Genomic DNA, 72,089 nt, shown 5'->3' with positions numbered 1-72,089 from the left:
GTTTATTAATGAGATATTTATTAGTATTTTTTTATTAATGAGATAGCATTGCTACATAACTTGCACTTACCCTGTACATATCTATTTGTGGGGTCAACTTGATGGGATCGTCTCTCAGTGAGATTTTAAAGGGATGTTTGTTATTATTTTGTCCAAGTGATGGGCTGAAGGAAATATATTAAAAACTATGGATCCAAGACAACATTGGGCCTTTGAGACTTGCCTCTCTGCTATTGTTAACTTCAAAATTCAAATAAAAATCCACAAAACTCTTTTATCCAACTCAAAAATATAGACATCAAGAGAATCCCTGGATAACTGGACAACCCTGAGGTTGTGGCCATTTGGGCCAGGTGTTTGCTTTCAGCACAATACTGTTTGACCTCAGGTTTTTGTTTTAGATTTTCTGCTATAAATGTTAGCTGATAGTTAAGATAAGGCTCATTGAACCAGAGCAATAGAAAAGTATTGGCATGACACTCACTAAAGAAACCAGAAAAATTTAGTAGTTTATATACTCAGGCAAAATAAAAATAATTTGCTACTATAATGCATTTTGTCATAGTGATGTTTTAGTGTGGTGGGTTTTCTTATCACAAGGTATAGCTATGTTGTTTTAATAAAATATGTTGGTTTTCATAAAAAAAAACACCACAACAAAACAGAGCAAAAACAGAACAACCTCCACCTCCCCACAAAACCCTAATGCCAGTAACTTTACCCTCAGTAAGCCTCTGAAATTTTCTTCTCTCGTAACCTTCAAAATGGTTCACCCTAATGAGCTGTGGGCCAGAAACAGGTTAGCTAAGTAGCATCCCCGGCGTGGTGGATGGATTCCTAGCCGATGGCAAAGGAAAGTGTCTTAGTCAGTTTGGGCTGCAATAAAAAAGTACCACAGACTGGGTAGCTTACAGAAAACAGGAATCTATTTCTCATAGTTCTAGACGCTAGAAGTCTAAGGTGGGTGCTGGTATGGTCAGGTTCTGATGAAGGCCCTCTTCCAAGTTGCAGATTCCTCATTGTGTCCTCACATGGGAGAAAGAGGGCTAGAAAGTTCTCTGGGGTCCCTTTTCCAAGGGCACTGATCACATTCATGAGAACTCCACCCTCATGACTTAATTATCTCCCGAAGTCCCCTCCTCCTAATACCATCACATTAGGGGTTAAGATTCCAACATATGAATTTTGGAGGGGACACAAATACTCAGTCCACTGCAGAGGGGAATTCAGAGTGGGAAATGGCAAGATGTGCCCACTGTGGCAGAGGGTAAAAATAGGTTTGCACAATCAAGTGGGAGGAGGCTTCCTACCCAGCCCCTTGATTCAACATGTTCATAGCTGTAGGCAGGCTGGCTCTGGGTAAAGAATGAGAAAGGAGAACATCTCAAGTACCATCCCAAGGTCTTCCTGGGAGATTGCAGTTTATGCCCATTTTGTTCTGATGTAATTATTAATAGCATCCCCTTTACTCTCAAAGGTGCCATGGTGAGGATGATAAGTTAGTTATATGTTCATCCTAGACCGGAGGCAGCCCCTTTCACAGAGGTTTCCTTTTCCCCATTGTAAACCAACTCATTTAATTAGTGCACAGTTTTAATTTCACTTAAGGTAAAGTCATATTCCTCATGAACACAGGTATAAAACACTGGAAATTTATATGCTGCATTGATTTTTTAAAAAAAAAATCATGATTTTAACTAAGAAAGGGGATATAAAGAATAAAAAAACGATTATAACTACACCAAAATAAAAAGCTTTTGCACAGCGAAGGAAACTATCGACAAAATGAAAAGGCAACCTAATGAGTAGAAGATATTTACAAATGATATATCCAATAAGGAGTTAATATCCAAAATATATAAAGAACTTATATAACTGAACACTAAAACCACAAACAATCTAATGTAAAAATGCTCAGAGAACACAAACAGACATTTCTCCAAAGAAGACATATACATAGCCAACAGGCACATGAAAAGATGCTCAACATCATTAATCATCAGGCAAATACAAATAAAAATCACAATGAGATATCACTTCACACCTGTCAGAATGGCTAGAATAAAGACAAGAAATAATAAGCGTTGGCAAGGATGTGGAGTAAAAGGAACTATCATGTACTGTTGGTGGGAATGTAAATTGATGTAGCCACTGCAGAAAACAGTATGTATAGAGGTTCCTCAAAAAATTAAAAGTAGAAATACATTTATGGTCCAGTAATTCCACTACCAGGTATTTACCAAAAGAAAACAAAAACATGAATTTGAAAAGATATATGCATCACTATGTTTACTGCAGCATTATTTACAATGGCCACGATATGGAAGCAACTCAAATATCCAGAAGAAGATATATATATAATGGAATATTACTCAGCCATAAAAAAGAATGAGATCCTACCATTTGTGACAACATAGATGGAATAGAGAGTATTGTGCTAAGTGAAATAAGCCAGACAAAGACAACTGCTATATGATTTCACTCATATGTGGAATCTAAAAAACAAAAAAAGTAAACAAACAAAAAACAAAATCAGATCTACAAATACTGAGAACAAACTGATGGGTTGCCAGAAGGGAGGGGAGTGGAAGGATGGGCAAAATGGGTGAAGGGGAATGAGGGGGTACAGACTCCCAGTCACGGAACAAGTAAGTCATGGGGATGAAAGGTACAGCATAGGAATATAGTCAATGGTATTGTAATAATGTTGTATGGTGACAGATGGTAGCTACATTTGTGGTGAGCATAGCATAACATATAGGTTATCAAGTCACTATGTTATACATCTGAAACTAACATTGTATATCATTGTGTATCAACTATACTTCAATAAAAAATATGAAGATATATATGTGTATATATGTATGTGTGTATATATATATATAATCTCACATTAATAAAAGTATACATGTTGAGAGATAAGTGGGAAGCTGGTGGTCTGAATCGTGTGCTAGAGTGTGCCTGCCTGTGTATGAGAACACACACACACGCACATGAAAACACTCAGATTCAATAGCAGTGGGCAAGAGGGTGGAAAGAACAGAGAGTCAGTGGTTGTAGCCAGAGTGAATGGCATCCAAAGACGAAGATAACCCACAAGTTCTCAGTGATGCTGCATAGCACACGCTCAATGTAATCTCCCTATGCTCCCCACCCCCCTTATAAAGACGTTCATTTAGGTTACTAAATACGGTGTTTGGTATGCTGATTTTTCTTTGCATTTCATCCTGTTGTGAATTATATATTCAGTGGAAACAACCTTTGGAAAAGAAGATGAAACCCCTTGGGAACATTTATCAATGTCCAGAAACCTTCAATGACGCAAGCAGTTAAGGTGCTTATTCTGCACTTCAGATACTTCTTGGCTTTCTAGAAAAGGATAATTCATCATTCATACTATCCCATGAACCTATCCTTGGGTGAATCACATAAAAATCACACCGATAGGTGTGATTATGAGATTTGTATAGTATTTTACTTTCTACATACCCTATGCCTCCTAATTCTCAGCAATTCTACCAGGATATCTTTTACACATGAGCGAACTACACTCTCAGAGGGAATTAGTAGCTTAGAAAGAGTTCATAGCTAGTAAGTGGGGGCAGGACTGGATCCTGGAGCCCGCTCTGCTGGCTCTCAGCCTTATCCCCATCAGCTGCAAGATACAGAAGGCAGGAACGAGTGGACACAAGGTCATATAACGCCGTGGCATTGGGTGTTGATCTCCCATGTTCACTGAGTGCATCACTGACGTATAGATTCTTCACTGGTTTCCCTGAACCCACTTATCTCTTTCCAACAGGTCAACACCTTAGCCACTATTATTTTTTCTGACTATGTCCCCTCCTTCCATTTCCTCCTCTTTCTGGCTAGAAATAGTTGAACATATTCATGTTGTGTTTGGTACGAAGACTGAAAGCTTTAATGCAGCCTCATAAGACCTGGTGTGGGTGGGACCCAGACCACCCCTCTGCGACTCCCTGGACTACTACCCCCATGATCTCAGCACTCCAGGCCTCTACTCCTTTTCAGTTCCCTTGACAGCTCATGCTGCCACCTGCCTCAGAACTTCTACCATCAAATCCCCTCTACCTGGAAGGATCTCACCTCAGAGCTCAACCTGAACATTCCTCCTTCAGGAAACTTCCACGAGCCACTCAGAGCAGTCCAGGTCTCAATAGACCCTACACATTTGCTTCACCACACTCACCACTGTTGTAATTTTACTTTTTTTGGTATAATTATTTGATTGATATCTATCTTTGTTCGACTGGAAGCTCCATGAGAACAAGGGATTGCTTTATTTTCCACTTTGCTTTTTCCCCAGCAGCTAGTAGGTCACATGTAGTAGGTTCTCCGCAAATAATTGTTGAATGAAATTTCTTTGCTATCTAATGGCCACATGTGACTTTTAAAACTTAATGAAAATTAAAGAAAATTAGAAATTCAGTTCCTCAGCCTACTAGGGACATTCCATGTACTGGATAGCTACATGTGGCCATTTCTGTATTGGGACAGTGCCATTACAGAACACTTTCATAATCATAGAAAGTCCCATGAATAATGCATCCTCAGATGTTTACTGAACCAATAAATACAATGTACTTGCTTCTTGTTCATGTCCAACATGGGCAATGGTTAGATTTTTCTTAAAAAAAAAATCTCAAGAGATGCTATCCAGTGTGGCCTGAGGACCGCTGGGAAGTCTGATCTGTGAATAAAAGAAACCTGAAGATGAACCAGCAGAGAATTCTAGATGGGTTTTTCACTTGCTCATTTTCACTCAGCAGATAGTTAACCCATGCCTACTAGGTATTGCACTGACTACACTTAAAGGAACGATCTTCCTGAAATTTTCAATTTTTCTTTTTAGAGAGGTCGTATAGCTTGATGATGCAGAATATCGACTTTGAAATCAGGAAGACTTGGGCCAAATATCGACTCTGGTGCTCACTAGAGTGTGTGTTGCTCTGGACAAGTTACTGAACTTCTCTGAGCTTTAAATTCTTCTTATGATGAATGGGTTTAGAAGTAGTACCTACTGATTGGGTTGTTGTGAGGATTAAATGAGATAAACTGACATATTGTTATTAATATTAATTTTGTTATGATTCTTTCTTTTTGTTTTATTCTTGTTTGGGATTGGCGTTAGCACTTTGCATTGTTTGTCTTTCTTCTCTAAATTCTGATAAAATATACTGACATTTTCTCTTCCAAAATAGATCAAGTTGCTTGCTTCCTGTATGCCTATTAAGTTCCAGTTCATAACATATGACGATGGACTTGCTCAAGACTCTGAGGGTATTTTTTTGCCACTAATGCTCTTGCCTTGATTATCCCACCTGCACACTGAAAACAGAGCTATTGAGAGTTTCCAGAGGATGGGGAAAGTTTGCTTGGCTCATAGCCTATAATCAGTGGAGATGTAATTGCATACCCCAGTCAGGACCATGGAGAACCCAGGATAACACAGGGAGCTATTTTTTCAGGAAGACCCTGAGGCCTTCTGGGCAAGATGGTGAGCTGCCTCTAGGGCTGTCCTTCTGACTCTAGGTACATTGAAATCGAGATTCTCATTCAACATTGGAAGTTTTATGGAGCACCATGTAGGAATCTCTGTGCGTAGATTCCACAATGAGGAAGACATGAACCCTGCCTTTAAGGAGGCCGCCGTCTAGTCAGGGAGGAGAGTGACTATAGGAGATTCCCTTGAGACTATTCCACCAGCTTAGTCCCGGATAAAGAGGGAAAAATGGATGAAGGAAAGGAGAGCAATTCCAAAGCCAGAGTGCCATGTACATATGCATGGGGGATAAGGAAGGAGAGGGAAGGGGAAGAGAGTTAGTCAGAGGTTCCTAGTGCATAGATGGTAAAGAAAGATGAGGCTACGTAAGAAGGGCAGGGTTAGGTGTGGAGGCTTTCTAGCCAAATGAGGGCACTTGGACTGAGGGCCATGGAGAGCCATTGAAGGATTTTAGCAGTGACCTAATCAGATAGCATTTTAGGAAGGTTGCTCTTGGGGCGCCTGGGTGGCTCAGTCATTAAGTGTTTGCCTTCAGCTCAGGTCATGATCCCAGGGTCCTGGGATCAAGCCCTGCATCGGGTTGCCTGCTCGGCAGGGAGGTCTGCTTCTCCCTCTCCCATTCCCCCTGCTTGTGTTCCCTCTCTCACTGTGTCTCTCTCTGTCAAATAAATAAATAAAATCTTAAAAAAAAAAGGAAGGTTGCTCTTAACTTGCACAGAATCAACTGGACTTGGACAAGAATGGAGACAGGGAGAACTGATGGGAGGCTGATACAGTGATCCAGGTTAAGACATGCTACTGGCCTGAGATAAGGTGACAACAGGAAAACAACACAGAATAGAGAGAGGTGAACAGGCAGAATGGGTAAGTTTTATGAACCAATTGTATGAGGTTAGCGAGGGAGCTGGAAGGATAATGCCCCTCGGTTTTCTGGCATGGGCAAAATGTGCTGATAGCATTCCATCAGTCAGAAATTAAGGAAAGGGAGGAGGGAAAAGGATGAGTTAAGCTCTAGACTTGAGGTGTCTGTAAGGCAAGTAAGTGGAGATGCACATTTGGCAGATAGTAATACACATTTGTAGAACAGAAGAGCAAGCAGGGCTGCCATTAGCATAGGTGGTAGCTCGAACCATGGGAATGTTGGCATGAATTCTCTGTTGAAATAAAGTTTGAAACAACTGAATGAGCAAGCAGGGGGGCAGAGAGAACCAGGCATGGGCTGGGCCTTGTTTCCTTTCTCAGTAACCATGTATATCACTTAGTGAGGACTAATTGGTCTCATTGTATCAAGCTGAAGTTGGAAATGTGCTTTGGGAAGCCCCAGACATTATGCAATTAAGATCTGTAGATTTTTTTTAAAATGCGGTATTTTGCTACCTTTGCTATCTTTGCAGCTGAGTTGAGTGGAGCATGTTGAGTCTCTGGTTTCCTGTTGGCAATGACGTGGACACCAAACATGGCTGCAAAAAGTACTACAGAAGTACTGACCTACTCCATGGCTGGGCCTGTTCTTCTCAGTTGTGGAGACCCTCCTAATATATTCACTGTCTTTTGAATAGTTCTTGGCAAGATGCTAAGAAGAAGTACAAAGTTTTAGTGTAAAAAGGATCCATTCCTCAGTCTTTTATCTGAGAAGTGAGACTCGCATATATCCCTCTACTTGTCTCTGCTTACCTGTGGAGTCCTATCTTTATCCTCCTCCCACCTCCCAAATGGCAGGCTGGTGTCAGAATGGATAGAGAATTAGCGGGAAAATTCTCTCTCATCAACCCTATTCCAAAACTACCACAGAGCCTATTGCATATTCTACCTTTGCTGCAAGCTGAGCCACTCTTCACATGAATAAGACTTAAGTACATGCCCGGAGTCTAAACTATGCAAGGGAGACCATCACTGTGTCTCAGAGAGGAAAATTCAGCCTTAACTGATGGGGCCAGAAGTCACACTTGGAGTTTCCAATTGTTCTGTCTTTCAGCCCTCAAAAAGCTTGCAGTGTTTACAGGAAGTTTTCTCCCAAAGCAAAATATGTTTGTATTATTATTATTTATTTATTTTTTACTTAATAAGAATGTTCTTTGGCAACTCAAAGGCACATGAAAAGCAAGAGAAAAAAAAAGTAAGGGGTTTTCAATGGGTTTTCCTTGCTTGTTTTCTGATACTATGAATTGAATGCATATCCAGGTGTGTGTACAAATCAGAGTGGATGCTATAGTCTGAGCTCTAATTTTTCTGCAGCAGTAAGGGGCTCAGAGAAAGGAACAAGACTGTGTATCTGCTGGAAATTCAGAGGCTGCTGGGCAGGTGCTCAGAGCTCTACTTGTATGAGGTTCTGGGGATCCTCAATGGAGGAATCAGTAACTCAGAACTTGAGCTGATGGCCAATTCCCAGGCTGAGTCTTGTCTAAACCAGAGGGAATAAAAATCACATCTTAGCATCAAAGGAAGTGGGGAAGGAACTGTCATTAAAAGAAGAAAGTCAAGGTGCACATCTTGGTCCAGAAGTAACACCAATGACAAAAAATTATTAAATGTCTCTTATATTACAGGCCATGGGCCAGTACTTTCCAACCTATGGTACAGTTAGTTTTATCCTCCCTATTTTACAGATGAGGAGGGAAAGTATGTCCCTTGCTCAAGTTCATCCATCTAATCAGTGGAAAAGGAGGGCTCTAAACCCAGGTCCATCTGATTCCAAGGCCTATGTTCCTACCTTCATATTATACTAGAAAAGAAAGGGGTGATGCAGATTGGAGCATGATTCCCCCCTTTAAAAATGGCCTGGACTCCAGACTTGGTGAGAGCGTTCTAGGCGCCACTCAGGTAGCCTGAGTGGACTGAAGATAGGCTAGCAGAAATAGGCTCTACTCCATGAGAGCCGGTGGGGGAACTCAGCACCGAGACTACAGCGTAGGCTGAGAGTTGTGAGCGAAACACAGAAGGCGGGACATTTCACCATCCAGACATGCATCCCTGTTCTTGCTTTTTAGTGTGGTGATTATGAAGGAGAACAGGGCAGTAGCTAGAGCTCTGCCAACACAGGTCATCTTGCATGATGGAGCAGGAGTTCCAAGTGTAAGGCTGGTCTCCGCACTCTGAAAAAGTCACCGTAAGTGAGCCAGAAGCTGAGTCACGACAGCTCCTGAATCATTGCAGGAACCCCAGAATTAGAGTGAATGGCTTCCGTGGAGGCCGGGGCACTTTGCTCCAGGAAACTCCTTCTTGCGTAGTGCAGACTCTCCAGATTGACTCTCACGCTCTTGAACACCTCATGGCCTTGCTGCAGCTCTGCCCATAACTCCACCTGGAGGGATCGTTCTTAGCCTCCGAATCTTACTTTTGATGCCATCTCATTAGGGAGGCACATCTAATCAAATTAGCAGCCTTTCCCCGATGCCCACGCACTAATCACTCTCACGCACACAATCCCACTTTCTATTCCCACAGTAATTCAATTATTTTGTTCCATTTATTTATTTACATATGTTTAGTGTCTCTCCCTCTTTGTTGGAATGTAGACCCTGCTATTTCAGAGACCTCATTTGTTTTGCTCAGTGCTGTGCCCTAGCATACAGAATAGTGCCTCATTTAGCAAATGCTCCATCAACACTTTTAAATGAATGAATGGATGAATGAATCAATGAATGGAATATGGCTGTCTTGCTATGAATATTATGACCTTTCTTTGCTACCAAGCCCTTAATGGCTGGAGGAAATACGTGTTTCCAGGTGGCTTCGGCCCAGACAATCCACTCAGAGGCTGATTGAGAGGAAGACAAGAATAATCAGGTAGAGAACCTTCTATGGGCCAACGTCATTGCACATGCTAAATCAGGTAACTACGGCAGGTGAAAAAAAGTAGGCATTGGGTACATAGCTAGTAAGTGCAAAGAACAGACGCTTTCACTCAGGTCTCTGACTCCAATGCTTTTTCCATGCAAATAGAAGGCTAGGGAGAGAGGGCCAAGTACAGTGCTAAGTATTTCTGTTATTGTCCTTCTTTTACAAACTGAGCACAGAAAGATTTGGTAATTTGCATAAAGTCACTTAGTTAAAAGTAGCAGGCTAGCTCCAAAGTCCGTGCTTCTAATCACTGGAATATGACGGCATGTTCCAGACAAGATGAAGAGTCTTCCAAAGAGGGACTAGTGAATCTAGGACCACCAACATGTGTGGGGATTGCGGGGGGAGGGTCTCCCAAGCCAAGGATATCTGCCTGAGCTAAAATCTGCTGTATTCTCTTTTCCTGCCTCCTGACATTCTTACCGATCTGCCTGAAATCTATTTATTCTTGGAAATGTTGCTGCTTCTGATTTCTGGGTAAATGACACAGCAGAGACTGGAGTAAATAGTTTTCATGCCCACCACTGCTTCTCCTTGAGACATTCTTTGCTGTCTCTGAGACAGGCTCATGGGGTTCTAAGTACTTGTCTGAAATGTGCATGACTAGGTGGTCCAGCCTGGAGGTTTTGCCCTATGGAAGGTAGAGATAATGCCCACTGAGTGGGCACTGGTTATGGGCACCCATTTGCATTTCATCTGTAACAATTAAATAGCCTTACGGCAGCCCCTGGTTGCAACGGGCTCACATCCCATTGCCATGTAATCACATCTAATCCCATTGAGCTCTGCTCAAAATAGCCATAATTGGTGGTTTTATCTAAATCAATAAAGACAGCTTCTACATATTGATTATCATCCAGGGTATAAAATCATCATCGGTTACCTGGAAAAGAGAAGCAGGCTGCCAAGGGAAAAGGTCAGATATTCCATTTGAACAGGGGAGGGAAGGGGGAGGCGGAACCAGTGAATTTTAAGGTAATAGTATCAAATTACCTAAAAATGCACACAGTATATTCTTGTAATTTACAACAACAGAGAGCTCAGAAATAGGTCAATCATTTAAGTGAGTCTTCAAGTCTTCTCTCAGTGATGCACTGAGCTAGCTTACATTAGCAATCTTAAAGGGGCTGGAGCCAACCAAGACCAAGGGCTCTTTCCTTCTTGCATTTTACAACCTAACACTTTCAGTCAACTCCATACTTCAACCTGGTTTCTTATATTCAATTAACGATCAACAGAGATTGTTGGCCACTGTCATCAGTGAATTTGGGAAAAATCACAAGGGTGAGGTGAATAGACTATTCCATCTGAGGACCCAGGAGACAGAGTAGAGATAGATGTTCACTGCCAAAATGAACTGGAAGGCATTTTCCACATGGCAATGGAATAAGGAGGCTGCCCAATTCTAAAGTTTACATGTCTAACCACGGAATTTAAAATGAGCTGGATCTTTTATTTATTGCAAGATGAAGCTCATTATTCTATCCTTCTCTCTAGCAAATGTTAAAACAAAAATTGCATAAAATCATTCATGAAAAACACAAGAAAAAGATGACAATCTATTCATAATCTTGCTACTCCAACAATATTAAAACTGGTCTTGGGCAATTCCTGGAGTGAAGTTTCCCCTTCTGTTAAATGGAGATAGCATGATGACAACATTTACTACAACAAAGGGTTTTATGAAAAATTTAAAAAATATATAAAAATATATAGGAATAATATGTATATATTATGTGTTATATATATGGAACTCAATAGATAACTACAGAATTTGACTTTTAAAAATTTATATATGGGAGTTCTCTTAAAGTTCTTATCCATATGACTATATCATTTTTACATAGTTATAATTATTACAGAAATATCATTTGAGATCTCTTCTTTCCCCCATTTATTCACAAATATACCATTGTAAGAGTTGTATAAAGTTCTATTGAATGGATATTTACTTAATTCATTTCCTATTGTGAGATATCATCTATGATAGATAATATTTCAATGCATGCCTCTGGCACACAGATTATTTTTCCTTTTGGATTATTTTCTCAATATAACGTGAAGTGGGGTTTTGGGGTCAGAAGTATTATGATATCACAGGCCCTGGAAGTAGAAAGGCTTAACCCAGCAGGGAAACCATACCAATGATCTTACTAGAGGAAGAAGAGTCAAAGCCAAAGTTAGTTTTTGATGCAAGAGTATGAAGTAGAAAAATCAGTACAGTTTCTATTTTATAGATGAAAAAACTGAACATTTAGACAGGATATTTAAGAATAGACATATATAACAGTTAAGAAATAGACTAATGACCTTCACATACCATAGGTGCTATTGAGGAAAAGTAGGTTTGTCAACAATATTCTTGCAAGTTCTGAGCTGGATAGCTACACTGTATCAATGGAACGGACCGAGATGTGCTAGAGGAGGGAACACAGGTTGGGAGCTTGATGGAATAGAATTTGTAACTGGCTACCTCTTTACGGAGATCAACTGTAACATGTCCACTAATGATCCCCAGGTTTTTATCTCTAGAAGGGGAGGATCCCAGTGCTCCCATTTCATGGAGCAGTTGGATGGGATCTCCACCAGGCAAAGATTTGACTTCCATTTTTTCTTTCATGGAGGCAGAGAGAGGATGCAGATTTTAGCCTTCACCTGCTGGATTTTATTTAACATAATTATTGCAATTATAATTTTGAATGAGCTCCTAGGGGATATTTGGTTTATGAATAATGACTATATTTTTAATATATTAGAATGGCAAGTAATAAACAGAATGAAACTAGCAGAATAAGTGAAGAGAATAAAAAAACCAAAGGTTAGTTTTTGCTTTGTTTTGTTTTTGTTTTGGCCACCATCACCCTTCAAAGCCATAGATCTAACTGCATTTGTTTTCATTAACTAAAGTGCTCCTGGATGGCAGTATTCAAAATGAATCTGGAAGTCTGGAGTCTGTAGGCTTCCAAATATATGGTTACCAAGAAATAGGACAGAGCCAAAGCTGCTGGATTGCTGCTAGTAAGTCCAGAGTCCCATCCTTATCCCCTACCTCCCCTCACTCTGTATACTTTTCCTGGATTATGGGATTTAGTCCCATGATTTCAATTATACTCTATTAGCTAAGACCTCTCTCAAGTTCCAAACTGGTAAAGAGGGCCATCTAACTGCTATCTCCAACTGGAGATCCCTTGAGCACCTGTAATTCAAGTAAACCTTTGCTATCTGCCATATCTTATCCCCAGGCCCACTGTACCCCTGGCTGTATACCAACATGCTTCTCCTCTGTCTTTGAAGCTTCTATGAATGGTTCTATCATCCACCCAGTCACCTAGCCAGCTGAGGGATTTCTCTTTCTCTCCTTCTTCCCTCTTATGTCCCTGTTTAAACAATCATCAAATTTATCAACTTTTCCCTTCTAAATATCACTGGGATTCACCCCCATGCTCTCAACCTCTATAATGTCTGTCCTGGTTCATTCCCTTAACATCCCTGGCCTGGGCCAGGGCAACAGCTTCTTCAATGGTCTTTCTTCAATTTATCTTTACTTGCTGCCAAATTAAAATTCTAATAAATAAAGGTGATCATGTTACTTCCTTGCTTGAAACTTTCAATGGTTTAGCATGATGTGCCAGGAAGTCAGTAAATAATAAACGTGTGTGTGTGTACAAAATGAATGAATAAGATAGTGACAGAACCCCTTAACTCACAAGACCCTTCATTAACTACCTCTGCCTACAGTTCTAGCCATACTTCCTGTAATTTTTTAAAAAGATTTTATTTATTTATTTGTTTGGGGGGAGGAGCAGAGGGAGAGGGACAAGCAGACTCTGCACTGAGCATGGAGTCCAAAATAGGGCTCGATCCCATGACCCTGAGATCATGACCTGAGCCGAAATCAATAGTTGGATGCTTAATGAACTGGGCCACCCAGGCACCCCCTTCCTATAATTTCTAACCCACTACTTTATATACTAATAGTTCCACAAATATACTCTATTGCTTCACTTCCCTGGACAGGCCTGGAAAACTCTTCCTCGTTTTCTTCATTTGGATAATTTTTATACTTCCTTTGGGAGTCAGCTTATGTGTCATTTCCTCTGGCTCATCATGTCTCATTTATTTTTCCTCAAACCCTTAATTATCCTACCATGTGCCAAAAACTGTGTTAGGCACTTGGAACAAAATGGCAAGTTAGATCAAGGATAGGTGGAGAGACAGGTAAGGAAACAAATAAATATCATTCATTTATTGAAAGAAGGACTATGAGGGATGTAAGAAAATGGTGACCAGGAAGGAGAAGAAAAATAAGATGTTAGTTTATAAACTCTAGCTGTAGGAATTAGAGGGTTGGTGGTAAAGAATTCCTAGCAAGTGGGCTGAATTGTATTCCCCTCCCCAAGTTCTTATGCTGAGGTCCTAATCCCCTGTATCTCAGAATGTGATCTTATTTGGAAATGGGATCTTTGCGGAAATAATGAAGTTAAACTGAGGTCCTTCGGATGGGCCCTAATCCAGTATGATTGGTGTTTTCTAAGAAGGGGAAGTTTGGACACTGACACATAGAGAGGGAAAACTGTAAATAAACAGGGAGAAGACAACTATCTACAAGCCAAGAAGAGAAGCCTAAAGGAGATTCTTCCTTCATGGCCCTCAGAAGGAATCAACTCTGCTGGCCCCTTGATCTCAAATATCTAGTCCGTGGAATTTGTGACACAATACATTTCTCTTGTTTAAGTACCCAATCTGTGGTATTTTGTTAGAGGCCCTAGTAAATTAATACAGTTTGGTAATTTGTAATTTGTTTGGGCTTGAAGATGGCAAGAATGGACAGAGTTAAGAATAAGTTATGGGAAGTGTTACAGGATACACTGAGGTTTCCTCTTCCAATTAAAGTTTGAAATTTACTTTATAGGTGATGGGGAGCAACGAAGATAAGCAGTTTAGAACTGAGTCTAGAAAGCCCATTCTTCAGAGAGGGAGACAAACCATGAGAGACTCTTAACTCTGGGAAACAAACTGAGGGTCGTGGAAGGGGAGTTGGGTGGGGGGATGGGGTAAATGGGTGATGGGTATTAAGGAGGGGCACGTGATGTGATAAGCACTGGATGTTATATGCAACTAATGAATCACTGAACACTACATCAAAAACTAATGATGTACTATATGTTGATTAATTGAATTTAAATTAAAAAATTTTGTCAATTAAAAAAAAAAAATAAAGCCCAGTCTGGTATGACTAGAGGATGGGTGGGTGGTGGAGAGGCATGGGATTGATGGACTACAAACAAGTATGGCAATAGTTCAGATGGGAGGGGCCAAGAGCTTGGTCCAATGCACTGGATGTGTGAGTAAGGGGCACTACCATATTGCCTTAATTGCATTTGTCTTTAAATTATGTGAGACTAGGGGCGCCTGGGTGGCTCAGTCGGTTAAGCGGCTGCCTTCGGCTCAGGTCATGATCCCAGGGTCCTGGGATCGAGCCCCGCATCGGGCTCCCTGCTCGGCGGAGAGCCTGCTTCTCCCTCTCCCTCTGTCTGCCGCTCTGCCTACTTACGCTCTCTCTCTATCTCTGTTAAATAAATAAATAAAAAATCTTAAAAAAAAAAAAAATTATGTGAGCCTTACTGAGCCTATGCCTGGAAGCACCATGAGAACAGAGACAAACCAAAGAAGAAGTTGATCCAGATAATAGTACATTTCCTCCCAAAGTGTCACCAGCCCTGATTCAGATACCATGGCATAGTCCAGACAATTAGAAGACATACTCCTAATGCTTCAGTACTAAAGAACAATTGGAACTTATTAAAACTGACTATGTGTAAAGCCTACAAACAAATGAAATGTTAACAGAAGTTACCAAGAGAATAATAATTTTTTTTTAAAAAAGGAAAACTTCAGTGGACTTCTTTCTTGAGACAGCAAAGAACATTCTTTCTTCTTCCTAGCCTCCCTTCCTTTATCCTATTTCTCTTTCCCTCTTTCCTCCCTTCAACAAATAATTACTAAGCTCCAACTTCATGCTAGGTGCTACACTAAATGCTGGCCCACATAGAAAACAAGCAAGCAAACAAACAAATCTTTGTATGAGGATCTCATGATTTACTGGAGGAGAGATGTGTAAACTGAGAATCACCATCCAGTGTTATAAGAGCTGTGGGCACTCTCAGCTGTTTGGCAATGCCTGATCTGATGGAAGGAATTAGGAACTACTTTCCAGAAGTTGTGACTGGAGCTAGATCTTGAAGGGGACAGAGAAGGGATCCAAGTCCCGGAGTGTGGCAGAGAATGCTATCTTCAGGGAAATGCAAACAGTGCGTGACTGCTGAGTTAGGCCATCCCAGGGCAGACAGAAGCCAAGTGAAGGGGTTGGGGGGATAACCCAGAAGTCAGACTCATAAGCCTGACACCTTGTCACTGAAATCACCAGTTTGGTTCAATGACACCAGAAAATGTTTGATTCCAGAGAGGAGAGAGGATTTTTCAGGCTTTCTTTTCTCAATCATTCAGCCTTCGAAAAAAAAAAAATCCCAGTAAAATTGTGGATAAAGGAATGAATCTAAACTCAGAGACCTTCACTAGGGCAACATGTTCTATAAATTCTTGGGTCTCACTGTGGAAAACTGAGCAAACTTCTCCAAGGCTCTGGGTGTTGGCTTTTCTATAAGACAGCACTACAATGGTGGAAAGGCTACAGAATTGGATATGAGTTATAGCTCAGTGACTCACTGGTCATGCCACCCAGGAGAAGCTGCTTTGTTTCCCTGAGCCTTCTTTTGCTTCCTGAGAAGTACTCATTCTCCAGCTCTCAGTTTAACTTCCCTCAGGAAAGCTGCAGCCACGGCTGCTGCAGCTGGGTCTGTGCTTCCACAGTAAAATGCACATGCACAGTGAATGAGATGGGTAAGTGGACTCTCTCCAGTCCCTCTGAGGGTGGGTGTAGTGCCACCAGCCAGAGTCACATCCAGAGCATAGCTACAGGTCAGCTTCCTTGGTGAAGTGAAGACGTTAGCTAAATCAAAGTGCTTGCAATAGGGCTGTTCTAGGAAAAAAAACACAGCTCAGGCATGGAAAAATCCCAGACTGGAACAATCATAGGGTGTTGGTGTAAGGAGGGGCCTTGTAGGTCATTGAGTTAAGCACCTTCATGGTACAAAGGGGAAAACTGAGACCTGGAGAGTCAAGGGGAGAACAGTTAATCAAGCATCATTAAACACTCCATTAATTCCCTTTATTAAGACCTTTATTAGGGGAATCTGGTGTTGCAAGAAACCCGATTTTACCTGAGCAACTGATTTGGTCCTTATCTTTTGGGCACAAAGAGCCTATCTATAGATAGTGTTGCCAGATAAGATACAGGAAACCCACACAAAGCTGAAGTTTTGATGAACAAGAAATAATTTTTTTGGTAAAAGTATGTCCCAAATATTGTATGGGACAACTTACACTAACCTTATTTTTTAAATTTTTTAATTTTTATTTTTTTTAAAGATTTTATTTATTTATTTGAGAGAGAGAGAGCGCAAGAGGGGGTAGGGTTAGAGGGAGAAGCAGACTCCCCACCGAGCAGGGAGCCCGATGTGGGACTCGATCCCGGGACTCCGGGATCATGACCTGAGCCGAAGGCAGTCGCTTAACCAACTGAGCCACCCAGGCGCCCTAAGCTTATTTTTTTTAAATAGAAATTCAAATTTAACTCAGCGTCCTGTTGTTATTTTTGTTCTATCTAGCAACCCTAACTATAGAGCGTCTTTCCATCTTCCATCCTTAACTTTGACCGCTAGGAAGTTTAAAAGCAAATGCATCAGCACTGCTTTCTAATAGGATTTTATGGCATGCACCTAGCTTTATCTTTCCTTTCTATCCGTTTATACTCCCTTCTTTTCTTTTTACTAGATCCCTGGTTTATTACAAAAGGATGTAACTAGGAACAGCCAGATGTATAGGACAAGGTATGGGGAAAGGGCACAGAGCTCCCATGCCCTCTGCAGCCATGCCATTCCCTCAGCACCTCCGTGTGTTCTCCAACCCCGAAGCTCCCTTCTCTTCTTTCTAAAAAAGAATCTAATTGTTATAAGTACTTCAGTAAACCACATGGAAAATTTCGCTTGGGTATGATTTTAAAAAAACCCACAACACAACATTAGGTAATTATAAAGGGCCATATTTTGTACTAGGTCCTACAGATGTTTATATGAATAATACCTCTTGTCCAATCTCAAAAAACCCTCGTCGAGTGGAACAGATAGCCATTTATTTAGGTAATCATAGTGCAGAGAGATGAATGAGGAATGTGTCCCAAAGTCACATGGCTAGTTGGTGGTAGAACCAAGATGTGTATCTCATGTAGTCGGCTAGCTGACAACCTTTTTGTTACTCACATCTACCTAAAAGCCTATGGGATAGCGCAGTGGGAACTGAGTGTTTGGCCTTCTCAGCACCCATCTTTTTTCTAGGAATAGCACGCCCTTTCTGGAGGAAACTGCTCTCCCTCGTCCTTAAATTTTGTAATATTAATAAGGGCTGCCAATTGGAATATTTGTTCTCCATGGTTATGGGTGATTGGTTCAGGTTGTGGACACAAGACCTAAGCCAGGCAGAATCCTTCCCCAGGAATTTCCACACTGGAACAAGGAAAAAGGCAGTCTCTCTGGTGGCAAAGATGAAAATGTAAGTATCAGCTATGTTGCCTCTGGGTGGAGGAAGATGGGCTGAGCACATAAAGGTAATATGTGAAGAACAGCAGAGACAAGAGGTAAGAACACTCTTGCAACATCTGAGTTTCTAATTTCAGCTATTCTCAAAGCTCAGCTGCAAGTCTGCTTAATCCTTTTAGCCTAAAATGATTTGAGTTGTGTTTCTATCACCTGCAAACAAACAAAAAAAGGGTTGAAGCTAATAGAGATGGTTTGAGCTGAATTACAATTAGCATTTTCCCAACCCCTAGACCATAAAGGGATACCAGTGGAATTCTATGGAATTCTGTGGCTCAGAGCACAGTTTACACAAAGCTGTTGATTCTGCTTCCAAACAATGCAGAAAAGCCCTTGCCCATCTACTGCCAAAACCAGTGTTTCGCAACCTGCTTCCAAAATACCCTCAAGATGTTTGCACTTATGACAGGGTTGTATCTCGCAAAATCAAGCAGCACTGCTGAATAGCCAAGCCGACCTCAAGGTCTCCAAACTAACTTCCTACTGCTGTTGTAACTGCTTCCATTTTAAAAATGGGGGAAATTAAAACCCAGAGAAGCAAAGTAAGTTATTCAAGTTCATACATATTTGGCTGAGTTTATTCTACAGCCTATGTCTCTTACCATTTAAAATACTGCTCTTTCCGATATGCTCCCTCTTAATGGCTGGTATCATTCATTGAAGGTTCTCAATGTGGAGAGAAATTATTGATTGTGATGAACATAAAAAGAACAACAACAACAAAAACCCTTTCAGGCTATATGGTTGTGTATTTAAATAGTCATTTTGGGGAGAAATCTTGAGAAAGTTGTTAAGACATATGTATCCCCATTTTGGCCGCACATCACAATCACTTTTAAAGCCTTTAAGGGAGGTGGGGGAGGGGGGAGGGGTTCTTTACTGCCACCAAGATCTACTGAGTTAGAATGTTTGGGAGGTAGGCACCAGGGTTTTATATTTAAAGAATATATATTTAAAGAATCCCAAAGATAATTTGGAATGAACTGATCTAAGGGCCAGTATTTGGCATCACTAATGTAGATTTTTTTGGTCTACATCATTAATTGTTTTATTAACAACGTTTAGGAAAAAATCTCTTTTGGTTGTATTTATGTAAAATCAACAGAACTATTTACACAACCATCTAGACTTGCTATTTAAGCAATATTATATACCTCATTCATTCAACCAATATTTACTAATTCATTCCTAGTTGCTGGGTTCTATGCTTGGCATGTGGATTCAAAGATGAGTCAGAGGGAAACCCTGCACTCAAGCAGCTCGATGGAAAGAATACATGTGAATGCGTGATGTTCAAAAGAGGTTGTGATGTCAGAATACCAAGGAAGAAACTAGAGAGAATTGGGGACGGCTTTGTGGAAGAATATTTGAACTGGGTCCTGAAAGCCTGGTAGGATTTGGATTTGTAGATGAGAGGAAGCTCAAGTCAGGCGGAGGAATCATCATGAGCTAAGACTGGGAGCACAGACGCAACAGAAATAATAACGATAGTAATAATACTAATTATAGCAATTTTTGAGTGCTTGCCAAATGTGTCAATTACTGTTATAAGTGCTTTACATGATCATCTCATTCAATCCTTACAGCAAAGTAATGAAGTAGTACTTCTATTATTCCTATTATACAGATGAGAAAACTGAGTTAGAGATAGGTTTGGTAACTTGCCTAAGATCATGCACCAGATAAACTAGTTATTTCTATTTTGTTCAACACTTGTTTGTAGAATAAACAGATATGTTAATTCAACACCTTCACTCACAGATGAGAAAACTGAGGGTCAGAGAGGTCAAGAGAGCTCCCCAAGATCACCAGGCCGGTTGGTGGCAGTGCCAGAATTAGCATCATCTTAGTTTGTTCTCCACTACACCATGTGTATACATGCACTCTGCATGCAGTGAGACTGACAGGAGAGCATTAGGATGTCATTTCCTTATAGTTATAAAAATAGAGAGGAAATGCAATATCTGGAAAAGTAAACCCAGAGCTGATGCTTAACTAAGCTATAGCTTTTAAATGCAGGAGAAAAAAATACAAGGGTGAGGAAGTAAAGCATAGTGGAGTAGCACTCATTTTGGACAAATCTCTTCATGTTTGTGTTCTCATTCACAAAATGAGGAAGTCAGACGAGAAGATCTCTAAAGGTCCTTCCATATTCTGTATGATCCTGGGAAGGGCTGGAAACAGAGATTATGCATATGTAGACCTCTAGGTCTGATGGACTGAGATACAGTCAGCAATGAATAATCATGGTCTAAGGAGCCTGTATCTGGGGGCCAAAGGCAGCTGTTGGATAAATGGAGAGAGAAGTACCCTTTGGTTGAATCCTGGTGCTTCACTTATTGCCCTCATGTGATGCTGAGAAAGTCATGTGATCCATTTACAGAAACCTCCAGGACCGAATCAACTTCCTCCTTCTGAAAAGAAAGGACTTAACAAGACAGAGCATCATTTTCTGTGATGTCACAAGCTGAAGAAAAGACAGAGCAGATATTGGGGGTGAGGCCACCGGGACACATGTGGCTTGTCTATTGTCCCACTATGGACAGTATACCCCGTGTGGTCTCGGGGTTGAGAGCTTTACCCCCTTTAAGGAACAAGATAGAGATAGGTTTGGAAATCCTATCCCTGTGTTGTGCTGTAATTTTTTTCAAGGTAAAATAAATAAAAGATAAACATCTGGGAGTGGAGGTTGTAATTTATTCCAACCAGTACCCTTACGCCTACTGCAAGAGCTAGCTGTGTCATCTGTTGAGAAGCCTGAGAAGACCAGTGATGCTGGAAAACATTCTCAGTCTATTGTAGAACAAGATGGATGGAAAAACATTTCCCACACAGCAACAATGATTATACTCTATATTTACATAGCACCTGCTTCTGGAGAGCCTCTGAGAGACTTGGAGAATATTTTTTCATTTCTCATTTTAAGAAGACTGTGAAGCCAGTTACAGAAGGTCTATTGCCAGGTGAAGAGCTATACTATGAGGCACACAGGTAGCCTCCTGGCCTCCCGAGTTCTCCAGTCAGAGGTTTTACTGCAAAAGCCGAGGTTTTACATGACCCAGCCACCAAGGGACAGTGCTGATTTTGTGAGTCCCTGTATCTTGAACACATTGGCAGCTCTCAGGTGAAATGCAAAGGCAAGGAAAGTCCTTACTCTCAAGTTTTAAAAAATTTCAGAGTCAATAGTGAGCATAATCAGAGAAAGGTTTCATAAATATGGAAAAGGGAAGTATAGAAAGAAACCTGAGGTATTAGATTAGAATTGGAGATACAAGTAAACTCATAGCTTAGTTTTAAAATATCTATATATCTATATAGATAGAGAAATAGATGTGTCTATTAATGTAGATGAATGTGTGTTAATGTATGTACGCACATGCACATATTTCTTACCTCTGTCTGCTGGAAGGGCCTAGAAGCAATGCTATTCCAGTAGCAATGAGCATACCAGCCTTCCGTATCTTGCTTTCTGAGTAGAATTTTCCACTAAAAGGAACTGAGGCCCCTTGGAAAAAGGACTGACTCTAGGGCTGGGGCAGGAAAAGTGAAAGCTGAGCCCCCAAATTTTTGGCAACAGAAAGTAGGAAAGTCCTCTAAGAATATAGGGACAAGTCAAAAGGAAATTGGAGTCAGGGTCTCCTGATGACCAAATCTAGGATACTTTAATCATTACAATAAATGATTGTAACAGACTACCCACCTGTTGCATAAAAAGGGATCTGAGGGTCTATAGTGAAGAGAGAAAAAGAAGGGGAGCTCTTCCTTGCACTAAAATGCCAACTAAATAAATATAGTGAAGATGATGAAGATAGAAAGTCATTATTTGATGACCATCATGGTGGTGGCTATTTAAAACAGGAATTATTAATGCAAGCTAAAGCAGGTGAGTGGAGGTTTGTTGAAGTACAGGTGTTGGTTAGTTTGCAGTATCTTGCTATAAAATATTTATCTATCACAAAGATAAAAGCCCTGGCTCTAGAGTGGAGAAACCTGGCAGAAAGCAATCTGACCAGGGGATCAAGGTCTGGTATCACTAGGGGTTAGCAGAGTGACATTAGATGCCTCTATGTGGAATGTACTAAGAGGATCAGAGCATAAAATTTATGATATTCTGCCAACAATACATGCCCTGGGTCTGGTCATGAGGAGATCATAAGGAGGTCATGAGGAGGTCATGAGGAGGATCCACTGGACGGATCCAGGTTGAGGGACATCCTATGGAATGAAAGGCTTATCATCCACAACTGTCAAGTTCAAGAAAGACTAGGAGGAACTTAAGAGACATAATGACCAAGTGCAATGCATGATACTAAATTGGATCTTGGGCCACAAAGTAAACAAGAGACATTGCTAAGAGAGCAAGAATCGAATGGGGCCTGTATCTGGTAGTGCTGTATTGATGTTGATTACCTGAGTTGAAGAGGTACACTGGGTTTATGTTGGAAAGTGTTTGTGTCTGTTTGGGGATATACACATTGCTCTCAAGAGACTAAAAATAGAACAAGAATAATGTGCCTGTATGTGTGTGGGGAGGAAGGCGGGGGTTGAGATGGGAAACACAAATACAGCCAAAGGTTGACAACTCAGAAATCTGGGTGAAGAAGATACAGGAGCTCTTTGTACCACCCTTGCAACATTTCTGAGAGTTCAATACTATTTAAAAAAAATCAGAGCTAATTTTATGAAGTCAGATGAAAGTATGCTCCAAGCATTTCCCATCCCCTCACTAAATGCAATGATTAAAAGGATCATTCTCTCCACACCAGGAATTTTTAAAAATTTATTTAATAAATATTTTCATGTACTCAGAACAAGGTCCAAAGCATGGTAACCAGATGATAAGAAGGGCAGGATTAAGCTGTGGAGCTCAAAACTGAGAGACTGTATTTCACGAGAATTCAGGAGAGATTTTATAGAGAAGCTAAGGTTTGGCTTGGGTCTTGAAAACAGGAGAAAATATGGTCCGGGAGAAGTGAGAAGAAGGCATCGGAGGTAAAGGGAGGGGACAGAGCAATGACTACTTAGATTATAAGTTGCAGAAACCCATTTAAAGTCTCCCAAGAACAAAAGGAGACCTTATATACCTTCATGTGCAGGGACAAATAAGTAGTCTAGCTTCAGGTACAGTTAGAACCAAGTGCCTAAAATATGTCATTAGGACTGGAGTCTCCATCTCTTGGCTCTGTTTCCCTCTGTATTAACTTCATTCCCAATTCACTTCTCCCTAGTGCTAGTTACAGTTGACAGACTCAAGAATCCTGGTGGAAAAAAGAGTTTCTCTTTCCCAAAATTCCATCAGAAGTCCAGCATTACAGCTCATCACTGTGGCTTTGGTCACACACCTATTTCAGAATCAATCATGATAGAATAGAATACTCTAATTGCCAGGTTTTGTCATTGATTCTTTACTGGGACTGAGAGTGAGATTAGCCCTCCAAGAACCACAAAAACTGAGGATTGAAGAGGGGCAGTTTTCTTTTTTTTTTTTTTAAGACTTTATTTTTTTGAGAGAGTGAGAGAGAGCACAAGATGGGGGAGGGTCAGAGGGAGAAGCAGACTCCTTGCTGAGCAGGGAGCCTGATGTGGGGCTTGATCCCAGGACTCTGGGGTCATGACCTGAGCTGAAGGCAGATGCCTAACCGACTGAGCCACCCAGGCGCCCCATGGGGCAGTTTTCAAAGGACAACTCCAGTGCCATAACCAGGAAAAGAAGAAATGGACACAGGGCAATCTAATTCTGCCAGTGAGTGTTTGGGGAAAACCAAGGAGTCTAAAATGATTCTAATATGCGCAATGTTAAGGAAGAGACTAGGAATTAAAGTGGGAAGCCAACTTGGGGAAATTGTTTAGAAGGTCTTAAATGCTAGCCTGTGATCGTGGTTCTTATTTGATGGGTTAGAACACGCATCAGCAAACTCTTTTTATTCAAGACCATCTAGTAAATGTTTTATGCTCATATGATCTCTATCACAACTTTTCTGCTGTTGTAGTGTGAAAGCAGCCTTAAATAATACATCAACAAAAGGGCATGGCTATGTTGTGATGAAACTTTATTTACAAAAATAGGCAATGGTTTGGATCTGGCCTGTGAGCTATTGAGGTTAGAGGGAGCCCTTGAAGGCTTTGAGCCTATAAATGATATCATCAGAATTATGCCTTGGGAAGATAAATGTAGCTCTTGGATGGAGAGTGGATTAGAGGGAATGACTGAAAGTGGGAATAAAAATTAGGAGACTGTTGCAATGGTCCAGATGTTTGTACCATGAAGAAACCAATATTGCTTTTGTGAGCCAAATGTACCTGGGAGTTTGGCCTCTCAGACTAGCTGGTGCACAGCTGGGTCTGTCTGTCCTTAGCTGACCTAGATTCTCAACACCTTGCCAGTTTAGCCACCTCTGAAATCCTAGCCACCTCTAAAATCCTGTGTCAGAGTTTGTAAATCATCTTGGGAGCCTGATTATTCCTTTTCTTTGCTCTACAGTGTTTTTGATTTTGAGGACTAAGTCTGTACTATTTGTATGAGAGGGAAAAATCAATAGAAAGAGAAAGTTTAATAAAAAAATACATTCTCCATTGACTTTAATTAACTTGGCCTTAGGTTTACAACTCGGGCAAGTATGGAAAATGAAAAAAAAAAACCTCTTACATTTCACCCTGTACACCAAACTTTTTAAGACTAAAATCTCAAATTAAAATCCATATGTTATTAGCAATGTATTTCCCTGCAACAAGCTGAAGAAAAAGAATAAGAAAGCAGAGAAAAGAAATTCCCTTGTAGGATCTGACACAGCAGGCTGGCACTTCTAATTCCTTTGGTAAATGACCATATACCAGAATTGAGTCAATAATTTATCGATGTCAGAGAACATTTGCATTTTTCTCAAATGGTCATGACTTTGGTGTCTTCTTCAGTCTCATGACGTAAGACCCACAATCTCTGAAACCTGTCTGCATTCGCTTGTCTCTTCAGCACCAATGCTTTCAGCCTTGGGGCAGGGTTCTCTCATAAGGAGGAATAGGAGGAATTATGTGGGGACCTGTCTTCTGCCAGATACCTGCAGAGAAAGCCCATGAATTTGTGGACAGTTCCCATAATTACACACTTGTGAGAGTTTCCTGTCATTTGAAGTGACACATGGCTATTTGTAGACACATGCATTAGTGTAATATATAATAAGTACACATGCATACATACATATGGGATACCACACATGTTCCATAAAGTAACATGTGCATTCAATTGCACAATAGATACATGCATGAACATCTGTTATCATACGTACAACACATACAGACATAAATAAACTGTGCCACAGAAATGTATACATACTATTTATATTTCTCTAAATGTATATAGTAGGTATTTAGACAATAAAAAATCCACATAAGACTAAAATGCATTTAAGACTAAAAATATAAACATGTCCATGTGTATACTCTATATACATGTACAGCACCTATGTATAATATCCATATACATTATATGATCTGGTTCCCATCATCTCTTGGACATATTCCTTATAATACTCTGTCCCTCCATCATTATATTCAAGCTATTCCTTGCTGTCCCATAAATGTCAGGTATATTCTCATCTCAGGGTCTTTGCACTGGTTGTCCCCTATAATTGGAAAACACTTCCCAGCAAATATCACATAGACTATTCCCTCACTTCCTGTAAGTCTTTGTTCAAAGGTCAGCTATTCAATGAAATCTACATAACTACTCTCTCTGTTTAAAATTGCAACCCACCCACTCTAGCTGTATTTCTGATCTGTCTTGGTCCATTATAGTACTTATCACCTTCAAGATATCATATAATTTACTTATTTATTATATTTACTTTTTATCATTGCCTCTTCACCTTCCACTGGAATATAATCTCTAGACGGGGGATAACTATTTGTCTGGTGTGTTCACAGATACACTCCAAGCATCTAGAACACAGCCTGACTCATAGAAGACATTTGGTATATATTTGTTGAATGAATGAATGAATGAATGAATGGATTCATATATGAATATCCACATATCCCTAAATCAATCTCTCTCTCTCTCTCCACACACACACACACACACACACACACACACACACAGAGTATGTGGGACCATATCCATATATCAAGAGTAACAACATCCATCCCTATAAACATGTATCCTGATGTATGTGAATATATATATTTGTGCATATTCAAAGAAATTGAAACACACTAATAAAAGTGTGTGTGTGCTGAAAGTATTTGCTCTTGCTGAGTATGCTCAGCAACTCACATTAGGATATGGAAGGAGTTAGATCGGTTACTGTGTGCACCCCAGCTATAGGAACCTATTATGAGAGCCCATAGCAAGGTAAGTTCAGAGTGACCAGAAGTTTTGGAAAAGAAAAGAAACTGATTGAACAGTGGGAGATAGATTTTGGACTCCAAGAACTATGTTGGTTCCCAGAACCTAAAGGTCAGGAGTTAACTCTGTCTTCTATTAAACTTGATAACAAATAACACAGAATTTCAACTTTGAAAACTTTGCTCTAAGGTGAGGTAGAGGGACGAGGAAGAATAGCTTTTAGTCCTTTAGATCTGGGCTCAAACATGTCTGTCTCTTTCAAGATTTTTATCAGTTTCAACCTGGGGAATATGAGACTTGAAACTTTCCATCTAGTCAGAAGCCCTGACTCTTGGAAATTTAAGAAAATATAAAAAGCCTCATGCCTTTCTTCTCTGCTTTCCCCATCACTGTGTGTGTGTGTGTGTGTGTGTGTGTATGTATGGTGTGGTAGGAAAGTGTTTGAGAGATATTTTTATTTTTCCACTACTGCAAAAAAGAAACCAAGTCCAGATCTGAGCCTTTCCCAAGCAGTTGGAGAGATTCAGCCCTTTGAAGACTCAGGGTACCCTTGGTACTCCTTGAGACTCCTCTAGAACTATCAGAAATTGAATTGTCCTATCTGGCTTTCTGACTGCCTTCTGACTCCTCTAGAGACATAGCAAATTTCTAATCCCTAATCTCTCTCATATACCTTGCTCTTTGACCTAAAAAAAAATCTTAGAATCAATAAGAGACATAACTATGGTGACCATATATTTTTTAAACTGGAACACTTTGAGAGTGAAGGGGGTGATATCGCTAGTTATGTCTCTTCTTCCTGTTCTTCCTCTTCTTCATCTTGCTTTCCTTCCTTATTGATTTACATTATTGTTGGGTACCTACTGTGTGCCACCTACTGTGTGCCAGCTACTGTGTAGGTCCTCAGGTATACAATGGTCTGCAAAAATAACACTGTATGTCCTCATGGAGCTTTCAAGTGAAGGAGAAAGATGATGACTCATTCTTTCAACAAATGGTTCTTAAATACCTACTGTGTGTTTGGCACTATTTTAGGTACTGGGACACAGCAGTGATCAAAATAAAGTCCATGCCCTTATGAGACTTAGAAAGGTACATAAATAAATGTGTAATTATACACTATGATTTGTTCTCTGAGGGAAAGGTGTGTGATGCTAAGAAAACCAAATAACACCCAACTCTAGTCTGGGGATCAGGATCAACTCCTCCAAGTAAATGATATTTGGGTACAGATGAGTGAAGAGCTAACTAGATGAAGGAGAGTGGAGGGGTAGAGAGAAAATGTTTAAGGCAGAGGGAATAGCATGTGAAAAGGCCTTGAGGCAGGAAGAAACATGGTATCGTCAAGAAACCAGGGGATTGGAGTGCAGGTGCAAGGTGGAGGTCGATAGTGGGTGACATGAGATGGGTCTGGAGGAAACAGGGAACAGACCTCACAGAAGATTCTAGACTGGGGTGAGGCCCCATTTCCCACTTAGTTGTTAGGGAGATTGTATGTCCTTAGATAGGTCCTGGGGTACTATAGTGTGGCAGATTCCAGGGAAGCTGCTGCACAGAGTGCTTGGGAAAATGAGTCCAAGCAGAGCCTCACAAAAAGACTCTACTGCTCTGATAAGACACAAAGAAACAAAGAACAGTCAGATGCCTTCCTGTCTGTCACACACAGGAAAGGAAGTGGCAGTGAGAACTGGTGGGACACAGGACGTCTGTAGTCATGATAAATAGATGTGGTCTCAGATGAACTGGTGTAGACCCCGACTGGGGGTACTGTTTATATTCATGAATTTATTCAGTCCTATTTATTGAGCCCTATAATGAGCAAGAAACCTTGTTAGGAGTGAAGAATCAACCATTACCATGATAGATACTATTTTTGCCACCAAGGGAATAACACTCTACTGGACAGACTAGGTCTATGCACCATATTTTAAGAGGGACAACAAACACTAGAGTCTAGGCCTGACAAAAATGATTAAAGAATCTAGATATGAGAGCCCAGGAAGAGAGCTGAAGACAAAAGTCAACATGGTGATTGCCTTTTTATTCTCCATAGGAGAGAGTACAGGGATATTCTGCTTTATTTCAGGAGGTGGGAGTGGAAGCTGGGGATGAGAGTTTTGAAGAGGTCTGTTCTGGTAAAAATAAATAAATAAAAAAGAAGAGTGTTTTAATGGTAGAAGAAGTTTGGGATACAGCAAGGTCCCCATTGACAGGGAATGCTTAAAGTTTGAACTGGTGACCATCCCATGTAGATACTGTAGTAGGAACTGCTCACAGGGACAAAAGATGAGCTGGGAATTTGCACGCTACTAAGGGACACACACATACACACACTGTCAAGTAAACTCAAGAGTGGGGAGGGGTGAATAGAGATCATTAGTTGTGCAACATGGAAGGTTCAGGCTTCCTGGTCTTACCCTGAATCACTGGGGGCACGTCCTATTCAACAGGTCATCTCAGAGCTCTGGCAGGTAAAAGGGTATCCTTTTAGGTTTGGGAGTATAAAAATAGTCTGAAGGGACATTCTGCTGCTCTGTCAGCTCCTAGCCAGGTGGCCAATGGGATGTAAATCTCTTGGATCTGGAATGTTTCAACTATAAAATTTTTTAGTTTTAAGCTTCTGCTTCTATTAGGTAATGTTTAAGCAGTGGATTCTGCTCCTTAATGAAAGTCTGGTGATAAAGTTCACTGGAGATTTTTGTTATCTCTGAGACTGCTCTTAATCCAAGGCCAAACCCTGAAAGAAATGTGTTCGGAAGTCACTTTGGGAAGGCGAATTCCTCCATCCTTAGTAATAGATATCTGGCAACACTTGCCACTATTAAAAGGATTTACTGTTTATACACTAATTTTAGATCTTTGGAAGAGTTGAAGAAAGTAGCTATTATTACAGTTATCTCTATTTTAGAGATGAGAAACCTGATCCTCAAAGAAGCAACACTTTGTTCAATAATCTACAGAAAGGATTTGCATCAGTCAGGATAGGCTGGATTACATGGTAGTAACAAACAACCCCAAAACCTTGAGGACACCAAATAATAAAAGTTTAATTCCCTTTCATGCTAAGTGTGAAATTGAGGGCCCACCAGGAGACCTTCTCTGCATCATCATGGTCCTCCCTCTTGGACCCCTGCTGTCAGGGCGGCTATAACTGGCCATTGCCATGGCAAAGGGAAAAGAGAATTCAACTCTTAAGCCCATGCTTTAGAAGTGACTCACATGACTTGCTCATATTTCAATGGCCAAAGGCAGATCATAGCTAACTTTAAGTGGGTAAAAAATTCAATCCTACCATCTACCATGTGCCCAGGACAAAGAAGTGGACTATTTTTAAAGCGTCTTAGTGACTGCCAAAGTGCTAGCAGTGAGCTTCTAACACATTCCCTCTGTCTTAGCAAACCCATGTCCTTTCCACTGAGCTCACTACCTCTTTATGCTAAGTGTGGAATCAAGGCTGAGGTTGATATAAAGCAATCCAACTAGCTGGAAAAATCTGTATTACTTCCTTCCTTCTCAACTTTGTTTCTTGTATCTTTTCTTTTCCCAGACCACAGCCTTTTGGATGTTAACATAAGTCAGTTTCCCCTTTCCATGTGACAGTATGGTCTAGCTGGGAGATATTGGTCTAGGCTCCTCCGAGAAAGTTTAACTATGTGACCCTTGTTATGTTTTCCAAAGTGAATTGTCCAAAGATTTACCTGGAACACAAATCCAAAGGAATGATAGGTATTCTCTTCAAAGAGGAAACACATTTCATCTACTACTGAAACTTGCCTTCATCTCTACCACCAGGCTTCTCAATACATACATACACACATAAAAATGCACTGGTACATAAATTTATAAGTACATAAAATTACAGGGGATGGGGAGAGAGATGATGGAGGAGGTAATCCCAGAAACATTGTTCTTTATTGTTTCCAAATGCTATTTTTGATCCTATGGACACCGTGTCTTCAAGAGTCTCTACCTGGGCTGCTTTGTGTGGAGTTGTTTCAATTAATCTGAACTACTGAAGACAAGAGATTCCTACAGTCCCTCAATTCTCCAATAAATTAATCCCAGTGTTCTTAGCAGCAACAGCAGTGAGGGAAACACCAGCAGCTAAAAGAGAGAAATAAATTTGTTGAGGATTCAAACAACAAACAGTAAATGAATGGGTAAGCACTAGTAAGTTTAGCAAAACCAAAAAATGTAAATGGCAATGATTTTGACTGAAGTTTCTCTTCTCTGAGTCTAGAGTATACAACTAAAGAGATTTTGACCAATATCCTTTTTAATCTTTGTGCTCTAGATGTTATATATGTCTAAGTGAGATGGTCACCTAGACAAAATTGTCAAGTCAGTAGATAATGTGTTCTTGTTATACTTTGGTCTATGGTCCCATTGTGCCACAAAGCCTATTAGGTTGATGGGAAGAAAGAGCACACATAAGCTGGTCAGAATCTGGATCTGTGTTTGGTGGTCTACGAACATTAACTTACTACTATGATATCCCTGGAAGTTGAGTGTCCAGTGCCTATCCAATGAAGAAGGGAAATGAGGATCAAAGAGACTTAGGGATCTGCTTAGAGCTACACAGTTAAGCAGAGCAAAAGTTCAAACTCAGCAGCCACGTGGAGAACACGATGGAGGTTACTCCCAAAGAATAAAAAATAGAATTATCATATGATCCAGTAATTCCACTACTGGGTATTTATCCAAAGAAAGTGAAAACACTAATTTGAAAAGATATATGCACGCCTATGTTTATTGCAGCATTATTTGCAATAGCCAAATTATGGAAGCAGCCCAAATGTTCATTGACACATGAATGGATAAAGAAGATATGGTTTTTATATACAATGGAATATTACTCAGCTATAAAAAAGAGTGAGATCTTGCCATTTGTGACAACATGGATAGACCTAGAGGGTATTATGTTAAATGAAATAAGTCAGACAGAGAAACAAATACTTATATGTGGAATCTAAAAAACAATCAAAAAACAAATGAACAAACAAACAAAAAGCAGAAACAGACCCATAAATACTGAGAACTAACAGTTGGCAAAGGTGAGAGGGGTAAGCAATGGGCAAAATGACTATAGAGGAATCAGAGATACAGGCTTACAGTTGTGGAATGAGTATGTCACAGGGATAAAAGGTACAGCATAGTGAATATAGTCAATGGTATTATAATAGAGGTGTATGGTGACAGATGGTAGCTACCTTGTGGTGAGCATAATATAATGTATAGAATTGTCAACTTACTATGTTGTACACAATGAAACTAAGGTAACATTGTCTATCAACTATAATAAAAAATAAATTAAAAATAATTCAAACCCAGATTTGCTGACTCCCAAATGCAAGACCTTTCTTTCTTCCTTTCTTCCTCCTTCCCTCTCCCTCCTTCCCTCCCTTCCTCTGTCCCTCCCTTCCTTCTTTCCTCCCTCCCTCCCTCCCTCTTTCTCTCTTCCTCCTTTCCTTCCTTCTTCTTTCTTTTTACATGCATTGCTGCCTCTTGCTGATTGTAGGGCTCATTCCTGAGAAGCTTAGCTAACTATCAAACCAAAATGCAATTCCTTAGAGAAACACCAACAACAAGGGTTAAAACTGTGCAATCTCATCATGCAAGGTGGCCCAATCCACCGGATGTGGTTGGAATATAAATAGTTTATGATGGCATTCAGGATTCAGGTGATCATTTGCCACAGAGGAAGGTTGTGGAACAGGAATTCCACATAGGTTCTATTGTGAATTTATGCAGTGCACAACCTGTACAACTATAAGCAGCAATTTTGCCTGGATAAATGGTTGAGAAATTAGGACAGCACTTAGCTTTCCATGGATGACTGTAGGCAAGAGTTAGCATGGTTCAGGGCCCAGTCAAGCCTGCTGGGTTCAGAGCTGGATTCCATTACCAACAAGAATACATTGCTCATTAGGAAAAAGAACCAACATTTCTTCATACACACTAAGTAAACACACACAATATAAGGACCCAACATTTTAAAACAGATCAATCCTTGCCAAAGATAGGCAGTATATTTAATTACTTGGAATTTCAAATCTGTAGATGGGACAATGGCCAAAATAAATGACCTGCTAAGCTACTTGGATATGGTGATGTCTGAACTTAATCTTTTTTTTTTTAAGTTCTTTTTTTTAAAGATTTTTTATTTTATTATGTTATGTTAATCACCATACATTACATCATTAGTTTTTGAGGTAGTGTTCCATGATTCATTGTTTGAGTATAACACCCAGTGCTCCATGCAGTACGTGCCCTCTTTAATACCCATCACCGGGCTAACCCATCCCCCCACCCCCCTCCCCTCTAGAACCCTCGGTTTGTTTCTCAGAGTCCATCGTCTCTCATGGTTCGCATCCCCCTCCAATTTCCCCCCCTTCATTTTTCCCTTCCTACTATCTCTCTCTCTCTCTTTTTTTTAACATATAATGTATTATTTATTTCAGAGGTACAGGTCTGTGATTCAACAGTCTTACACAATTCACAGCACTCACCATAGCACATACCCTCCCCAATGTCTATTGAGCTTAATCTTAAAAAACATGTGTGAGTTAGCCATGAAAGTTTGGGAAAGACACTTCAGCAAAACTGGGGGGTATGACACATATTTCAGTGTAACTAAAGGAGGTTGTGCTGAGATATGATGCTAGAAAAGGAGGCAGGAGCCAGATTATGAAGGACCTTTTATGCTAAAGAATTCAAACCTTATCCAAGGGCAAGATGAGGTCAGTGCAATGTTTTAAATAGACGAATAACATAATTAGATTTGAAATTTAGGTAGACACCTTGGTCATAGAAGATAGATTGCTGAGACTGGGGAAGGGGACACAGATTGAGACAGAAAGACCAGTTAAAAAACTTGCAGAAACCTAGCACCAAAATGCAGCAAGGTAAGGGGTTATAGGTAAAAAGAGAAAGAGAAGGACAAAAGATTATTTAAGTAATAGTTCCACAGGACTTAATGATTTACAGGGTGTGGGGTGGGAAGGGACAAGAGGAGTCAAGGACAAATCCTGCATTTCTGGCTTGGGGAAGCATAAGAGAGGTAGTACATTCAAGCAAATGATGCACAAAGGAGGAGGAGCAGGATGGGGATGGAGGAAGGAACCATGATAAGTTTAGACTGGGGTGTGCTAAACTTCCTTGGAGATATCCAGTCCCCATAGGATGTACCTATGGAAGTACACAGATGTACGATAGGAAGTCATACACACAAGTGTTGCCCATGAGAGAGGTTTGGAATTTGGATCCCCAAGACACAGTTGGGACTCATCCAAGCACAGCCATGGGTGAAGCCACAGGAATGGTGAGATCATTCATAAAGAGCATGCAAATTGAGAAGATGGCCACGACATGACTATAGGGAATACCAGTGTCTGCAGCATGGGCAGAGAAAGAGAATTCTGGCAAAAGAGATATAAAGGCGTGATTAGAGAAATAGGAGAAAGGCCAGGGAGTTGGAGTGTCATGGAATGTCAAGGGAAGAGAGAGAGCCAAGGAAGGAGTATGCAATATGATTAAATGTTGCAGAGAAAGCAAGTAATGTAAGGACTAAACAATTTTAAATGAAGTTGATGGGGATAAAAGCCAGACTATAGGGACTTCAATATGAGGTGCAGAGAGGAAGTGTACACTGTTCTGGAATTTTCCAACCTATGTGTATAAGGACCTTTATTAAATTTAAAATAAGTATGCAAATCCTCACAGGATAGTAATTATCCCCTTTTCAGCCAATAGTTGCCCCTTGTCACTTCTTTGTCTTCTACCCTGTACACTTTGCCAAAACTCCAGCTATTCCCAGCTCAGAGGCTGCAGCTCCTGGGACTGCTCTTTTGAGGAAGAGTCCATGTGAGGCAAAGTGTAAGAAAGGTTGTCTCTAAAAGACTGAGTATATTCTTTTCTTCCCAAGATGGAAGCGAATGGAGCAGCTTTTATAATAGTAGCAAGGAGTACTTTAGTTATTAAAACCTGAGGTGGATTTACCTGTCATTCCTACAATTCTCATAGGCGTGAGGGAAAGCTATCATCACCTATGTTCTTGCTTCCCTGTCCACCAAATTCAAGGGGGAAGATACGTTTCCAAAATTATACTTCAATTTTTAAAAAAAATTTATATATATATATATTTTATACTTCAATTTTAATAACTATGTAAAATAAAAAGTTAAGCTCTACTTCTCTCAACAATCTCATTTAAGTTTGTTTAGAAGTAAAAAACTGTAGAAAGTTCTGAAATTAGTTAAAAATTTAAAGTACTTTTAAAGATTAGTCATGAAGCTTCAACTACTGATTTTGGAAAAAGATTATTATTTTTTTCTTTTTGATCATGATTATTCTTGACTAAGCCAAAGAAATAGATTAGGAACCAGAAACAATTGCCATCCCTTGACCATCCCTATACATCCATTAGTGTGGGAGGGAATGGAGCTTAGAAAGCAGAGTCTCTCCTTGGACAAAGGGTCCATGTATCTGAGCCTTGGTTTCTTTATCTTTATTTTCCTTTTTTAAAAGATTATTTATTTTAGAGAGAGAGAGAGAGAGATAGAGAGCACGAGTGCAAGTGGGGGGAGGGGCAAAGGGAAAGAATCTCAAGCAGACTCCATGCTGAGTGTGGAGCCAGACAAGGGGCTTGATCCCACAACCCATGAGATCATGACCTGAGCCGAAATCATGAGTTGGACGCTTAACTGATTGAGCCACCCAGGTGCCCCTCTTCATTTTAAATGGAGAGAATTATCCTTCCCTTTATAGGATTGTTATGAGAATTAATTAGAAAATTAGCACAGTGCCCGGCACATAGACATTCCACAGATGGTAGCTCAATTAAAGGCTCATGTTGAGATTAATGAGTCATTGTAGAGGGAAAATCTTAGCTTTACAATGGAGTGATCAAATTTAGCCTTACTAATCACACAGCAGCCTGAGACATTATGTGCTTTCTGAAGGAATAGGGAATGCTCAGCATCACCATTATAGTATTCTTGCAAAAAACACATATATATATTTTTAAGATTTTATTTATTTATTCGACAGAGAGAGACACAGCGAGAGGGAGAACACAAGCAGGGGGAGTGGGAGAGGGAGAAGCAGGCTTCCTGCAGAGCAGGGAGCCCGATGCGGGGCTCGATCCCAGGACCCTGGGATCATGACCTGAGCTGAAGGCAGACGCTTAACAACTGAGCCACCCAGGCGCCCCCAAAAAACCATATTTAACTTGAATCTAATCAAGCTTTTAGTCTTAACTTCTAGATTAGAGGAAACACAAGTAATTGAGGAAACGGTTCATGACATCACAAGGAAATCATGAGACAAATCCAGAATGTGGGCATTTGGAAGGCAACTGACCTGGTCTCTCCAAAAAGAGTGTCATGAAAAACTGTGTGAAGGGGACTGTTGTAGAGTAAAAGAGACAAAAGAGATATAATAAACAAAATGTATGAGCCCTCATGGATCCCAGCTTAAGAAAAAAAAAAAATCTATAAAAAAAAATCTATAAAATATATCTTAGGATCAATTGGGAAAATTTTGAATATGAACTAGTCATTAGATGATGGTTATTTTCTGGATGGAATAATGGCATTGAAGTTATGTAGACTAATGCTTTTATTTTTGGGAGGTACAGGTTGAAATATTTAGTATTTCATAATGTCTATAATTTACTTTCAGCAAAAAATATAAATATATTCTTTGTATATAAAAGGAGATATAAAGTAAATATGGCAAGATGTTAATAATTATTGAGTCTAGATGGTGGTTATATTAGCACTCATTGTACAATTCCTTCAACTTTTCTGTATGCTTGAAAACTTAATAATAAATGTTTGAGAGAAAAATGGAAAATAAATCATTTAGTAAGATAATAACAGCCAAGCTGATTTAATGAAAAAGTAACAAATTTAGCAGAATCTCAGCACAGTATCCATAGCACAGAAGGAAAGTTTTTGTATATTTTATAGAAATATGGAATGCTAAAAATAAAACATATATCAAATAAAAAAGAATGTTATATAGCATAAGCAATTTCATAACTGATTTAAATGAAAATACATTCAGCAAGCCAAGGATTTATCTGGCAATAACTTGAATTTCCTGAATTTGCTAATACTGAGTACTATCCAGGTGATAATAACTCTATTGCTCCCTCTTTTGGAGAGGAATGTAGAATCTGTCTCCCTTTTATTTTCCTTTTTCCTTACCATTGTAGCAAGAGTGGGCACAAACTTTTTTCATCCATCCACCCATTTATCCATCATTCATTCATTCATTCATTCACTCCAGCCACTGTGTGCTAGGGACATGGAGATGGAGGAACCCACAGCAGAGTGTGGAAAACAAACATGGGAATGAATAGCAACAATGTAATATAATAGGGGATATTAGGAAAGGCTATAAAAAATGCTTTGGGATATTGAAGAAGAAAAAAATCCAACTCTGGCTAGGGAAGTTTGAGAAAGTTGAATTTAAAGTCAATTAGTAGGAGAAGGCAAAGTAAAAATCAAATGCTTTTGTTTTTTAACTCCATTTGAATTTATTGACTTTTTATTTAGATCTATTTTAAATATTTTTCTGTTGCAGTATTTTATAGGAAACATAAGACTCAATGAAAATTTCTGGAAGTCCTTCTCTGCACAGTTCCCTTCTTTCTTGTATATTGCCTTGCAAATTCTAGCTGCCATATCAGCTCTGATTTCTTATCTGTTTCCTTTGCCCATGCTTTTCTGTTTGGGCTCCAATTCTGTGGGCAGAACTTTAAAGAATACTCCCATGCAGAAACATAGGATGAATCTGCAGTTCATCTTATGTGCTTCTCTGCTCTCAAGATAAGAGTTCTGAACTCTTTGTTGTCCAATGCCTGAAAACAGTTCCTTCATATATTTTGTCCTATTCTAGAGTTGCTTACAGTGGGACAGCAAAAATGATGCCCATGAATTTATCCTGGTGGAACTTCATGACTATTTAAAAGGTCATAGGAGAGCATTGTCAAGTCCATTTATAAAGTAAAGAGAAGATAGAAAGATAAATAGACAGAGATATAGTAAGATACATATGCACACATTATACGCATATCACTATATCACTGCATATCACATATAGTGATATATAAAAAATATGTATGTGTATATACCATGTGTTTTTACATTTTCTTCAATGTATTCTTTTATAAAGATGTTTTAAAAGGGTCCTATTTATTCTTCACCTGGTTTAAAGCAGTTTGTAGAAATAAAAGACCAAACCTCTCAGGTTGGGAGAATTGGTCAGCGATACCTCCCTGACTATGGGATAACAAATAAACCCCAGTGGCATTGAATTTGAGCCCTCCTCACACTCTGGCCTCATTCCCTGTCGTTTCATATCCCACCCCAGCCCCTGTAACCTTTAAGGCCCTTAGAAATCTACTTGTGATTTCCCAAATATGTCATACTCTTCCACACCTCCATGCCTTGCATATGTCATTCTCTCTGCTTGGAATGCCCTTTATTATTTCCCCTTCCTTCCTTCCTTCCTTCCTTTTTTCCTTCTTTCCTTCCTTCCTCTTTCTTTCTTTTTAAAGAAAATTGTTTCACCTTTTCTGTAAAGTCCATCTTCCTTACTAGAAAAACTAAATTACCCTTATTTCTACTAAAGCATTGTCTTTTTTATTCTAACATTTCACTTATCTCAGTGAAATTATATTTTTATGACCAATCTCCCTATATCCCATCCCCATTAGACTATAAAATCATAGCAGGATCATGTCTTATTAACTGACGTATTCCCATCACATTCACAGTAAACGGCACATAGTAGGTCCCCAATGAGTGTTTGCTAATAGATGAATTAATAAATACATACATAGTGAAATGAAAACAGATATCTCTGCTTTCTAATGATAATTACTCCTAATCCCAGGACAGTAGGATCTAAAGACCAAGTCACATGTTTCCCACGCTGTCCAACCTCCACTCTTTTGTCTCCTGGTTGCAGATCTGAATTGTATTATTTCTCAAAGGCCATTAAGAAGCCTTCAGAGAAAGCACAAGAGATTACCTCCAGTGCTGGTTTGCAGTAATGTCCTTTTGTTCTCAGATAGTCTCCAGTTGACAGCTATCAAGGTTGTTCTAATTTGTGTCACACGGGCCATCTACAGGGAACATTTTGGAATGGGGAAGGTTCAAGAGATAGAAAAAAAGTAATGAATATAAAGTGTAAATGCCATAGTAAAGTAATAGAGACATATAATAACAGCAAGGGAAATCTGACCTTCTGGCCGGAAACTCGATCGTGAACCAATTGGAGAACTTTAGAAAATTGGATCAGCCTCAATAGTCACAGAGTAAACATGGGAAGTGCAATCCAGTCTTATTAAACATAATGCACACTTAATGCATAATTTTATTGCAACCAATTTCATGCTACTGCTTTAAATGAAGCTGGGTTTACTTCCATTGCACCAGTCCACTACCATTAGTGCCTCTTAAGAGAACAGCAAGGCCAGTAAACTGTTACTGGGCTGATCTCTTCCTCAGCCCATACTTTCTGCTTCATAAATTCACCCTGCTCCCACAGCTTGTACTGAGATCTTGTCTCCATTCAGTACATGGTTTCTGAAACACTACACTGTTTTGCCAAGTTGTTTGCATACGGGAATGCTATAGCATTTCCGTTTCATGCCAGCATGGACAGCAGTGAAACTTTGTCCTGGTCGAATATTTGCCTGAATCCCAGACCTAAGAGCTGGGGGTTCCTATCATCTGTAAATTCAGTCTGGGGCGAAGGTAGCATCTGCATTGTGGTCAGAAGGGGGATGTGATTATGAACCCACAGTGTATATCCTTTCCACATCTTGGGGCTAATTTTTTCCTATCAATATTAATTTTGGAAAATACGCCCTTAAATCATTATGTTTGTCTCCCTCGGGGTCTGGTCTTCATATGTCTAAATATAATGGGTTAAAATCCGGAGCCTGACTACTGAGTCTGGGGTCCCAGTTCTGCTGTAACATGTTGCTTCTCAGGAGGTCACTGCGCCTCTCTCAACCTCAATTTCTTCACCTCAAACGAAGTTCACAGTCATCTTTGAGCCACAGATGAGGGCAGGGGGCAAAAGTACTTTGTAAAGTCAAAAGTTGTTGCATATATTTTTGTAATTAAAAAATATCAAATGTGATAAGTTACGAGCAAAGAAAATCCTGGAAAAGCCACATTTCTTTCTGTAACCTACTAGACATTGGATTTCTAAAGACATCTAAAATGTACTAGATGCATTTTAATTCTTTTACAGAATTCTGAATTCCCCTCCCCAATACCAACCCCTAAACAAATTTTTTTTTGTATTGAAACAAAATTTCTGAAAATATTTTCCACCTGCTATGGGATGAGAAAGCAAATGGTACCAAAATCTATGAACATAGACAACAGTAGCTAAAGGTCTTCCCAGATTTCTGGGGCCTTTAAAATCCTGTACAAAGCTTTGCTTTCCCCTTGAGCAACTCACCGCCCACAGGACTCCTTTGAATGGGCCTGCTCTGCAGGAGCCACCAAGAGCTCTGGGGCTGCAGTTCGTAGTGGCCTCAGAAGAAGTACTCTTGAGGATGCCCCGGAAGATCCAGAAAGAAATTTGCGGATCTGTATTCTGAATTCTGGATTCATCTATATTCCAAAGAACACTTATAGATGCAGGAAACTGCTTACAGATAGTTAAACAGTAAGCCCAGTCAGGGTTTTCTGGATTTTCCAAAACCTACCTAGTATTGTAAGGGGAAGAGCATTTTGAACATGCTATGGATGTTCAAAAACATATACAGAATCTGCTCCAGCTTAAGATAGGGTTGGAGCTATGCCATGGGGGAAAACGAGGCTAATTTGAGGAAGGCCAAAGTTGGCATAGGCTACGAATTCCCTTTTCCTCTGGGATCAGTAACATTCTTACATTGCTTTTTATTTATTTATTTTTCAGAGATTTTATTTATTTATTTGTCAGAGAATGAGAGAGAGAGAGAGCACAAGCAGGGGGAGCAGCAGAGGGAGAGAGAGAAGCAGGCTCCTAGCTGAGCAGAGAGCCCGACACGGGCCTCCATCTGAGGACCCTGGGATCATGACCTGAGCCACACGTGGAGGCTTAACTGACTGAGCTACCCAGGTGCCCCTTGACATGCATTTTTAAAAAAATTCCTTGAATGTGTACTCTGTCCAGTTTCATATGGAATTGGCGGTTCATTGATTTGTTCACCAACAAACATCAGCTAAGCCCAGGATACCGCTGGCAGGCCCTGTGCTAGGCCCTGGGATGCAGTGCTGATTGTTCCCTGAAGGATGTATATAATATATAGACCTGAAGTGACTAATAGAAGACAGGGAATAATCAAGGCCCCAAAGAGAGGTGAAATTCAAGGTTAGAGAATTTCAGAAGAGAGAGAGGTCATCCCAGCTGAATAGAGATTTGTTTTGTACTATATCAAAATTAGTTGTTATTATTCTGTTATTATTCTAATAATCTTTAAAACTTTTCAGATTAAAATTATAATTTTTCAAGACTTATTTATTTTAGAGAGAGAGAATGTGAGCAGGGGAAGGGGCAGAGGGAGAGGGAGAGAGAATCTTCAAGCAGACTCCCCACCCACTGAGTGTGGAGCCCCATGTGGGGCTCGATTCCAGGACCCCGAGATCATGACCTGAGCCAAAATCTAGGGTCGGATGCTTAACTGACTGAGCCACCCAGGCACCCCTAAAATTGTAATTTTTTAAAAGTCTGGGCAGCACACATCATTTGGTCTTGGGCACATCCAGGATCTATCCAAGTGCATAGCATCCACAGCACGATGTACAAAAGCCCAATGTTCATTATGTTGGGGATGATGTTGTAGCTGCTCAATATAGTTTAAGATTTTTATTTATTTATTCAAGAGACAGCACAAGCAGGGAGAGCTGCAGACGGGGAGGGAGAAGCAGGTTCCCTGCTGAGCAGAAAGCCTGATGCAGGGCTTGATCCTAGGACTCTGGGATCATGACCTGAGCCAAAGGCAGATGCTTAACCGAGGGAGCCACCCAGGCACCCCTGTAGCCGGTGAGTACAGTTTAAGATGGCCGTCAGGTGATGGGTTGAAAAGATGTATGAAATCTGGGGTTTTAACGAACCTGATCTTTATTGTGAAGATGGCCAGCTTACCTTCTGGTCACTTTTCTCCATTCTTGGAAATCATTATCTATATTTAACATTTATCATTTTACCTTTCCTTCTCTCTCTTCCTCCTCCTTTGCATTTTAAATGAAGATATTCAAATATCATAAAATTCACCATTTAAAGTATACAATTTGGTGGTTTTAGTATATTCATAAAGTTGTGCAACCATCACCACCTTCAAAATCTTTTAACTACAAAAAGAAACCCCACACCTCTCAGCCACGATGCCCTTGTCACCTGCAAACTCCTCATTTGGTCTCCCTCCTCCCACAATCTTAGGCAACCCCTAGAAGCTTTGTCTCTGTGGATTTGCCTAGTCCAGCTATTTCATATAGTCATACAATATGTGGCCTTTTGTGTCTGTCTTCTTCCATTTAGCATAACATTTTATTTTTTTATTTTAATTTTTTAAAATTATTTATTTGAGAGAGAGAGAGCAAGCACAAGCAGGGTAGAAGGAGAGGGACAAGCAGACTCCCCACTGAGTGGGGAGCCTGATGCGGGGCTCGATCGCAGGACCCTGAGATCATGACCTAAGCTGATGTCAGATGCTTAACCAACTGAACCACCCAGGCACCCCTAGCATAATGTTTTAAAAGTTCATGCATGTTGTGGCATGTATCCTTTGTATGGATGAATAATATTCCATTGTATGAACATACCACATTTTGGTTATTCATTCATTAGCTGATGGATATTTGGCTTGCTTCCACTTTTGGAGTATTATAAAGAATGCTTCTATAATCATTTGTGTACAAGATTTTGTGTGGACATATGTTTTTATTTCTTTTCATTATATACATAAAAGTGGAATTATTAGGTCATATGGTAACTCTATGTTTAACATTTTGAGGAACTGTCATATTGTTTTCCAAAGCAACTACACCATTTTTCATTCCCAGTAGCCATATACATGGGTTCTAATTTCTCTTCATCCCGGTCAACATTTGTTCTTGTCTGTCATTTAGATTGCAGCCACCCTAGTTGGTATGAAGTGGTATCGCATTGTGGTTTTGAATTGCAATTCCCTAATGACTAATGATGTTGAGTAATCTTTAATGAGTTTATTGGTCATTTGCACATCTTCTTTGGAGAAATGTCCTTTGCCCATTTTTAATTGGGTTGTCATTTTATTATTGAGTTGTAAGAGTTCTTTATATATTCCAGATATAAGTCCCTTATCAGATATATCATTTGCAAACATTTTTTCCCACTCTGTGTGTTTTTTCATTTTCTTGATGTCTTTTGATGTACATGTTTTTACTTTCAGTGAAGTCCACTTTTCCTATTTTTTTCTTTAGTCATTGTGCTTTTGGTGGCATATCTAAAAAGGCTTTGCCTAACCCAACGTCACTACAATTTATCCCTATGTTGTCTCCTGAGAGTTTTATAGCTTTGGCTTCTATATTTAGGTCTATGGTCCATTTGAGTTAATTTTTGTAGATGGCATGAGGTAGAGGCACAACTTCATTTTTTTTGTCTGTGGATATCCAATTGTCCTAACATCATCTGTTGAAAAGACCACTCCCCATTGACTGGTCTTTGCACCCCTGTCAAAAATTCACTTTTCTCCTTGATCAACACAAGAAACCTACCAGCAGAGACTTGAGAGAAAGCTACCATATCATCCTAGACCAGGGAATAAGAGGAGCCTAGGTATCCAGATGACCCTGATAATTGTGCATTGCTGTGAGACTGGAGGAAGAATAACTAAGCCAGAAATAATAAGGAAAAAATATGACAACCTTACGTGAGTGGAGGGGGGCATTGTTTTTTCCATCCTTCTCTAATACTGAGTGTGGGCTACAGGCTCCATGTTGGCAACCACAAAAACCTTAGAGACATCTGATAGCAGTGTACAGACTGATGCTTCTGATGAGAAAGAATGTCTGGAGTTTTTTTGGGTGTGTATGTGCAAATCTGGAAGCAGTACCCATTTCAGAGACACTGACTAAGGACACAGCCTTAGGCATCCATAGTTGAACAAGATGGGCATTCCCAGACTCAGATGGCCTAACATCCATACAGTCCATATTACATCCATGTAGTTCACAAATTTAATGCTATTTAACATGTTTATTTAGCACGATAGCCTTCATTAATTGATTATCTTCCTGTACTCTTGTCTGAAGATTAACCATCAAGGGGGCATGGCAAGGCCCCACCTATTCCAAAAAGCTGACATTCCCATGAATGTTGGAAGCAGCCTTCTGGAAGTGGAAGGTTGTGTGTGTGGCTGATTTCAAAGGAAGATTAGCCATGATTCCACAACATGCCTCTTTGAGTCAGGAAAGTGTCAACAGAAGGGGACACAATTCTCAAACAGGTAGTTCTGACTATAAATCTATGGAACAGCCCAAGTGGGAGAGAGTCCGGGAATAAAGAGGGCTGTAACAAAAAGATAGAAAATAGAACATGTAACAAAGGACAATAGGAAAGTACTGTAGAGAAAACTCAGGATGTATTGAAATTGTTGGAAAGTGTGAAGCAGACCAGAGAATGTTAAACAAATATGGTCAGAGAAAACCCAGCATGGTTTACGTCATGTTTCATATCATGTGTCTGCTTTTATATCTTTACCTCTTACTTATGCGTCATCCACCCACCACATGGTTCTGGCACATCCACCTTCTCTGAAATTGCTCTACCCAAGATCATCAGGGACCACTTACACTCTGTCTTCTGGGCTTCCATCAGTGTGCATCATCTTCTCTGTAATATTGAAGAGGTCAACCAGTCTTCCCTTTTGACATTCTCTCCTCTCTTGCCCCTTTATTCTCCTCCCTCTCTAGTTTCTCCTTCTCCATCTCCATCTAGCAATCCTTTGAATTCAGGATTTCGGGAGGCAGTTCATTCACATCTGAGTTTTGTATAGTTTGTTCCATAATGAACTCAACATTTTTTCTCAAAAATTACCATCCTCACCCAGCATAGTCTGCTGCTATAAATGCCAAGTTGTCTCTTGGACTCAGCTTCTCCTTTCTGCATTTACTCTAGGTATGTTCTCAGTGACATCTCTCTCCATCACAGCTATGACCATCATTCTCTAATATCTTCAATGACTCCCCATTGTTCACAAGATCAAGCCTGACTCTAAGGCCTCATTTCTGTTTCTGAGTCTTTAAACCTTGGTTTCCAGGACTCAGGTCCCATTGTGGCTTTGGGGTTTTCCTCATGATCTCCATGCACTGGTCCTGGTTACCTGCTCATGACCCCACTTCTTGGATTATGAACAAAAGCATTGCCCCTTCACTCTACCTTTGCATATTAAATATTATCCAATGCCTCGCACTGCTATAAGTATTCCATGATTTGACCCACATGACATTGTCAATACCCTGTCTATCCTTACACACACACACACACACACACATACACACACACCATATCCCTTTCAATTGACCTAAAAACCCATTATTTACCCAAACATGTGCCTTTTCTCATGTTAAACATGCATACATGTACACATGCATGCACATATATAGCTACATAGATCATAAGGACTTAACTGCAACAGGTATCTAAAAGCACAAACAATGAATCATGGAACACTACATCAAAAACTAATGATGTAATATATGGTGATTAACATAGCAATAAAAAATTTTAAAAAAATAAAAAAATAAAAGCCTTAGGAGTTTTGGTGAACGAGAAGCTGAATATGAATCAACAGTGAGATACTTGCCAAAAAGAGCAGTGACATCTTGGTTTGAATGGAGGGAGGTGAATCATGCATTCATTCTACAGTGTTATTGACTGTCTATGCTGGATGCTCCAGATTCGATACAGTTCCTGCCTTTTTGAAGTTTAATGTCTATAGGGAAAGTAGACATTAAACAACTGTAGCCATAGAAATAGGCACAAAATTATAAACTGTGGTAAATTCTATAAGGGAAAATAATGGAGTTTAGGGAAAGACTAAAATGGAGAGCTAATTCAAATTAGGAGGTGGGCATGGCCTCCCTGGGGGAGTGACTGAGAGCCGAAGGGCAGAACCAGGAGGTGTATGAGAGGAAAATAATTCCTGGCAGAAGGAACTGCATGACAAAGGCCATGTTAAAGAGCTTGAATATTATTTTCGGTTTAATGGGCCATCACTGAAGCTGGGTCTTGGTGGACAGACATCATCTATTTTATGGTGGTCGTACCTCCACAGTGTGGAGTAGGCATTTCATTCTATTTTGCAAATACCTCTTTACGGTTATTATAGATAGACTGGAACTTTTAAAAATGAGTATTGTAGCATAAGAATAGCTTGTGAAAGCCAGAAGGAAGCTAGCAGTCATTAATTTTGAGAAGACAAAATGCCAAAAAAAAATGAAGAAAAGAAAATAATATTTATTGAGTATTCTGCTATATGGTAGTCACTGTGCTGGAAACTGTCACATACATTATCTCATCCAATCCTTACCACAATCCTGAAAGGTAGGCATTAGTTCCATTTTGCAGATAGAGAAATTAAGGTTGAGTGAGGTTTAGTAATTTGAACAATTAATAAATGGTAGAACTAGCTTTCAAACCTCATTCTATTTGATGTTGGTGCCCCTTTCCTATCCCATTTTCACAAGATCATTATTTTCAGATCCCCAAAGGGCTGCCAAATGTCAGAAAGACAAGGCTCTTAGGTTCCCACAGCAAGAAAACTAAAGACAGCACGTGCACCTGAGGGTAGAAAGGGTTAAGTTGAAGTGACATTCATGGAAACAATGAAGTTGGGAGCCCAGGGAGGAGGTCAGATCAGGCAAACAGACCAGGAGGACCAGGGGTCAGCAGAGGAATGTAATTGAGTGTCTGGAAGATGCAAAGGAGAGTCAGTGAGCAGGGGGACCTATTCAATGAGCCAGAAACTGTGGCAGCCATATGTGCACTCCTCGGATGCTCTTAAAGATAAATATTACCTGGAAATCTAATGCACAGAATAGTGATTATAATTAACAGTAATGTATTATATGCTTGAAATGTGTTAAGAGAGTAGATCTTACGTATTATCAGCACGCACGCACACACACACACAAAGGGTAATTATGTGAGTGGTTGGAGGTGTTCATCAATCTTATTGTGGTCATCATCTTGCACTAATACATGTATCTAATCATCACACTGTAAACCTTAAACTTACATATGTGATAGGTCAATAATATCTCAATAAATCTTGGGTGGTGGGGGGAAAAAAAAAGAAAAGAACCTGCCCATCAGCTGGGAGTAGACAATGTTGGAGCTGAGGCTGCTCTCTTCCTGAGCACTCTTCCCTGGTTGGTTACCAAGCAGTTAGCTACACTAGGGCCTGACCACTTCCACATGGGTGGGGTCCTTGGACATGAAATCTCTGCTCTGGAGCTTCTCAGTGAATTCTCTAAGACTCTGCCAGATGGGCACTGCAGTTGAAACTCTCCCTACCCAATCTGCTCCCTGACTGACACAGAAGCAAACAGTAGAAGGAAACTAGGAGTCAGGTTGCTGGCTTGGACCATCATAATAACAACCAAGTTTCATATAGCACTTAAGATGTGCCAGACCCTGTTCTAGGTGCTTCAGGTATATTAAGTCATTTAATCTTCAAGACACTCTGAGTGAGCATTACTATTATTTCCGGTTATAGATGAGGATTTATAGAAAAATACATAATTCCTCTAAGATCCCACAGCTAGGAATTTGTAGAGCCAGAATTTGTACCCATGCAGTCTGGTATAGAATTAAAGTCTATAACCCTTGAGCTCTAGCTGGGCACCCCACTTCAAGGCAGTTATAAACTCAAATGACAAAGGAACAAGGCCTTCTAAAGTATTGCATTTTGTGTGGGGTGGCTTCCTGACCTCTTTCCCCACTTTGCTCCTCCACAGTGACCTTCCTTTTTTCCCCAGAACTCCCTTGGCCCTTCTTCTTCAGAACCTTCACAGGAGCTATTTCCTTGGTCTGGGACCCTCCTCCTCACATTCATCTCACTCCTCAGTCTGTCACCATGGCCTGGGGAACTCTGTCCTGACCGCTGGCCTGTGTTCAGTCTCCCGTTACACTCACTCATGGCATCTGGTACTTTTCTTCTAAACCTCTTAATACAACCTCAGTGAGGTGACCCATTTGGTAATGACTTGCTTGTGTTTGTGACAACGTTGACTAATGGCTCCACCCTGGCATCCTACTCAGAAAAAGAGTATATGCTTGAAAATTAGGTCAGCATGGCAGAGATGGGCATTGCGTATCCCATCACCAGGGGCAGGTAAAGAGGACAGTTGGCAGTTGATGGGGATTTGGGAGATGAAAGTTGACATGGCAGGTCTGATCACAGAGTCCATTGTAAACCTTCCATCTCTGAGAGTCCTTGAGTGACCTCCGAGGCTGTAGCATCCACAGGTGGCCTTTCATCACCCAGAGGATGTGATATTTGATCCTCTTCAATGAGGTAGCACTGTGGAGTGACACATCTAGAGTCAGAACATGCAGCATATTCTCTGGCTTTGGCTTGGTCTTCGTTGTTGCACTGGGGAAACAAGGCCCTCCTTGCCCACTTCCCCTGCCCTGTTTCCTGAGCTGAGAAATGAAGAGATAGACTCGATAATCCCCGGGTAATTCTGAGATTTATAGGCCATATTTCTTAGTATGACTTTCCACCCTTTCAGATTTCCATCCTCTTTAATGTCACAGACCTTTTCCTTCCTTATCAGTGATCAACACAATGGAAGACTGAACTTTGGGGTACAGTAGTGCAAGACTGAATATCCTGGCCTAATAGAACAATAGCTTGAAAGAACTGTAATGGAAAAAATGTCTTTTCTGTAAGACTCTGAATTTCTTAAAGCTCTTACATAAAAGTTGTTTATTTATTTCAAGAGTGACACGGATGGGATTATTTCCATTTTACCGATGATGAAACCAAGTTCCTGGGGGAATGCAATATGCCCAGGGAATTGGAGCTGGGGTGTGAACCAGCTCAGTGGCTTAGCAATGATGTCACTATTGCATGTTGCCAAGTGGAGTTGAAGAACACATATTTAAGCAGTATTAGTACACAGTGAATGTGCATATAAACTTGATCACTGGCTTTGTATATGCAAGCCATAATTAAGAATTGAGAATGAATTCTTTAATTCTGTGAATATTTCACTGAAAAATCGATTAATTAAGAGTATTTATTTGTGGAATTATTTAGCAAGTGAAAAATCTGGTGGGTGAGGGGATGGGTGAAGCAAGTGAAGGGGATTAAGAGGACAGTTATTATGATCAGCACAGAGGAATGTATAGAAGTGTTGAATCGCTATATTGTACACCTGAAACTAACATAATACTGTATATTAATTATACTGGAATTAAAAAAACACATTTTTAAAAATCTGTATATTCTTGCTATAAGTGTACTTACTTAATACATTAAAAAAACCCGAAGACACATGTGTTATTCATTTAAGGTAAAAATTCCCAGTGTCTCAGCTTTTACAAGTAATAACAAAGTAATATACATAAGTGATGGGGAAGAAAAAGAAATTTTGGGAAAAATCATTTTGATGTCAATCTTTCAAAGAGTTATTGTTTAAAGACAGATTTTTAAAAAAAAAAAAATCTGCAAAACACCTTTTTCTTTTTCTCTCTTGATGGCTGAATGCTCATTCTGTTGGAGTGCGAGTTAGGAGGAATGCATTTCCAGAAAGACAACATGGTTTAGACACAGGCTGGGGCTGGAAAGCAGTAGAATAGGTTTTCATCTCATATCATTGGTCTCTGGGAGATATTGGTGAGTTACTATTACTTGTCTGGGCCTTGTTCTCCCTATTGGTAAACTGGGAGCACCTTGTCAAATATTTAGACATATGATCAACATAGACATAATTACATTAATCCTTGTGCATAAGATTGTAGACATTGTAAGTTCTTCTCCATTCACTCTCTTACTTATTTTTCTCCCAAATCCCTGTAAGGTAGGTAAGAGAGAGATGTGCATGTCCTTTTGGTAGACAAGGAAACAGTGAGGTAGATGGATTTGCCCAAAGGTGCCTCGCCAAGATGGTGTGGAGCCAGGACTCAACCTCAGGTCTGACAGCTCTAAACGGGCACGTTTTCCATAGCACCACAAGGTGCTAACTTGCACAGGCAAGCTCCTGAACCAAAGCTGCATGTCTCCTTTCTAACATACAACTTTTGGGCAGGATGAGCAAGGTGACTGAGCTTGGTGAGAAAGGCATTTATGTGTAAGAGGTGTCTGCGCATTAATGCATTGAGTGAGAAGCCGAACTAACATCTAATTTTAGTATGCAGCTAGTGCAGTCTTCCTGTTAATCGTATTCAGTCAGGCTGACTGAGGAGAAAGGAATAAAATAAACATTTCACTTAACCTTTACAATTCGTATATTTTGATTGTCCCACCAGCTTAGAATACCATCCCCCCCTATAATCTCCAGCCATTTTCTATGCTGTCCACACACTCTGTGGCTTCCTTGCTCTCCCTTCTTTCTCTTCTGCTAGTCTACCCTATTCGTCCGCTGTTTTCTACTTTCTGTCACTCCTCACTCCCACTGCCTTCAGGCCTTAGTCCCTGTCTGTCCTTCCTCCTCTCCTACTGTGCTTGTAGCACAAAGCAGCTTGAGTGGAGTTGGAATGGAGCTCTGAGACGACCTACTGAACATTCTGCACATGAGGATCTCCAGGAAGAGGAGGCGGCGTGAAGCTTCGTAAAGCATGGAAGCAGGAAGTTGACAATATCTCCAATGGACAGGAGACAAAGGAGGAAGAAAAGAAAATAAGCAAGTGAAAGACTGAAATAAAAGAATCTTTTAAATCTTCACATTCTCATCGTACCTATGTAAAAACAACCAATGACAGCAACAACAATAACACATTATGAAAGGAAAGCTACGGAATGGAAATGCTTTTTGTGTTCCTGAGCTCCACATGGTAATTACACACGCAATGACTAAACAATGACAGCACAAGGTGGGTGACGTGGACAAGGCTGTGGAGTTTGGCACATGGAATTGTCATGGCGCAACTCCTTGGTGGGGGAGCAGGGAGTTATTCTCAAGTTGTTCTGAATCAGGGAGTTATACATCCCACCAAAATGGGAACAGGATGAAAAATCTCTCTATTACCATGTCCACTTGATCAGAACACAAAGCCCCAAGAGTAGATTTGTGCTGTGCTGTCCAATATGGTAGCCACTAGCCACATGTGCTTTTGAGCACATGCAATATGACTACACTAGATTCAGATGTGCCGTAAGGGCAAGATACACACCAGATTTTGGAAACAGTATGACAGAAAAAAAAAAAAGAATGTAAAAGATCTCTAAATGATTTTTAAAAATTGATTACATGTTGAAATAGTATGCTTGATGTTTTTATATGTATATATATGTATGCAAATATAAAATTAATTTCACTGGTTTCTCTTTATTTTACTCTTTTTAATGTGGCTACTAGAAAATTTGACATTACATATGTGGTTCATATTTGTAGTTCTCATCATATTGCTATAGGACAGCACTGGATTAGAATTCCAGAGTTGCAATTAAAAGCAAATGGAAAGAGAAATCCTTTCCAGAATAATAATCAACATCCCAGTCTAGGCAACACTGGGGAGTATTTGAGGTAGAACCCTATCTTAAGATTGTTGTTGATAAAATCTCGGTACTCCAAGTGAACTTGGAACAACTGTGAGTAGAACTACAGGAAATAAGCCAATGTTGCAGCCCATGGTAACAGAAGCAACTACTTGGAGAACGTTGTGCATGGAGCCCAGTGGAATTAGGGCAGCTCAAGCGGAGGAATCCAGGCCAGATCAGCCAGAGACTTTTTATTTTTGCCGTATTTCCCTAAAGTTATTTTTGATTTTAGTGAGGAAGAATTAGAAGTTCTTAGGAGGAACCTACTGTTACCTATATATTATTACATAAGACACTGCATCTATTTGTGTACCACAGGTTACACTTAAGGATAAACTCCAGTTGGTCCTGCACGGAATGTGTATTTGGTAAGGCTCAGTGAATCCCTCGGCAGGCTTTGTCAAGGTCCATCTTCAGGAACCCTTTCAGGTCTCTCACTGGCTCTCCATCTCAGCTCGGAACTACCTTGGACAAGATGCCAGTAACCAGAGTGTCTGGAATGTGACTTCAACCAGGCCCATCTTAGCCAGGGATGCTGCAAGTCCTCTTAACATTCCTGTTCAATTCCAGTTTTTCAAAACTCAGTGTAAAAACAAAGAGTCCCAACTTAAATAAGATCTGTGTTCCAAATGCCGTGTTCCAAAAGGAGATGCACACATCAAGCCATCAGCATAACCATGTGAGTGTGGGTTATTCCCACAGAGGGGAGTTAATGAAGACTTCAACTGCTCCTTCTGTGTCCTGGAGCCATGACTATTCAGTGACTGTGGAGCAAGCTGGGTCCCTTTGGCTTTCCTGTTAAAAATATAGCATTGGTTTTTAAACCAATCAAGAAATCTAATACCAGAAACTATTTTTTTTTTCTTTGTCTTTGGTCTCCTTTGGTTCCAAATTGCAACCTAAGAACAGGAGATATGGCTATTTCTCAACCCCAGAGATAATGGATGACCGAGAGTCTTTTATATGTCTAGCATAAACACAGACGGGAAGGAGGCTGCTACAGAATGAAAATCAAAAGCCAGATTTTAATCCCAAAGTGGAAGATACAACCTACGAGGCTGAAGTCTTGGACTCTCTTTACAGACAACCCCAGTCAAGAAAGAGGTCTCTCTCACTTCCAGGGCTCAGGGGCGGAATACTCAAGGTGGAGGTTAGTTCCATCTTCAAACGCTTGCCCCAAGCACGTGTAGTAAAGCTGCCCGCTTCAGGCACTAAGGACATCTGCAACTTATTGTTTCTCTTCTTTGTTCTGTTTTCCAAGGGTACAGATACCAAATATATGGGTTCTTAATTATTCTCATAAACAGAGATTGCCAAGCTTCCCAAACGTTTCCATTTGATAGCTTTCCACAGAATGAATATCATGTTCTGACCTTAGCATTCGAAGTTTCTAATTGTAACATGGTCAATCAAGTTTCCATTTTGTTCCTTAAAAGAAATGAGATCCTTGGCAGTTTATATAATCAGTCTGAGACTTAGTTTTCATCATCTGTAAAAGGGTGATGGTCATACTGTCCTCACGTGGGGACTGAGTGAGACCTGAACTGTGACCGCCATCCTCACACATGGCATCACTTTCTCCGTGTCTATAACTGCCCAGCACGTAGTAGGGGTGCGAATCATAGTTGCTGAATAGCTGCTTCTTAAACTTTGTTCTAAACAAAGATTATTTTAAGAGAGAGCATTGAGCAACTTCAATTTTCTCCCATGCTGATGACAGGAAGTCAACAGTACAATCCCGATATGGCCAATCATACCACCGGGAAGGGATGTAACACTTTGAACAGGAGAAAAAATGCCTAAGAGGGCTTTGGGCTGTTCCATCCAAGTTAGCAATCCAAGGAATAATTGCTTAAAGGTTCCCAGTTCTCAGTGGGCTCTGTCTTGTCCCAGAGCCTCATTTCCCAGGATGTTGGCTATCATCATGGCCCAGGTTAAACACAGATCAAGTCACATCATGGTATTGCTCAATTCATTCCTCATGCATTCATTAAAAAAATGTGTTCCTCACGGGTGACAAGTACTATTCTAGTTCCTGGGAATATAGATGTGAACAAGGCGGGCAGCGTCCTGGCCCTCAGGCAGTGTCCACTCTGGAAGGAAACTAACATTTTAAAAAAATCGCCAAAAACAAATTCCCCTTCGGGATCTATAATAAGAACAACACAGGCAAAGCATATTCCTTTGGAACCTGATAACACCCCACCAAGGCAGTATAGGTCATATCGTGTCATGTAGCAATGGGCCCCGAGGGGCGCACGAGCCCACGAGGCCCCTGGGAGACAGGAGCAGAGGTAAGCCTAGGCTTTCCTGCCCCACCACCTGTGGCAGGGATCCTGCTGGGGCCAAGGATGCAAAGCAAATAAATCTTCCGTTTCCTCTTTGCAAAAAGGGGAGAATTCCTCCCTCTTAGGGTCATGAGGATTAGACAAGCTCTAGAAGAACAGCCGCTCAGATGGTACCTTACACTCACAGTTCATTAAAAACACATGGTAGCTGCTGTCAAAAATGCAGAGAAAACAAATAACCACACCATGGTGTGATAAAATTACTGGGAGAAGGTGCTTCCAGAAGAGAGAGCGACTAATACTCTTCAGCAGAGTAAGAGAAGGAGCCTAGATGGGCTTTGAACACAGGGCGGGAGCGTGTGATGGGGCCCGGGCACCACGACAAGGAGAAAATGGCATGGATGCTGCCCGGAGAACGTGGCCCGTGGTGGGGATGGACTGTAATTGCTTCTTGTGGTTGGAATATGAATGCCCTGGAGGAGGAGTGAGGGATGGGCTGGCTGAGCCTAGCAAGTAATCCCTTTTCCATGGCTGTCAGGAGCTCTTGAAGGTGATGGGAAACTAGGAGCCCCAGAGAAAACCTCCACCCAGGCCCAGGCACGGTGGACCATTTGGAACTCCATTGGCTGAGAGGTGAAACCCCAATCGTGTGCCAAATTGCCTCCTCAGGCTCCAGTCTCTCCCCACTGTGGACTGTTTGCCTGTCTGGAATGAGATAATTTGTCAGGCACCAGCTGCTGATCATTCTTTCCTCATGGGCACATTTATTATTATGTTACAATGCGCATGAAGAATCTTTACCATCACTGGAGTGAAAATGATTAAAATGTTGTTTTTTTCCCCCCAGAAATTCTCCAACCTTCCCTCTGCCAGAGACAGCATCGGTCAAAGACAGTATTGGGGGAGTGAATTGAGTCAGGGCGGGGGGATCATTGTCATAATTAACGGAACAGCAAGTAGAGAACCCCAGGGTGTGGGGCTAGGGAAGGAGGACCATTCAAAGCTTGTGAGCAGAACCAGGAGTTTGGCAGCACGGAGGCTGGGCTGTGTGTCTCTTAAAGAGTGCAGAGGATGGGCTGGCTGGCTGGCTGGCTTCTAGAGCCGCACCATGTCTAATTATGTACCAGGAGGCAAGAAAAGGTGTAGGTCTGTCTTTCCAGTTCAGGGGGAGAAAAAAATATGTGGTGTCTCGCGTCTAAGAAATGAACAGGCTGACCTTTTCAGAGTGTCTGAAAGAAAAAACCAGATGTATTCCTCAAGAGTCACTGTGACTGAAGGCTTGCATTGTGCAGTCACATAAAGGGAGAGCTAACCAGAAAACAGCAGCTGATGATCTGAAGCCAGGCTGTGCTATTGTCCGGCACACAAATGTTCTACAAGGACCCAGACCACCATGCAGTTTGCTGTGCACAGACTATGGAGGTTCGGGGAAGGGGGGGAGTGGAGGGGGCCAGGGCTTTTTTCCCTCCTTTTCTTTCTTTCCTTCCTGAAACCTTTTCCTTCCAATCCCTCTACAGCCGCTCACATTCAACGGCTAGCAATTATTCCCATTGACCCTCCTCACTCTCCAAATGGGGTATGGGTCTCTGAAGGCTTTCTCTTTGTACCTGACAACCCCATGTTGCAGGCAGGCTCCAGGGAGGAGGTGAGGGCTCAGCTCCCTGGGGACAGTGACTGGGAATGGAGTGGCTGTGATTTATTTTCCATCGAGCAAAGTCAAAGCGAGGTAAATGTGGGCTGGGAGGCAGACAGGAGAATCCCCCCAGCCTCATCAAGGGCTGCTTCTCTATTGTCCTCAGGGAAGCTCGGGTGAATGCTGGTGGTGTTGGAGGGGGAAGGGAGAAGGGGAAGCAAGATGAAAAAGAAGAGGCAGCCGAGTGAGATGAAGTGAGATCCTTTCTTCATTCCAACTCAGTTCTTTTAGATTTTCTCCAACAGCCTTTATCATTCTCAGCTTTAGTGGCTACATTTCAACTCCCCTACAAACTGTAAAGTCGTTGAAGGGAGACACTTGTCTTAGCCTTCTTGTCTTTCCATCGCCCCAGTATTCTATTTGCTCCAAGCAGGTTTCAGTCAATGTCTACTAACTAGAATTCACTCTGTGTCCCTAGATCTTCGGATCTGGCTCCTCCTTGTCATTCAGAGACTGACTCCTCCCCTCCTAGCAGCAGAGGTCCCTGACTACCTAATGTGAAGTAGCCCCTGCCCCAGAAACTCTATCACTTCATTTTTGGGCCATATCTACAGACATTTACTAAACAATATTAATTGGCCAGTAGGCAAAAAAAAAAAAAAATTCCATCAAGAAGATGAAATAATAATTCTCTGTCTTTTTAAGTGGTCTGACCACACTTTTCATAAGCCACTTGAGGCCGACTCAATAATATTCCAGAAGCAGGATCTTATTACCTCTGTAACTGAGATCAGAAATCCTACTACCTAATGGCTGGACACTGGGCCACTCTGGGGTGAAGCGTCAGGTGCTGTTCCTGAGGTCACAGGCTACACCCTATTTTAGATTTGCTATAGCACTTTGCACTGGAGCTAGTTCTGGTCATATATATGTTCGTTTGTTTCTTGTCTCCTTCCCCTACTGGACTCCAAGGTCTGTCCAACAGTAGTAATACCAACAACTACTATTGGTTGTTTAGTGTGTCATGGTACTATTTTAAAAGCTTCACATGTATTACCTTATTCAATTTTTCATTTTGTGGAAGCATATTCCCAGTGTCAAGAAGAGTGGTTGGCACATTTGGGATTTAATAAAAATTTGTTGAAACCAAGAGAAGGAATGAATGCTAGACCTTTCCTTTCCCAGATTGCCACTAAACTAGAGCAAATTTCTAGAAAAAGAAGATGTCCATGAGAAAGTAACTAAGTCAAAGGAACATCCTAAAGCATTCTTGAAAATTCAGGTGAACCCGGCTTTGTACAATAAATTGCATGGCCCCTGGGTTTTTCAAGGATCTATTCTTGCTTAAAAAGCATCAAGGAGTTAGCTATTTTAAGAGAATTCTGTTGTGGATTTTTTTTGTGAGGTGAAGACTCATTTTGTAATGAAAATAAATCATCCCCCTCCTCTAAAATAGTAATCACTGGCAAGAGCATCACAAATTAGCATTCTTCAAAGTGCTTTTCTACATATAGCCATATGCTTACACATACGCTTTTCATGTCACTGGAAAACTCAGTGTATTGAGCACCTATTCAGTGACAGATCTCCTAAATACCAAGAGCCAAATACTCCCAATTTAACAGATAAGGAAACTGAGGTTCGGGGAGGGGGGGAACATATTTTGACTAGAGAAAGCCCCTTTGACAACTTCTGCCTCTGACAGGTCTTCTCAGGCATGTTATCATTTTGAACCATGACCTGGGATAATTCAAATTTAGAATTAGCCTGGTTTGTTAGGTTGTTCCCTGATCAGAGATGGCTGTTTCATGTCCAGATTTTTAATTTATTTTAAAAAGATTTATTGAAGGCCTCCTATGTACTTCATATTGCTCTGGGAACTGGCAGGTATGACAGGAAACAAAAGAGAAAATAATTCCAGCTCTCAAGGACTTTTCTGGAACCTCACTTGGAGCCACTAGCCACATGTGGCTATTTGAATTTAAATTAAATTAATACAAGTTTAAAAAATTAAAAATTTAGTTCATCAATTTCACTAGCAAATCTCAAGTACTCAAATACTTGAATTTTAAGTCTTTCAGTTGCTACTTGTGTCTGGGGCTAACATGTTAGAGGGTACAGATGTAGAATTCACCATTGTCACAGAAAGTTCTATTAGACAGTATTGCTCTAGATAGACAATCAACAAATATATAGTGTGTCCAGAGGTGGTAAGGGTGGTGAAGACCATTAAAGCAAGGTCAGGGGATGAGCAGAGATGGGCAGAGAGGTATTCATTTATACTGGGTGGTAAGGTAATATCTCTGAACAAGGGTCTGAATGGAGATGAAGCAGGCCATATGGATCTCTAGGGGAAGAACATTCCAAGGAGGGGAGTACTTAGTACCTACTACATTCCAAGTAAGGAAGCATGTGTGTGTTTGAGGAGTAGCAGGGGGCCCTCTTTGGCTGGAATGGGGTAAATGAAGAAGCAGTGATTGGAGACGAAATTAGAAAGGGAGGCTGGGCCAGATCACACAGGGACTTGCAAGTCCCGATAATCCTTGGATCTCCATGAAAGCTGAGCACCAGCAATTTGGAGCTTTGTCTTTCCCCCGTCCCTCCTCTTTTCCCTTCAAACTTTCTCTCTCTCTTTCTCTCTCTCTCCACACGCCCATACCTCTCCACACCTCTTTCTCTCCCCACACCTTATGACAACTCATGCTTCTGTAAGAGATGTCTCCTATTCGTTAATGAGACCCTAGAGGAGAGCAGAGCACAGAATCACATTTTGCACCCGACAGCCTCAGGTTCTCTTCCCAGCCCGGAACTCTGACTCTGTGACTGCAGGATTTGGCAGGTCTGCTGCTTGTTAGGTGGGCATGATAACTGGGAGAGTTAGGCTGTGTTGACATTTTCACCTTCTGGCAGAGAGATACTGTGGGTAATGAATACTAATCATTACTGTGGGCAATCAATACTAACCCTAGAGTTTACTATTTACAAAACAAAGGTGATATAACATTGTTCTTATTGATGCACTGAACACACTTATTGAGCACATACTGTGTACCTAGTGGTTTTCCCAGGGATGAGGGGATTCCCAGGACACCAGACTCTCCATGTTAAAACCAGAAAAGTTGCAGGCCAGTTGCAGTGAGCCTACTTGTGGACATCATAGCTACAAAGACAAAACACGGTGCCTGCCCTCAAGACGTCACAGCCTGGGAGAGAAGACAGACAATACAGAGATCTAAGTGCTCTGATAGAGGAGAACACAGTTGCTCTGGCAAGTTGCCCATTTGCAAAGCCTTAATACAGTGAGGGCAATGAGGGAAGCCTTCCTGGCAGAGGAGGATATCTGCTTTAATTCTGGAGGATCAATAAAGATGCCTGCCTTGTGGTCCCAACACAAATGGGTTCTCTGCAGAGATTTCCTTAAAAGGTAGGACAACATGCACCCACATGTCTGACTCTTTCCCACTGTGCCCTCTCCAGCCGAGAACCAGCTCACCCCCTGACCTCAGATTCTACTGGCCCCCAAATTCTTCTATTGCTTTGTTTGATTCAGAAACACTAGAGGGGAGGTATCAATATTTGGCAAAAGGAGGCTGTTGATCACATCTGTAATTCTTTCTGGCATAAAGAGAACTAGGGGACATCTACAAGAATGTATATTCATCTAAATTCGTGGGACAGAGGAGTCAGGCAGAAAGGCTTTTCAAAGGCGTGCTGCATCTTGCTCGGTAAGTGAGCATTTCTCAGTTCTTTCTTAGAAGCAGACATTAAAACCTGCAGCACAGTCATTTAGAATTTCAAAGGCTTCTTCTTCAGGGGGTGGGACACAAAGACACCACCGTTATTCACATAATGCCGGGATGGTGGGGGACAGCAAGCACACCATTAACGAAGTCTGTGCCGCAAACCTTTATGGAGAAAGGCAAGAGCTATTCTGCCAGGATAAAGAAGATGCTCATTATAGTTGTTTAAAAAAAGATTATTATCATTATTGCCTTTTAAAATTCACTCCTGCATTCTACCTAGGTTGGGAGAACTTAAGAAGGGAAAGACAATTTTTAAAAGTAGTTCATAGACCACGAAAGAATCACAAAACACTCAACATTCAGTGCACATCCATCTCTCTCTCTCTCTCTCTCTTTCTCAATCTGACTTGAGGGTGTCAATCTGAATTTAGAATAAATGTAACACCCACATCAAGAGATCCTTTCTTAAGGCAGATGTCTCTCAGGGCTGCTCTGCGTGGTTTTAAATGGTCCCCAAATCCTAGTCAATGGCTTGAAGGACCAAATAAGATGGAGCTTCTCACACGTAAAGCTGCTGGTCCTTCAACATTGTCTTGCGTGGCTTTGCCTGTCTTCTCCCTCTCCTTTGTTTTGGAATTACATGAGGCGAATACCACAGATCTAAGTTGGAAAACCAGGAGCCCAGGCTGCAGAACAGCCAGCAGACAACATTGTCTCTGAACTGCTATTGTTTCTATTTTAGGAGCACACTGAGTGATTAGCTTGGGTAACAGTAACATCACATTACCTTGCACAGGCTGGAAACGTCTTTCAATAAGGAGGCAACACGGGGGCCATGTGATACAATCCCGTAGACAGAGCCAAGTGGAATACATCAAAGACAGCCTTGATGCAGATGTTTCATGCAGAAGAAAATTAGGTCAGAGACCACTTCAATTTCAGCTTCTGCCAGCCTCGTTTGAGAGCTTCCAGTGAATTCGTAATGAATAGCTTCTAGGGCACTTTTCTCTCATTCAGTCACAGGCTGCCACAGCCAGATGAGCGTTCCATGTGGGATCTTCTCTCATTATTTAAAACTGCTACTTTGTGTTCTGAAATTCCAGAACCTTTCCAATGCACGACCACTGTGGCCTAAAACAAAAAGACTCCCCAAATACGGGCAGACATTGATCTGTATCATATTCTTGTTCTGTTCCTTTCTCTCTCTCTCTCTCTGTCTCTCTTTCCTATCCATCATACACGTTCATGTGTTTTAATGCATCCTCCAGTCTCTTGTTCATCTGCCTATGCAGGTACATAAACCGTTGCTGAGGAATATTGGAGATGTCGGGCTTTTTTAATCTTACTCAACTTTGAAGAAGCTGAGTGGCCAATAGATGACCAAAATGCTTTGTTGGCTTCTTGCAGGGAGCATGCACGTGTGAGTGAGTGTGGCGTGCATGTATTAAAAAAAAAAAAAAAAAAAGCTTTTCTCTGAAAAGAGCAGAGAAGGGCAGTGTGACCTCAATGAAAGTGAATGATGCATCTTTTCCCTGCCCACCCCCAGCCCCATCTCACACATTATTTATTATATTGGAAGGTTAGAATCCGGAGCACCCTGGACTCTTCCTTTTCCATCTGCTCTGGCTGCCTACCTTTTGCAGGGTTCACACTGACAAATCCTTGTGGATTGGAGTGGGGGTGTGTAGAGGGATCACTTCAATCCATGCCAGGAGAAGAATCATTAGATTCTAAATGCATTTGGAAGAGAGGGGCAGAGAGACAGACACGTAGGATCACAGAAGCTCCTCAAAGCTGGGGATGCTCCCATTTCCCATGGGAAAGGAAATGAAGTGGTGGCCCCAGCTCCCGCTCACCGTGACACAATTGCTTTGTCTTTGCTACCTCCAAAGCACCAGGGCATTCAGTAATTGTTGTTCTCCATTCTAGGGTTTGCAAAGCAGCAGCACTCAGTGGCCTGCGTCTGCTCCAGTCCAGGATGGGAAAGCATCATGAAGCTGTTGCTGTTCTTGCCTGACATTTAAAGGGCTTTATCTGGCTTAAAAAAAGATACTAGTCTTCCTGCCTTTCTTCCTCAACTGGGTCTCCTATCCACCAGCACTCTCCTGCCGCTGTCTCTCTCTCTCTCTCACACAGGCACACACGCTCATACACACACACTCACACTCAATTTCCCGAGGAGGGCAGGAGTGCAGGGGAGGCAGTGACAGCAGAAAGATGACCTGATAAAGAGACCTGGTTTCAACTCCACCTTTGTGGCAATGGGACCAGCAGCTCTCTTCTGTGGGCTCCGCGTTCTCACCTAGCGCGACGTGGGTGCTGATCCCTGATTCCCTCACGGCTTTGACACTGACTCAGTAAATAAGCCTTTCTCGTGTGTTCCAGGCAATTGCTGTCATCCGGAAGTGTCTGGCTGTGGGTTGTAGCCACAGATCTACCTTCCAAGATGCTATCTAAGACCTTGCTCTAAGGATGAGCATCAAGCCACCTGGGTGTGTTCATGCAGCTACAGGACAGTGTGATTCCTTCCAGACACTCTGCGGTGGGGCAGCTCTGCACAGGAGAAACAGCTTTGACTTCAAAGCCAGACAGAGTTGAGGATGAATTTAGGTTCTGTCACTTCCTGGCTGTGTGACCTCAGGCAAGTCACTTAGGCTCTCTGATCCTCAGTTTCTTCCACAGTAAAATTGGGATAGTAACCATTATGAAAGGTTGTTACAAGATTAAATGAAATATATGTGCCTGATACATGGTAGGTACTCAGTAAATATTAGTGTGATTTTTATCATTGTTATTAAAAATTAATAATGGAGATGTATATTGACATTGATATATATAGAAATATACAGATACCTATATTATATATTATATATATTTATGTATATTTCTGCATGTATATATGCAGAAATGGCACATATGACTTAAGGTAGTCAAAAAATGAACACTATTTGAATTAACTTTTCTTGTGTGTGCCATGTGTCCACACACACACAAAATTTAATTTCTAAAGACAGTAGCAACTAATAGTCATTTGAAATGCTTAGCAGAGATTTTGGCACATAAGTGCTTAGTAAGTGTCAGCTACATTTATTTTTATTTGCAACAATATCAGGATAGTGAAATCCCAAGTTATCATGCACTCCCTTCTCATTTTCCTCTCTGAACAGGCTTCTTTTTGAGAAGCAAAATGAGGGCAGACAGGACCTGTATTAGTAGGAGTATAAAGCCATCGATTTGATGCTGAGTTCTTAATCACAAAATCATAGCACTTCAGAACTCGGTAGGTGAGAAACCGAAACACAAAGTCATCACATGACTTGACCAAGGTCATGGAGGAACCCCGGTCCTCACTGAGTCCTCCTCCTATGTCCTTAGATTCAATTGAGGCCATGAGTATGAACATCCTTGGCAAAGACCAGGTGCTTTCCACAAGTCCACACCGCCTCTGCTAGCACCTGCCCCCACTCCTACAGCAGCTGTGCAGAAGGCCATTATCACCGCAGCAGCACTGTCGAGCAGAGTGCTGCTTGCCCAGAACTGGACTTGGCCCCTGTCAAGTTATGAGGCATGGAGGACCACACAGCCCCCAGGAAGGAGCTCCATGACCCATCATGCTGAGCAGGCTGGGCCAGCACTAACACTGGGAATCAAACACCAGTCTACCAGATTCTGGCTCCGAGTGCTGGTATGTGACCATACACGTTCACAAAAGCTAGAGAGACCAGACTCAGGAAAGGGAAACATCCATCTGTTCTTTTCTACATTTATTCATTCACCCACTTGCTTACTCATTTACTCATTCACTCATTTAATTATTCTTTATTGAACACTGTGTTTGGAGAAACAGGGCTTCTAAGATTTCATTGAATAAAAGAGACTACATGGACAGAGATACAAACCAATTATGATACAATATGGCAAGTGCTATAATAGCACAATACTGTGGCAACACAAGAGAGGAAGGCATTCAACTTTCCTGCTTTACAAGCATCAGATGGAGTAGAGATTATGTAATAATCAGCGTTTGAGCAGAGAAATAAAACTGAAAAATGTCTGTATAGTCCTATGTATGGACACACACACACACACACACACATGTGTTATATATATGCATATGTATGTAGGGATTTGACCTTACACAATTGTGGGAATTGGTTTAACAGTCCATGTATGATTATTGTCTCTGCCAGGGTTTGGCAAACTTTTTCCATAAAGGGCCAGGTGTAAATATTTCAGGTTTTGCAAGCTATATGGTCTCTATGTAGCAAATGGTCAACTCTGCTGACTTAGCACAGAAGCAGCCCCTAACAGTTCACAAACAAATGAGCATGGCTATGTTCCAAAGAACTTTATTTACAAAAACAGGAGATGAGCAAGATTTGTCCTGTAGGCCATAGTTTACTGATCCCTGGTCTTCGGGCCTGGCTGTGGAGCCCAGAGTCAGTGGAACAAACATTGGGGCAGGAAGATGGATGTGAAGTGGAAGAGAGCAGGGACAAAGTGGGGCCCGTGAGATGACCTGGAACCTGTGTCCATCTCTCATTGCCTTCAAGGCTTCACCTTCAATGATGTAAGAGTCCAGTAGGAGAAGGGGGAGGGTCTTTCCTCATGTTGATAAACCTCTATGGGACCCAGGAGTTGGACACACTGAAAGAGGACCCAGAGAGGACTGGAGTTGCTGCTGGTCCGGCTGCTGCCCCATGGCAACAAGTCAGCCGAGAAGGGACATCAGACATGACCTGCAATAGCTCCTGGTGTTCTCCTGATGACCTTCGGGATGTAAAATGAATATGGATTCTGTGTCAATTTGACCACCCAAAACTCATTCAAAATGTCTCTTCTGACCCATACTACCGTGGAACAATGTAGGGAAGGAAATTCTGAAACTTGGCATTCCTGCTTCGCTAAGTGATTCAATCAGGTCCATGTGGATGAGAAGGTTTCAGAGGAGAGGTTACACTGGAACTGGACTTGAAGCATGAGTGAGGATTTTCCAGTTGGAGGGCATCCTTAGAATCCTCAGACAGTGTGCCTTGTGAGTGATCTGTTTTCAAGCAACTCCAATACAGAGTTCAAAAGGAAAAAGGAACAACCTGTTCTTTTGCCTGCCAAACACTTGAAGTATTTATTTGCCTAATTTTTCACTAATTAACTATTTCCATCCACATCCTGATGTGAGCAGGGTGGTGAGTGTTGTGACAGACTCAGCTCGAGTCTCCCCACGCAGGCTGAGAGTCTGTCTGCGTGTCTGGTACCAGCAGGCACACTCGCCCGTGGGACAAGGGGGCCAATCTGTCCATGTGGCCCTGGGCATCCCATGAGCGTAGTCCCATTTAGCTGCGTTTTAGCAGATAACTCCCATAAAATTTTAGTCTGAGTCACAGCACCGAATGTTTCCCCCTTTTTTAGTAACTTGTTCTTTCTTCCTGCGTTTTGTCTTGATTAATGCTGTCAGATTTTACTAGATGTTCTAGCACCAAAAGTTATATTTAATGTCTTATTCTTTCCAGTTCCTTCGTTGTATTGATACTACCATTCATCCAGTCTCCACCCATATGTCCATCTGTCCATTCATTTTTGCATGTATTTGTCTATCCATCTCTCTCTCTATATATATATATATCTTTCTCTCTCTTTTTTTTGGCGCTCTCTCTCTCTCTCTATATATATATATATATCTTTCTCTCTCTTTTTTTTTGGCTACTACCCCATTTCAGTCCTTTATCATCTCATGCTTAAATGATTACAAGATCCAGTAAGTTGATTTTCCTGAAAGGCCTACTAAATGAATAGGATGTAGAGTAATATAGGCTTAGATTTGAATTTTGTCTCTGTCCTTGACTATCTGTACAACATTATGTTATGTTATGTAATTATGTTAAGCACATAATTGAAACTCTCTAAATCTGCTGAGGAACTAATAATCCATATCTCAGTATTGTGAGCATTAATTGAAATACGGTATATAAAACAGGTAGCTCAATGCCTGGTACGTAAGAGGTACTCAATAAATGTTATTTTACTCTCCTTTTCCTTATTTCTCCTACCCTATCTACTCTATAACCTTCTTGAATGTCTTCTTCATATATACATGCATTGTTACCTCATCCTGGCCTTTGCTGATGCCATTCTTATTCCTAAAATTGTACCCTCCCCAATTCTTAATTTACTATTAGGAATTCACCTGACTCTGGGTCTTTGATCATGGAAACTCTCCTCCCTGAGTTAGCCACATTCTTGTTTCTCTTTGTAAGGAATTTATCTGATTTCTTGGATCTACTCATTCCCCAGGTAAAATGTTATCTCTTCCCATAACCCTTCCTGAATCCCCCCCCCCCAATTTAAACTTTTACTCCCCTTGCATTATTATATGAATTTATTGCAGGAAAGGGAAAGGGAAACTGCATCTTTGAGCACAGTCTATTGAGTGTTGATACCTGTGTCCTATACTCTTCACAAGAACCTCATGAAGTAATTATCACTCTCTTCATTTTTCAGCAGAACGTTCCCAAGGTCGCTCAGCTAGTAAGGACCAGGGCAAAAATTTGAACCCAGGTCCGTCTGATTTCAAATGTCCTTTCCATTTCACACTACCTTGTCTTCTTCCATCCTTTACCCTAAAATAGTAATAATTACATTTTGACATTTATGAATGATTACAAAAATTAAAAACCATGATTGGCTCCATTAGTGAATTCTATTAAAGGATAAGGATATTTTATTTATTCTTATATCACTTTAAATGTCCTGGTATAAAAATTTAAACCTACCAGTAGGCACATGGTAAATGTTCAATTAAATGGCATTCAATGCACAACCAGAACTTTCACTAGAGTCCTTATTCTTGGGAGATTTTACCCCAATTTCAAATGTAGTAAGTGACCATAAATCCTTCAACCATCATATTCTCAGGGTATGGTCAATTTTGGCTTTCTTCCTTTTTAGTAAGGAAGTCTGCAACAAAGAGGAAATTAGTAGTAGTGGTAGCAGTAGTAGTATTTGGTTAAGATCTTATCACAGTAAAAGACTCTTCATACACAGCCCTGGGTTTTTTTGTGAAAATCCTTGGACCAGCCAGTCCACTGTCCACGGCATTCAGTAACCTTGTAAAAGTTATATTTGTTTTATTTATAGGTTGGAGGAGTCTTTACCCATGAGGAGTACTGAATAAATAGAGTTTCGCCATTTCTCTCCAAAGAGGTTGGAAAGGAACCACTCATGGGGAAAGCCTGGAGGGTATAAATTGTCAGAATGAAGTATGGTCCTTTGTTCAGAATCAGAAGAGTTAACCACTCAAATCATAAAATACCAGCTGAACCTCACTTCACCAAGCAGGGGGGAGCAAAATGCAAAGAAGTAAAACATGACAACACTGAAAATGCCCGAGATATAATCTCTCCAGATTAAATCAAGACAACTTCATTTGGGATCCTGGAAGTCATGCTTTGCCTAAAAGACCCAGGAAGCGTGCTTCGAGGTGCACAGAAGAGAGTCAGAGCTTTTTGTCTTCTTTTCTTAATTTAATAAAACAGAATAAGATTGATTGAGCAATGCAGAATAATCTGCCTATCTGGGAAGTGTTTATGTCTGGTTATTTGTACTTGAGTGAAAGAAGAGCAACTCTAAGTTATTAAATTAAGGGGGTACAAAGATCAACCCGACATCATTAAATAATCATATGATAAATTTAAAAACATGAATTAGTTAATATTCTATCTTAGGTCTGTTATTTCTTTGGAGAGAAATGAAATGGTTATGCTCTTTGATAAACCCCCCAAATTTGTGCTATCTTCATAAAAGGAGCATGCTGCTGAGTCACCATGAGCTTTGAGATCTTTTCCAAGAGAAAGAATGGGTTTTTGTTGCTCAGTCCACATGAACTTGCCTGGTGCCCCTTCTGATTAATGGCATTTATTCCCTCAGAGAGCTGCCTGAGGCTGAAGGCAGAGATATGACATTGAGACAGAGCTAACCTAACTGGCTCTCATGGGGATTGATCGCATGCCTGACCTTTCACTACAGTGTTCTAAGCATTTGAGTTAATTGGGTGTGCCTCCCCTACAAATAAGTCTCAGCCATTCCATAAAAGGGAAGATGGGATGCTCAGATATCAGGTTTCAAGCACTGTACCTTTAAGACAAGTTAAGGTTTACCTTCAAAGCTCGGTGTGGGACCTCCTAAAGAAAAGACCTGTATGGTCATAAACTATTCATGCAGGTTATCATGTTTCTAGAACTACCTACTTTCTAGTTTCCTTACCTTGTCTCATTACCACCTGTCTCATCTCCTTGACAACTCTGATCTCAGATCTACCTTCAATTTATTTTTATTACATTCATGCTCTCATCCTGGACATGTCTAGTCTTGTTGATTTGATACCTGACCTTGACTTAACCTGACTGCATTTTCCCTACTTGTACTAGAGGTGGGTGTTGATGTCAGACCCATTTGTCAGTGCCTGTTCTTGATTCCATCCCCTGCCGCATTTTTGGCTTTGCTCTTTCTGTGAAAATACTGATAACTCTAAGAGGTCTCACTCCAGAGGCAAGACCCACAAATAATGTCTGAAGGGTTGCAGGCCTGAGAGAATGTGCTCCATTATCCTTGTCACTTAAGCCATGAGAGGAGTCCTGCATACATCCCAGAAAACTCTTAACTAAGGAGCTACAACCCATCTCAGACTGTACCCTGACTGTATCTTTGTCTTGAGAAAAGCCAACTATGTCATCATGCATCACCCACTGTGATACAATAGAATAACAAGTGCTTTGAAGTCAGGCAGACCTAGGTTTGAATCCTGATTCTATCCTTGTTGGCTGTGTCATCTCAGTCAAGCCTCTTAATCTTTCTGAGCCTCAGTTTCTTCATTTGTAAAATGGAGGTAATTATATCTACTTTATACTGTCATTGTGAGAATTAAAAGACATACTGAATATATAATACAGAATATATGATATTCAATAAGTAGGTCTTATTATTATTATTGCCATAATAAGGTCTTAATGCCTAAATTCTGGCAAGAATGGAGAAAATTTCAAATATTCAGGCAGCTCATTTCTTGAGAGATAGGTCACAGGTTTCTTCATGCACCGGGCTGGTTGATCAGAGTTATAAGTCACCAGTTGGCTTCCTGCCTGAACTTTTAATCTTGTCCCCATCTCAATTTAAAGAGGGTGAGAAAGCAGAGACATCAATCGTTTCCTTGTCAAGGACAACAGCCCCTTCCTTCTTCCTTAGTTTTCTCCTGGGGCCCCATCTACCCAGTGCCAAGTGATGGGGACAGCTGCTGAATACAAATCACCACGTGGTGGGGGAGCCTTTGTGCCTCCATGGGAGGCAGGAGTAATTTCACTGTCTCTATGTTAGGCTGTGATGAGTCCAATCCAGTCCCCTCACTCCTCCTGGGGTTAAGAGCCCCACCGTGTTCCACAGTCGCCCTGGATAGTGATGTAACCATGAAGATGGCAGTTACCCAAGGTACTGGGACACAGACTGTATTGATTTGTTCTTCTAATGCATTAGGAGGAAACAGGAAACCTCAGGAAGGTCACAAACGACAATTGTGCATTGACTGGCACAGACATTTACTTCATTCAGGAAAGCACAACTCAAGTAGCCTTGCTATCAAAGAGGAAAGGAGACCATAGATGCATGACTCAAAAATAAAGACAATAAGCATGGAATGGATCAGAAGGAATCAGAAAGGACTGAAGCACCCTAATGCTCAAGCTCAGACTGGAGGAAGAGTCTTTGTTCAGTTACTGGCAAGGCCAGACACTCAATCAATGTTGCTAAACAAATGGATGAAAGAATAAACCAGGCAATGGTGATCCCCTTAGGTCTTTGCTCTGTTGGTTCTCTAGGCAGCTCTATAGCATTCTCCCATTTGATTCTGTGGTTACATGTCCTTATTTCCATCTCTTGAAGCTAAGCATGTCAGAGAGCTTTCCATGCATTCTCACTGTTCTCAGCTTTCTCCCCTTTGTGATCCTCCTTGGCATCATTGATCATTGAAAAATCACAACATGTCTGGAGGTATCTTAGCCTTCCTTTACCCTCTTTCCTTCCAGACCTGGGCTCTGAATGTTTGGGGTCTGCCTCCCAATAGGTCTAGGCTGGCTTTGTCTTCCTTGATGATTTTAAGAGGTGAAATCTTCCTTTGAGGGTTCTGGTTATTTCAACTTTAGCAACCAGTTCTTGTTTTCTGGTGAGCAATTATTCCAGAATGTCAGCTCCCATGTTAGCTCACTATCCTCTAAGAAATGAAACCTACAAAACCAAGCTTTTCCAAATGTTTGGTCTTTAATCATTTCAGGAGATTCTGGATAGGATGCTAAGGTCTCTTCTAACTCCATAAATCTATAATGAAAGCCAAGTCATCAGTCCAGGACTCCATGGAATATTTTCATTTTTCTATAAAAATTTCTGTATTGCTTAGTAGAAAGTGAAAAATTATAAAACACCAAGGTGAGATGGGCCTTAAAACTGTATTTTTCTTCAAGCTTTTGTAGGCTCTGTATGGACATTTAGTCTCTAATCCTGGTCTGAGAAGCCATATGAAACACCAGCTTGACAGTAGGAGAAGGAACATAGGAGTGATATCTCCAACAAAAGACATAATGCTAGAGTTTACTCATACGCAATGTGGAGATTGAGTAAGGACAATCCAAGGCTTCTGTGGAGATCAGATTCTAGCACAGGACATTATTTATCCCAACCCTGCCAGTCACTCTCCCTATAATTTAGGCACAAGACAGAAATTTTGTAGCCACAGTGGCCTCATATTTAAAAGGGATTACTAATAAACTAATGTGGGGTTACTATGAAGATTAATGAGACAGTGGATTATAAATAGCCTAGCACATAGTAAGTGTTCAACAAATGTGTTTGTTTTTCCCTGAGGGTCCATAAGATGTCTAGCCATTGGAATGTAGTTTGAGTCTTAGGATAAAAGAGCTAACACTTACTAACCATTAACTACATGCCAGGAAATGTGCTAAGCAATTGGAAAGTAATGTTTTATCTACCTAGATACAATACTATATTTATATTTATCTCGATATTTACCTAGATATAATACAGATACTAATTTTCCAGATAAGGAGAAGGAAGCTCAGAGGGATTAAATAACTTTCCTTACATTATACATCTAATCACTGATAAAGCCAAGATTCTCATCTTGGACTTTCTTACCCAGACCCCATTCTCTCAACCACTTTGTTTTAAGGACGTTTTAGAATGAGAAATCAGTGGTATGACTTTAATAAGTGAAAAAACCAGTGAACTGTAGAGTCCTTAGGGAAATAGGGGTTGGAGAATGGAGGTGGAAATGCACTAAAATAATAGATTCCAGTATTGATCTAGTGAGCAGGGCTGAGGAGAACGAGATTAGCAGGATTTGTAAAGTTGTTATTAGTATTTGCCAAAGATGTTTGCCATCTCTCATGTTCTTCTTAGGAATGTTGCCTTTTGAATATCTCTCCAAAAAACAAGATCATAAAAAGCAGCCTTCTTCCTTCCTTCCTCCCAAAACATTTATTCAATCTTTTTAGCATTGGGCACCAAGCTAGTCACCAAGAGTAGAGAGATGTGGAGCATGAAGCAAGATTTTATATTTGATATATTTAATTTACAGATGCAACAAGTTGAGTCTGGGAAGAAAATCTGCGGCAAGATTTGGATGAGCATTGAGTCTACATTGAGGAATCTTGACTTTGATGACAACCTTACATATGGAGTTATTTGGGAAGAGAATGCTGTAAGGGTTGTGATTTCTAAAACCCACTATGGACCAGTGAGGATGCTAACATTTATCACATGGTGAACATCAAGAGGTTCATAGATATGATGAGATGAATACCTTAAACTTGTAGTTAAAAAGTTATGTCTTATATGTATATGGGTTTGTTTTCTGAGGATAATGTCCAGCTTTATTCTCAAAGGGTCAGTGACACAAGATTAAGATCAAATGCCGTTACAGTTGTCTCAGAAGTAAGAAAAAGTAGAGGAAAATAGATGAAGGTTGGTGAAAAATACAGTCAAGAGATGAGGATGAGCTGAACTAGTGACAATGGAGATGGTTCTGGCAGGTAGAAGGCTATTTAGGCGCTAGGACTGATAACTGGAATGGATAATCAACCAGATGTGGAAGGTGAGAGAGAGGAAAGATGAAGCTTCAACACCTCTCAATTTTCTAGCCTAGGAGATGGGTTAATTCACCAAGAGAGGAAATAGAGGAGAGCCTATCAGTTTGGGGGGGGAGGGGTTGTTAAATTTAGCATTGTTATAGGTACTGATTTCTCCTTGGAATGTGATTATGGTATTGCTATTTTCTCTACAGGCCTTAAAACATATTTCAGGAAGGATAATTTAACTCATTGACATACCAAGCAACTGAGGGAAAACATGGTGATTTGAAATTTGTACTTCAAACACCAGAAGGATCTTTTTCAATAAAGCTTGGATATATACCTAAAATTGAGGGGCATGACTTCATCTCCCATTTCTAGTCCTCCCATCCCTCCATAGTCTCAGAGACAAATAGTGGTAATTCAAAATGACTTAGGGTATGTTTACATAATGCCAGGTGTTTAGACAAATTTTTTTTTTTACACTTTCCTCTCCTCACTTTCCTTTTTATTATGTTCAGTTAGCCAACATATAGTACATCATTAGTTTTTGATGTAGTGCTCAATGATTTGTTTGACAAATTCTTAAGAAGTGGCATAATCCAGATCTCTTCCCAAGTGGGTATAGGAGCAACCTAGCTGTTGCCTGAATTTTTCCTTTTTATAAAGCTATTTGACACTGTGTAGATATAGTTAAAGTCATATAAATGCCTCAGCTATTAGAAGGGTAAAACCTTTATAAAGAAGATTTTGAGCAAACACTGTATACCAGTATTCTATCTCTTGGTGAATATTAACTATTTAACAACATATTTTTATGGTATCAACCCTGTTGAGGTACATATTTTTATCTTTGCTTCACTAAGGAGGAAAATAAGAGTGAGAAACAACAAAAACATGCCCACGTTTGTTCAAGTAGGAAGTGGTAGAACTCTTCCATCTTTCTCAACCAGCAAAGCTCAATCCTTGAACCCAGCCTTGCCCTCTTTATACCTATCCCACAGTCACTGATGGGCTAGAAAAAAAACACTCAACCATGCTCACTGGTCTCACCTCCAGTTGGTAACCACAAACCTCAAGTGGGCCCTCTACCCTACCTGGCAATCTGGCCACATCTG

The sequence above is a fragment of the Phoca vitulina genome, unplaced genomic scaffold (genome assembly GCF_004348235.1).
Source record: "Phoca vitulina isolate PV1807 unplaced genomic scaffold, GSC_HSeal_1.0 scaffold21, whole genome shotgun sequence".
In the NCBI taxonomy this organism is placed as follows: domain Eukaryota; kingdom Metazoa; phylum Chordata; class Mammalia; order Carnivora; family Phocidae; genus Phoca; species Phoca vitulina.
This window is presented reverse-complemented; position numbering follows the sequence as displayed.